The 72,089-nt window shown below is 33.5% G+C and overlaps 4 protein-coding genes and 1 pseudogene across 6 annotated transcripts; 2 read left to right on the forward strand and 3 right to left on the reverse strand.

The window, feature by feature from the left end:
• Positions 1–4,240: 4,240 nt before the first annotated feature.
• On the reverse strand, positions 4,241–7,460 carry LOC148196662 (uncharacterized). The gene is made up of 2 exons (XM_088093487.1): positions 4,331–7,460; positions 4,241–4,251 (listed from the first exon to the last, which is right to left on the reverse strand). Exons 1-2 carry the CDS (start codon positions 7,458–7,460, stop codon positions 4,241–4,243), a joined length of 3,141 nt encoding a protein of 1,046 aa, XP_087949613.1.
• Positions 7,461–10,562: 3,102 nt separating this feature from the next.
• Positions 10,563–14,853, forward strand: LOC124823980 (putative NAD(P)H dehydrogenase (quinone) FQR1-like 1). Of its 2 annotated transcripts, none has more exons than XM_047296329.2 (4): positions 10,563–10,708; positions 13,128–13,221; positions 14,049–14,311; positions 14,399–14,853. In XM_047296329.2, exons 1-4 carry the CDS (start codon positions 10,686–10,688, stop codon positions 14,628–14,630), a joined length of 612 nt encoding a protein of 203 aa, XP_047152285.1. In that variant the 5' UTR covers positions 10,563–10,685; the 3' UTR covers positions 14,631–14,853. The 2 variants fall into 2 exon arrangements, with proteins under 2 accessions (XP_047152285.1, XP_087948930.1); XM_088092804.1 differs by lacking the exon at positions 10,563–10,708 and adding an exon at positions 10,864–11,158.
• A 3,098-nt stretch (positions 14,854–17,951) lies between these two features.
• On the reverse strand, positions 17,952–22,274 carry LOC124823978 (transcription factor bHLH123-like). Of its 2 annotated transcripts, XM_047296328.2 has the most exons (8): positions 21,723–22,274; positions 20,805–21,411; positions 20,472–20,579; positions 20,275–20,340; positions 20,026–20,091; positions 19,874–19,924; positions 18,947–19,110; positions 17,952–18,717 (listed from the first exon to the last, which is right to left on the reverse strand). In XM_047296328.2, exons 1-7 carry the CDS (start codon positions 22,025–22,027, stop codon positions 18,961–18,963), a joined length of 1,353 nt encoding a protein of 450 aa, XP_047152284.1. In that variant the 5' UTR covers positions 22,028–22,274; the 3' UTR covers positions 17,952–18,717; positions 18,947–18,960. The 2 variants fall into 2 exon arrangements, with proteins under 2 accessions (XP_047152284.1, XP_047152283.1); XM_047296327.2 differs by having other exon boundaries at positions 17,952–19,110.
• Positions 22,275–31,171: 8,897 nt separating this feature from the next.
• On the reverse strand, positions 31,172–31,756 carry LOC148196663 (uncharacterized; annotated as a pseudogene).
• Positions 31,757–69,147: 37,391 nt separating this feature from the next.
• On the forward strand, positions 69,148–71,790 carry LOC124834925 (indole-3-acetic acid-amido synthetase GH3.6-like). The gene is made up of 3 exons (XM_047309755.2): positions 69,148–69,564; positions 70,002–70,927; positions 71,028–71,790. The coding sequence occupies exons 1-3, from the start codon at positions 69,248–69,250 to the stop codon at positions 71,612–71,614; spliced, it is 1,830 nt and encodes a 609-aa protein (XP_047165711.2). The 5' UTR covers positions 69,148–69,247; the 3' UTR covers positions 71,615–71,790.
• The last annotated feature ends 299 nt before the right edge of the window (positions 71,791–72,089 follow it).

Here is a 72,089-nt window from a genome sequence, read left to right on the forward strand (position 1 = left end):
TAGTCTTGAGGATTGTGGACCAAAGGCGTTCGGTATGGTCTTGTCACATTAGGTGTGCTCGTTTTTCGCATACTGACGTTAATTTTTCTGAATTTCTTTGTTTTTTGCAGAACTAATGACGACTCCGGGCCCCCGCAAATCCAACTTCCTGACCGTCAGGAAGAAGTCCGGTGCCAGCTCGTCGACGGCCCGGCCAACCGGTGCTCCCGCAGTGCCGCGCCCTCCTCCTGCCGGCGCTCCGACTGGACGGGTCCCCCCCACTGGTAAGGCCGGGGGTCCAGGCGTGAAAATTAGAATCCGGGAGCATCAACCGGAGATGGCGGCCGTCCAAGTAGGCCCAACGTCTGGGGCGGCCATGACTTCCACGGATCCTGCTCGAAAGAGAAAAGATCCTACTGCTGAGGGACGTCAAGACAAGGAGGGCTCTTCGTCTCGGTCAGCTTCGAAGAAAGCCCGTAAGGACAAGGGCAAAGAGAAAGAGCGGGAGAGGGTATTGGCCGTCCCCATTCCTGGCGGTGTTTTCAGCCCGGAGTTCAGCATGAGCGACCGGGCAAAATTCCATATGAGCTCCTCTCAGCGGGCGCTTATTGAACCCTTGTCCGAGCTGGAGCTAACCAACGCCATGCTAGAAATGTCTACCCGGACATCTGCTCTGGCCTGGTACTTAAGAAAGTTTGCTGACCGCCCCGGCGTGGCGGAGGTCCGGGCCGAGCTCGACAAGGAGAAGAAGAATGCAGCCTCCCTTCAGTTGACCTTGGAGCAAATGGTCCTTAACCAGGATGAATACGATAAGAAGATCGAACAGTTAGAAGCCGATCTTGAGGAGGCCAAGAGGGAGGCCGCCAAAAGTTTGGCAACCGCCCAGGCAGAACAGGAGCGCTTGGCGGAGGAAGGTCGCCAGCTGAAGGCGGAGGTAGCCCGCCTAAAAGAGGTCGAAACGGATCATGCTAAGACCAACGAGGAGCTCACTCTTGAAGTTACTAAGGCCAAGGAGCAGGTTGCCGAGTTGGAGTCGACCATTATGTTTGAACATGAGGAAGGGTTCAACAAAGCCCTTCGTCAGGTAACTCTGCTGGCGGGCATCCAGGATCCGTTTTCTTTGGGCGTGGATATAGAGAAGGACGTTTTCGACGGCGTCCTTATGGATTTGAATGCGGTTGAAGACGACGGGCCAACTGTAGAGGCGGCATCCGGGAAAAACGTTTAGAATTCTTTTTCTTTTAATTTTTTGGTGTGTATCTCGTGACCATCCGCCCAACATCTCGGATTGTCCAGAAGTTGGTCGGGCGGTCCTTTTGTAAATTGGCGCGTTTTAGCGTCATTGATTAATACACAGTTGCTTTTTCCTGTTTCGTATATTTTGTGCGCCTTTTATTCCTATAAAGAACTTGCTTTAGTACCGGCCCGGCCGGGTGGGATGACGCCCCCTTTTCCCGGGCGGATGTCGACGTTTAGCTTTTAGATGTTTAACTCTCGCTTCGTGGCCCGCCCCCAACCAAGCTGAGTCGTTCTCTTTGGAACGTTGCTGCATCAACTTGGGCTTGGTAGGGCGGACGTCTCTTCACTTCGTCGCCCAACCAAGCTGAGAGTCGTTCTCTTTGGAACGCTCGTTCGCCAGCTTGGAGTTTGGTAGGGCGGACGTCTCTTCACTTCGTCGCCCAACCAAGCTGAGAGTCGTTCTCTTTGGAACGCTCGTTCGCCAGCTTGGAGTTTGGTAGGGCGGACGTCTCTTCACTTCGTCGCCCAACCAAGCTGAGAGTCGTTCTCTTTGGAACGCTCGTTCGCCAGCTTGGAGTTTGGTAGGGCGGACGTCTCTTCACTTCGTCGCCCAACCAAGCTGAGTCGTTCTCTTTGGAACGCTCGTTCGCCAGCTTGGAGTTTGGTAGGGCGGACGTCTCTTCACTTCGTCGCCCAACCAAGCTGAGAGTCGTTCTCTTTGGAACGCTCGTTCGCCAGCTTGGAGTTTGGTAGGGCGGACGTCTCTTCACTTCGTCGCCCAACCAAGCTGAGAGTCGTTCTCTTTGGAACGCTCGTTCGCCAGCTTGGAGTTTGGTAGGGCGGACGTCTCTTCGCTTCGTCGCCCAACCAAGCTGAGAGTCGTTCTCTTTGGAACGCTCGTTCTGAATTAGATGTCTACAAAACAAAGTGAGTTTCATAGGAGAAAATAGAACTTGATTCATTAACCATGGGGGTACATTACATCAAGCCGTGGAAGTCAACTGAAATAAAACTTTAGATGCGTGGCGTTCCAAGTGTTAGGGATGGGACGTCCGTCCATGCGCTCCAGCCTATACGCTCCGTTTCCCAGGGCCTCCATTACTCGGAACGGCCCTTCCCACTTGGCGGCCAGCTTTCCATGAGTTGGGTTTCGGCGGGCGTCTCCCGCTTTTCTCCATACTAGGTCCCCCTCCTGGAAGCTTCTTGGCCGGACCTTGGAGTTGTATTTTCTTTCCACCATGCGCTTGCATGCTTCGGCCCTCAGCGCCGCTCGATCGCGCCGTTCGTCCAGGGAGTCCAACTCGATTCTCAACTCTTGGTCGTTGAGGTTCAGGTCCTCGACTTCTCGCCTCAAGGACGGTTCGCCCAGCTCAACCGGCAACATAGCATCAGTACCATAAGTTAAGTTGAAAGGGGTTTCGCCTGTGGTTCCATGAGGTGTGCATCTATAGGCCCATAGGACCTCGGGCAGTTCGTCCACCCACGCTCCCTTCCTTTCTCCCAAACGCCGCTTGAGTTCCGAAACTATGGTCTTGTTCATTGCTTCGGCTTGACCGTTCGTCTGGGGATGCTCCACGGAGCTGGTAATGTGCTTGATTCCCAATCCTTTGAAGAATTCGGCGAGTTTTTTATCTATAAACTGCCGGCCGTTGTCTGTGATAATGGATTGGGGGAGGCCGAAGCGACATATCAACTTCCAACAGAATTTCTGGACCTGGGCGGCCGTGATGGTTGCCAAGGGCTCGGCCTCTACCCACTTGGTGAAGTAATCCACCGCCACCAAGAGGAACTTCCTCTGCGCTTGCCCTACTGGGAATGGTCCTACGATGTCCATTCCCCATTGGGCGAATGGCCATGGGGAGGATATTGAACGTAAGGCATGTGGCGGAAGATGGGTGTTGTTGGAATGTTCCTGACAGCGAACGCAGCGCTGGACGAACGCTTTTGTGTCCGCCTCCATGGTAGGCCAATAATATCCGGCTCTCAGTAACCGGGCTTTTAACGTTCTCCAGCCTGTGTGGAAACCACAAACGCCGTTGTGTAGCTCGTCCATGACATAGCATGCCTCTTCGTTCCCCCAAACACTTAAGGAGGGGGGAGGAGAATCCTCTTCGGTATAAGTCATCCCCCACAATAAGGTAACGGGCGATTTTCTTGGCTTCGCCCGGACCTACCGTCCGCCCCTCGTCCTGGCGGGTCATGATCTCCCTGATTTCTGCACGCCAGTCCTGCCCTCCATCGGATACTGCCGAGCATTCTACCGAAGGCTGAAGTAGAACCTGCCGCACGACAGTAGTCAACTGTCCCTTTTCCTTTCCCGAACTGAGTTTAGACAGTACGTCCGCCCTCGTGTTTTGTTCTCTGGGAATGTGCTGTATGTCCACTTTATCGAACGCCCTTGCGAGTTCCGCCGCTCGTTGGTAGTATCGTAAAAGGCGCTCCTCTCTGACTTGGAAGTTGCCGTTCATTTGGCCTACCACCAACTCAGAGTCCGTCCGGCAGGTTATCCTTCGCGCCCCCATGTCTTTTGCCAACTCGAGGCCGGCTATCAGGGCCTCATACTCGGCCTGGTTGTTGGATACTTTGAATTTGAATATCAAGGAATGCTCCAGTAAGAATCCGTTGGGGCCTTCAAGAACGATGCCGGCCCCGCTTATTGAACGCCCGGACGCTCCGTCCACATACAGATTCCAGTCTTCTAGGCCGGATGGGGGTAATTCGGCCGCGAAATCTGCCAAATGTTGGCCTTTAACCGATCCCCTTGGTTCATAGCGCAAGCCGAACTCTGAGAGCTCTACTGCCCATGCCACCATCCGTCCGGCTAGGTCCGGCTTTCTGAGGATTTTGGAGATTGGGAAGTCCGTCCGGACTATCACTTGATAACTTTGAAAGTAAGGGCGAAGCCTTCGGGATGCGTGCAATAAAGCCAAGGCCACCTTCTCTACCCGCTGATACCGGGTTTCTGCATCTAGGAGCGTTCGACTCACGAAGTAAATTAATCTCGCTTGCGGCCGCTCTTGCATCAATACGGCGCTGACGGCCGTTTCAGATACTCCCAAGAAGATATGCAAATCTCCACCCGGAACCGGGCGGTTCATGACCGGTGGGTTACTTAGGATGGCTTTGACGTCTTGGAACGCTCGCTCGCATTCGTCGTCCCATGACGGGCCGGCCCCTTTCTTCAGCTTACGCAGGACCGGCCTCATCCGCTCTGCTAGCTTGGGGATAAATCGGGACAAGGCAGTGAGGCGTCCGACCAGTCTCTGGACTTCCTTAAGGGTGGCCGGACTCTGCATTTTCAGCACCGCGTCACACTTGTCTGGGTTAGCCTCAATCCCCCTTGATGTCAGCATAAAACCCAAGAACTTTCCGGCGGCTACCCCGAACGTACACTTTGCGGGGTTCAAGCGCATGCCGAATTTCCTTACTTGGCGAAAAACCTCCTCAAGGTCTTGGATGTGTCCCTCTCCATCTGCCGATCGGACCACCATGTCGTCCACATATACGTCCATGCACCGGCCTATCTGGTCCCGGAAGATTCGGTCCATTAGGCGCTGGTATGTCGCCCCCGCATTCTTCAGGCCGAACGGCATAACCTCGTAGCAGAAGTTAGCCTTCTCTGTGATGAATGCTGTCTTCTCGATGTCTGGTCCGTACATGGGTATCTGATTATACCCGGAATATGCATCCAGGAAACTCAGCACTCGGTGTCCGGAGGCGCCGTCCACCAGGGCGTCTATGCTGGGTAGGGGGTGCGAATCCTTTGGGTAGGCCTTGTTCAGATCCGTGTAGTCGGTGCACATGCGCCACTTCCCGCTAGCCTTCTTCACCATGACCACGTTAGCTAGCCATGTGGTGTAGGTGACAGCCCGGACGAATCCGGCTCTCTTCAACTTCTCTACCTCCTCTTCGACCGCCTTGCGCTTCTCCTCGCCCATTCTTCGCTTTTTCTGGGCTATAGGTCGTGCATTCTGGAAAAGCGAGAGCTTGTGGAACATCACCGCAGGATGAATGCCTGGCATATCCGCTGCCGTCCATGCAAAGAGATCACGGTTCCTCCACAAGAGCGCCCTCAACTCCTTTTCCATCTCGAGGTTCAGCTCCCTGGCGATGCGAGTGGTTTGGGCAGGTTCCTTTCCTATCAGGATAGGTTGGGTTTCTCCCATAGGTTCCAGCCGGTCCTCGGTATTCGTCCTAGGATCAAGGTCGGCCATGGCCACCTCCGAGCCGGCCGCCTGCCTTTTTGCGGGACGGACGTGCAACTTCAACCCTGCTGCGTAGCATTCTCGCGCCGTCTTCTGGTCCGCCCGGACTGTACAAATAATTCCCTTCTCGGAGGGGTACTTCATTGTGAGGTGGGGGGTAGAGACGATTGCTCCAAAAGCGTTTAAGCACGGCCTTCCGAGCAGCACGTTATATGAGGTGCTCGCCTCTACCAGCAGATACCGGACCCTCTTCTCCTCGCTAGACCGTCCGGTCCCCAACCTCGTCCTCAACTCCACATATCCCCTTGTGTCAACTCTTTCTCCTGCAAACCCTACTATCTGCCCATCGTAGGGGACAATCAGATCTTCTGAGATATCCATTTGCAGGAAGGTCTTCCAGTAAAGGATGTTGACCGAACTTCCTTGGTCGACCAGGACTTTGCTTATCCCATACCGTGCTATTTCTGCCGTTATGACCATTGGGTCGTCCTGGTCGGGATCAGGGGCGTGAAAGTCCTCGTCCGAGAACGTGATGGGCGGCATGGAGCGGCGCGGCTTGTCAACCAGATGGACGGATTGGAGGGCCCGAACGTGGCGTTTACGGGCGGAAGAAGATGATCCTCCTCCCGCGAATCCTCCGGAAATGGTATTGATGTGTCCTCTCAAGGGGCGTTCCCGACTGCGGCTTCGACTTCGGCTCGGGCGCCTTTCGGAGCGGGGTCGTTCCGCTCGGGGATTCCGCGGCTTATCCTTTCGGTAGGCCGGTCTCTGGGCGGACCGTTCGGTTGACTGCGACGGGCGCTCGTCGCGGACGTACTTCTTAAGCTTTCCCGCCCGGACGAGTTCTTCTATTTTGTCCTTGAGGGTCCGGCATTCTTCGGTGCTGTGACCCATGTTTTTGTGGTAGGAGCAATGTTTGCTCCGGTCAGCGCCCTTCAAAGTTGGGAGTCCCTCATGCTCCACTATCAGTTCTGCACTTAGGGCCTCTCGGAGAATTTTCTCCCTTGAGGCGTTCAAGGGCGTATATTGTTGGAAGCGAGGTCCTTTCTTCTGCTCCCGGGGCCTAAGGCCGAACGTTTTTCCCGTAGAATTGGCGGGCTTATTACCGTCCGCCCTCTCTCCCCTGGCTTCTTGATTTTCTTTTTTATAGGAGAGCTTCATCTCCTCCACCCTTATTTCATCAGCTGCTCTTTCCCTCAACTCCTCCATTGTTTTGGGTGCTCGCCTGCAGACACTATCTTTGAACGGCCCCGGCTTAAGAGCCGGCAGGATGTAGTGAAGGGCGAGCTCCGGCGTCAGGCTTTTCACTCGCCGGACGGTCTTCTGATACCTGTCCATGAACGTCCGCAAGGTCTCGTCCTTCTCCTGCTTGAGGGTCATTAATTCGAATACGGTCAGGTCTTGAGTGCTGCTGGCCGCAAATTGTTTGACGAACAGCTGTTTCAACCCGGCGAAATTTTCTATCGAATTAGGGGGGAGGGTGTTGAACCACTCCAATGCCTCGTCCTCCAACGAGAGCGAGAATGCTCTGCACCAGATGGCGTCATTGCCTGTTCGGAACGCCATCGCGTTCGAGAACGTCTGGATATGGGAGGTAGGGTCCGTTGTTCCGTTATACATTTTGAATTGTGGAGCCATGAATTGCTCCGAAATTTGGACATCCATGATGTTCTGAGTGAACGGGAGTAACAAGGTGGACGACGGTTCCGACTTCACTATCATTCGTCCGTCCTCGGCAGCGCTCTCCGCATGCACCGATTTGGCCTTGCTTCCTTCCGCCTCGGACCCGGTAGGCCTCCAGGTTTTATCATACTCGGTATCGGCGGGTGGACTGTCTTCCGCTACCGTCTTTTCCTTATCCTTCCTTTGCTTTCCTTCATCTATCCGCCCGACCTCCTCGGCTATCCGGGCTTCGTAGTCGGCTTTTACGGCGGCCAATTCGTCCTCGTGACGCTGCTGCATCTCTTCCATTTTCTGCTGCAATGCGCGGATCATCTCCACCGGGTCGTCCGTGCCCTGGTTTCTTGTGGTCACCATTGAGTTTTTGAAATCACACGGCCCCACGGTGGGCGCCAAATGTTTCGGATGTGTAGGGCTGTGGGGTTCCAAGTCTTCCAAGTCCTCCCGTAATCTTGTCTCCTCGGCCGATCCTCTCCTGGCGCTCTAGCTCTCCTCTTGATCCGGAGGGGTGGAGACCTACAAAAGATTCTCCGATGCCAAAGTCAGTTTCAGAGCAGTGGCTATTTTCAGTAGTAGCAATAAATGTGCATTCAATGTAACCTATCTACCACTCACCGTGGACCTGTATTTATAGTTTTCGCTATGGGCCTAGGATTAGTGAAAAGTTAATCACGGCCCAAAACGGCCCGATAGCTTCTAATTTCTACTTACCTTTAAACCAGATTACTTTCCCTTAAATTATGTTGATTAGTGTTTCGGCGGGCGTGGACGTCCGCCCATGTGAAATGGGCGTCAGCCTCGCGCGCACAGAGATCCGCCCATGCGGGTCCGCCCATATGGGCTCTTTGGTATGGCATCCGGTTTTGCTGGCCGTGTCCGCGGGGATCCGCCCATGTAGGATCCGCCCACGCGGGATCCGCCCATGTGGGATCCGCCCACGTGGTCGTGGGATCCGCCCATGTGAGCTCTTCCGTACGGTGTCCGGTTTTGCTCGTCGTGTCCGCCCATGTGATATGGGCGTCCGCCTTGTCCGTATGGAGATCCGCCCAATTAGCTTGGGCGTCCTCTCACATGGATCCTTCCGTACGGCGTCCGGCCCTTGTAGATACAAAATTAGTTATTGATATACAATTATTATGGATATAATTGTTAATTACAATTATAATTTCTATCAATTTGTTTTCAGTATACTTAATTTTGACGATTGTTTAGAAATTAAAATTTCAGATAGTTTCATTATTTTTTTCTCTTTTTATCTTTTGATGTTTCTTTTAATAAAATTGTAACTAAATTTTAGTCTTTAAAATAGTTACGAAAATTCTTCAAATTATCAACGAATTTTGCCAACGAAAAAATTCGTTAATTTCTATTTTTTACGGACAGATTGGTGGGAAAGTTCTCACTCTTTTTATTGATAAAAAATTTGTTGATAATATATATTTCACTTATTAACAGATTTTTTCGTCGGTAATCCGTAGATAAAAAGAGCAAGAATTTTTCTACCCATTTTTTCACTTATTGACAAAAAGATTGGTCGGTAAATAAAATATATGTTAGCAACAAAAAATGTGTCGGTAAACCAGTTTTCATCTCTGTCCGCGGGACAGTTTTTTCTCTCTCACACATCTTATTCATTTGCATGAGGCAACTTACAAATCAACAACCAAAAGAAATCGGTAATGCACTTCATCCCGAAATGGGATGCACCACTACAAGCTCCGTCGTCGGTAATCCCTTGTAACGCGTCGTCGTCGTTTCACTAGTCGTTGCGACGCTTCGCACTTAGGCGCTGCTATTGAGGTGTCGCACCAAACTCAACCCCTTCTTCTCTTGAACCACCCAAAGTAGAGAGGGAAGAAGGAGTGACGCCTCTCCTCCTCGCATAGAGAGCCAAAAAAGAGAAGAAAAAAGAGAAGAAGATGATTCCTTATTGAATCAAACCTTTCTAAGAAGAGGAAGAATGCCTCTTGTGCGAGTAGAACTCCAAATGCTGGGGTTTTTGGTTCAAGAAAAAAAAAAGAAACAAGGTTCTAGACTATGGATAAAAGTAAAAGAAAGATGAAGAAGAAGGAGAGTAGGAGAAGAAGAGAATCAGATCACGATATTTAGTGACAAATTTATCGATAACATTTTTACTGACGAATTTTTAACTTTCGATAAATCGTCGATAATTTTAATTTAATGATTGATTTTGTACCATACTAACGAATTTTTACCAGAAATTAATTCTAACTATTTTAAATACAGGATCAATGCATAAACTAAATATATTCCTAAAACATTCGTAAAACGGATAAATTATTCGCTAAATCAATTTAAAAAAGAAAGAATTTAAAAACTTAAGCAAATAACCTAATTTGATGATATGATTGATGGAAGTAAGAGTTTTACCATTTCATGCATACACTAAAAATAACATAGTTTCCGGGAATATTAACCAATGATTTTAGGTGATGAAAGTGTGTGATGTGTCATCTAATTCCTTTTGTCGATGGGAAACAGAAAATCATAACAAAGTCAAAGGCCATCAACCTTATTCAGCAATTGCTGCAAATTCTATGAACACTTAAATATGCATAATTTGTTTTGATGAGAATTGAAATGATAGTCTTGGTGGACCCAATCACATTCACAAATATGACCATGCCTTATGTCATTAGACCAACCAAACCAATTCAACGCCTTTGATCTCACCAACCCCACCTTTCTCAATTATCCCACTTCACTCATTGCTTTTCTTAATTCAAATACCATTCAAAAATCACATCATTAACTCTATGCTTAAGACACCTTTCGAATCATTATTGCTAAGAAAATCTATTTCCTTTCTTAAATTCCTTTTCAAACCTAACAAAAAGTCATTCTTTATTTTTTACAACCGTAATTTCATAACGATTACTTCTTATCAATTCATTCAATTTTTAATATTCTTTCCATTATTTCAATATAAATGATAACAAAATGTATATTTATTTAGAGACAGATAAGAAGATGAATAAGAGTGTAATTATTTCAATTGACATGGTAAAATAATTGATACATAGAATATGTAATTTAGAAAAAGAAAACAAGAGAGAAAAATTGGATAAAAGAAGATAAAAAGATCAAATAAATTACTATATATATAAAGATTATTTTTGTGTCCTTAATGACAAATGACGTAATAAAAGTTAAAAAATTGACAGCTTCTAGAGGAACTGCATTAGTTCACGAAAACCACGATGATGATGATGTTCGTGACACCACCCTATCATCATTAATCATGTTGTAGACAACGGTGTCGTTTCACCTACCAAACGTTCGAAAAGGCCAAGCCATAAAGCAAATCAACAAAATTACCCACTAATTACAATGTATTATTATGCTGCCAAGCTAATCAATCCAATGTGCAAGTACACATCATGTTATCATACTTATATATATATATATATATATATATATATATATATATATATATATATATATATATATATAATATTTATATATAGTGCTTCCTTCCCATTTTCTATCGTCAACTTTAGTGCTCTTGTTTAGGTAACTAACCACACAGAGAAAGACACTCGGAGACCTTGCTGGACTTCAATGGCTGTCAAAGTTTATATTGTGTATGCTTCTTCACACCCTTTTCTTTTAACATAACGCCTTTTTATTTTATCTTAAGCTTTGTTTATCTTCTTCGTTAATTTCTGAGTTTGTACTGTCGTTGTCGTTATTGTTGTTTTCTTTTTATTACCTCCTTTCTTTTTTTGGCCCCTTGTTTTGGCATTTATGATGATCAAGATGAGATTTCGTTTTCTGGGTTTTCTCCACCTCTCCAACGGGTTCTTAAATTTTGGGCCTTTTGAATGCCCACTGAAGATCTGGGGGTGTAGCCGCTTTCTTCGATCTGATGCGTTGTTGTTTTTAGCGTGGTCTATGCGCCATGTGATGGCAATTGGTTTGATCGCTTAGTTTTATGGTTGTTGGCAGAATGGTGTTCATGTCACAGAATCCCTTTTGCGAGTTTCTTCTCTCGATGATTTTGTTCTTTGAATTGTTCTGCATTCGGTTTGGTGGTAATCAGAATCATACTCTGCAGAAAAAATATTTTTCCTTGGTTTCGTTTATCTGATTATGTAATTGAATTTTACTGAAAAAAAAAATGTTGACAATGGAAGTAGAGACGAATATAGACTCCCCCATTATGTAATTTTGCAACGCAGCAACGTTGTCCATTTCTTTTGGATTTAGAGTACTGATCACCCTTAAGGATAAGAATATAAAATTATGTTGTTTTTAGTTAGACTAGTGTTGAAGTATTAAAGATTTACATTGAAATAAACATTTCTTCGCTCCTAGAAGTATGGTTGGGTTAAAATATTGTAAATATTTCTGTTCTTTAGTATGATGAAGAATGGCAATCAGTAGAAGCACTCGTACCAACTTCTGCTTCTCAGTTGATTTGTTAGGGGAATTTTTGTTTTCTATATTATTTTTAATTTATCGAGCAAGCAATAGAGAGCTTTTGTTGATGATGTAATCTTTCTCTCGTGATACTCAATTAAAATCACATCAGACAAGATTTGGTTCATACAGTTTGGCAATATGTGTGAACACTGAACATCTCAAATTTTCTAATTTGAATGCAGTATGAAATTTGTTATTTTCATGTGTAGGGAACTTGTAAAATTGAGAGAATGAATCCAAGTGAATAATTGATCAGTATGGCTTTTGAGATCTCTCATTTAAATTCTGAAGAATAAACCAATAGTTAATTGGTGTCACAATACTAAAGCAATACATGCATATGCCTGTTCATAAATACCCAACATCTACATCTACAGAAATCTACAAAAGATGTGCTTTTGGCTACTTTTGTTTTGTCACCCATCTAGCTATTATGTTCATTAGAAAAATAAATATATCCATATGAGATGAAAACATCAGATAATAAACTGGCTTTTATATTGCTCTGTATGTTTTTCTCTGAGATTATTTGTATTCAGCTATCTATTTGGTAATAGATGCTATCAAAGGTGGGGAAAGGATTGATATATAAGACAGTAAATTGATTTTCCAAGGTTTTGAACTTCTAAATATTTGTTTATGCCAACTGGTGAAATTTGTTAGTTTAAAATGAAGGAAATAGAAATTACAAAAGGAAACTAAGAAGCAATTGATTTTCAGATCAACAGATTCCAATTTTTGCAAGAATATATACTGGTTAGTGTTTAATAGTCTGTCTATAGTGCACTGCGATTCTCTAATGTTTTAAATGTTGAGTAGGATCATAATTTTCTCTCTGCTACACAATCATTTGGACTCTGTTCTAACTTCTAAAGAGGTTTTGCCATGATTTTTCTCATGGTTGGACTTTTAATCCATGAGTTTGTTCACCATGATGTTTTCATTGAAGGTCCTACTGTCTCTTCTACGTTTGATAATTTCTCAGTGACCTACCTGGTTACGTTTGAGTTCAATTTCCACAGGCATGAGTGGAATTCATGTCACGAGTTCCTGTTCCATGTGCAACAATGCAAGCCATTATAATAAGTAACTTTCTCTGCGATAGTTTCTAAACTGAATCAAGCTCGACTATTAGGTCACTAAGGATATGGGGTTTATGTTTCCATGTTAATAAACAAACAGAAGTTGGCTGTATTTGCTAGAGAAGCAACACTGAAGTGTTTGATTGTTGGTGAAAATTGGAATTCTTAGATTACACATGAAATTTCTACAACTAATTGAGGAATTGGGTGTTTGGATGTTGAAGACTGCACTATTTATTCTTGCATAAGATCAATCTAAAATGATTGGAAACATAGCAATATTTTCTTTAGTTTTATGCAGTCTTGTTTTCATATAAATGTTATATTATATTGGTCATTTTAACCTTTTGTGTTCATGCTCCTGGCCACATGTTTTGTTGATTCGAAGTTCCTTTCTTTTTTATTGCCCACAACAAATTCTATTTCATTAATGAATTGAATTACTGAACATGTTTCTGGTAGCTTTAATTACAATATAGTTTTCTTGCTTTGACAGGTATTATTCCATGTATGGACATGTTGAGAAACTAGCAGAAGAAATAAAGAAAGGAGCTTCTTCTGTGGAAGGTGTTGAAGCAAAATTATGGCAGGCATGTATTTATGTTTCATAATTTACATTTCATGTTCATTCCATTGTGTCATGGCATGAAATTACAGATCGGGAGCAACATCAGCTTCAGAGCTGAGGCTCATTCCTCTTTAGTGTAAATAAATGCGGTAAATATAAATAACCTATCGCACTGTTAGCTTGACCTTCATAGCTTGAAATTACAAATGGTGAGCAACATCAGTTCCAGAGTTAAGGCTCATTCTTCTGTGGAACAAATCAGTGCATTAAGAAATTAAAAAAAGAATACTTATGTAACAGCTATTGCTCTGTTATTTTGATATTTTTGATTTTCAATTCAACGTTATTGTGCTTGCCTTTGAACTGCTACGTGAAGAAAATAAGAACTTGTTTTTGAATAAACTTCTTCTCAAACACTTGTATAAAAAAACTAAATAGAAATAAATAAGTTTATCTTATAAGTAAAAGTTATAAGGTAAAATCAGTTTTTCCTACAAGTGCATATGAATAAGTTTGTCTAAACAGGATCGTGGATAGCTTCAGACGTTCTGTTGGCTAAATTCCTCTACTGTCACCATATACTCCGATTTCCATGTACTTTCAGATAATTATCTTTATCCATTGTCTCTTCTAGTTCTATGGCTCCTATGTTGTTTCAGGATAGCAAGAGGATCTCTCATTCTTCAGTTTGCAAATACTTATTGTGTGATTAATTTTTGTATAGTCTACAGTGTCTTGGAACAAAACCCTGCTCCAAAATTCATTCTTGCTGAACTTTTTCCTGTCAGTGAAGATCGTAATTAATGATGTTTTAATAGAACTTGCTGTCTTTGATGAAACTGTGAACAGGTACCTGAGACACTGCCCAAGGAGGTGCTTGGTAAGATGAGTGCACCACCCAAGAGCGATGTACCAATCATTACCCCAAATGATCTCTCTGAGGCTGACGGCTTCGTGTTCGGATTTCCAACAAGATTTGGAATGATGGCTGCTCAGTTTAAAGCCTTTCTAGATGCCACAGGAGGTTTATGGAGAACTCAACAGCTTGCAGGAAAACCTGCTGGAATCTTCTACAGCACCGGTTCTCAAGGTGGTGGCCAAGAGACTACCGCGTATGCACCCTCTTACCTTTGGTTTCTTGCTCCATTATCAAGATGAATAAAATACTAACATGTTGAAGTTTGTTGAATCCATGACAGGCTGACTGCTATCACTCAGCTGGTTCATCATGGAATGATATTTGTTCCAATCGGTTACACGTTCGGTGCAGGCATGTTTGAGATGGAGAAAGTGAAAGGTGGAAGTCCATATGGTGCCGGAACTTACGCCGGTGACGGCTCAAGACAGCCTAGTGAGCTTGAGTTGGAGCAAGCATTCCATCAAGGGAAGTACATTGCAGCCATCACAAAGAAGCTCAAGCAAGCTGCTTGATAATGCCTTCATATATAGACATACTACTACTATTGTTAAACCATACCAAAGTATTGCTTGAAAATCATCACCCATTTTTTAGTCTTGAAATATATTGAGCTTTATTTTTCTGTGCTTGCAAGTAATTTTTTGTTTCTTCTCATTATCTCGTAAAGGAAATGCTTTGTATGCGTGTTGCAGTGGATGTTGGAATTTGTTGAATGATGAAAGTTTGTCTGTCTCAGTCTTGTTCTTTCGTGATAGGCTAAACAATATTTGTTCCCAGCTTTTGTATTACCCCATTAAGCTCATAAATATTGCAACAAGTTTGAGATCTATATGGGCTTTATTATTACTAGCCTAAACTAAAGCGTGACAATTTAAATATATCTATAAATTATTTAAATTTTAAAAGTAATAATTAAAAGAGTAAAATTAGAAAAATAAAAAGTGTAATGATTAATAAGGTAAAATTGCAAAAACAAAGAAGACAACAAGTGTATCCTTATATAGTTATTGATTATTTTGTACATGGATAAGATTCCGTGAATCTATGGCTACAACAACAAAATTTTCATGGAAAAAGATCAGAAAAGTAGCAGTGTGTATGGGTCGGAAAAGATCTAATACCAAAGTTACCAATTAAAAGTAATAAATTACTCCTTGTTACTTAATTTTTCATAATAACATTTGACAGTACTGAATATATATTTTGCTCAAATTCGCGTTAAAAAAAGCTGTTTTTGGTTCGTTTGATATATCTTTATCTATGCCAGAGTATAGCACATTATAATAAATATCTTTTCGGTTTGGGTTATATTAAAGGTAAATTACCCATCTTAAATTCTTTGTTGAAAGCGATCTGGTGAGATTACGATGTGTAAATTGGCATCTTATCCCCATCCCCGCTAATTCTCAGTTCCATTTGGGTTGATTTCTTAGTTTCTTTTCCACTATTTTACACAAAATAAAAAAATTAATAATAGTTATGCATTAGATTGAAATAAATTTATAAAATAGGTGATTTATACAGAAATAAAATTAAGTAATGTACTGAAAGAATGAAATTCGAATGCGTCCTATCCATGCGTCTGACACATATTAGACATTGTAATATATACAGACAAAATGTTCAATTCAAAATAAATAAAAAAATATATTTTAACACATAAATTTTTTATATTTATTTGATATTACTCTTTTTATTTTTATAGTATATATTAAATGAAAGTAAATATGTATCATTTTATAGTACTTTTTAAAATATTTTCTTTTTCTAACAATTTTATCACCATTCGAACATTTTTTTAATAAAGACAGATGTAATGATTTTTTAAAAACTTATAATTATAAAAATAAAAAACAAATTTTATATAATCACAAATATTTAGATTATATATCATTTTGAAAATATAAATCTTCATTGTTATTTTAAATAATTCACAATTAATTATCTAATATATAGATTTGAATCCTCACGTTCTACATTATGGGTCAAATAGAAGTTCATATTCATAAAATGCGTATAGAAATTATTGTGGATCAAATAACATTAAAATCATGTCTTTTTTACCTGGTGATTTAATCGGACTAAACATTTTTTTAGAAGATTCTATCTGTTATCGAGTTGTATTAACATCATGCTACATGTCGGGTGTCCATGTTAGTATGATGCTACATAACAAAAATATTCCGATGAGAGAAGAACATTGGTGGTCCTTTGTCTTTGTTGTGAATGAAATCTAGTGTCATGTGATATAAAGATAATTTTGGTGTTTTGGTTTTGGTCCACTTTGCTCTAATTTTCTTTTTCCCTTCCTATATCATTAGTATGCATCAATGGGTTTCTAATTCTGGCTTTGCAGCATCTTGTTCCGTCATTTCATGACAAAAAGTGTCTGCCCTCATATCTTTTCTCAACTAGCTAAGCTAGCCACACTCATGAATTTCAGCAGCAACTTCTTTTTTTTTGGATTCCGATGACACGGTCGTTTTCAAGCATGATGAACAGACCTGACATTTACACATGACGCGCAGAAAATAAACTTGGAATCGAATCTTTACACAACTCATGTCATATTATGCACCCTAATCATACACATAATTAACCTCATTCTCTTCTTTGCTTCTTCAATTTTCAAAACCAACGTAATAATTTTTATATGCCATAAATTTGAGGAATCCTTAGACAGTATACGTACACAAATAATTTCATGATTATATTCCTTCCCTTTTGTCTCTATACACAAACTTCGGTATCGATCACTTTCGTTGATTATCAATCATGTTATAGAATTATGCGACATATGCTATTATAAACAATTAAACGAATTTTCTTTTCGGTTAAAGAAAAAGGTGCCAAAAATAATATACTGCTAAAAACTTATTTCTGTTATTCCTTCATTGGAATATTATACAGATGAAAGATGAAGCAAATGAATCACATAACGGAGACAAATTTTGTTGAAAGTAATTAAGGCTTATAAGATGCAGTGTGGAGTTGCATGATAATATTAATCAACTTAATTAGTTTAACATGACAATGATTAAAATGCTATGATGTGGTAGAGAAGGTAGAAAGTAAGATTTAGTTTAGTAGTTCTAATCAGAAGGGCAGCATCAACCTGGACCAGAATAAAACCGTTTGAAATATCTCTGGCCAATAGCTGCAGAACCCTAACAAAAGTTGCTGGGTTTAAAGATATACCAATCATGTAGATTTAAAATCTCAAGACAGTGGTATCATATTCTCTTCTTTCTGCTATTTTGTCACTGTTCTTGGTATCACTCGTTGTTTTTATAAATATAATACAATAAAAGGAAGAATAAGACTTGGTTATATGTAGATTTATCAGTAAAAAAAGTGCACTGGAGAAACCATATTGTGACAGATCAGCTAAACTATGCTCTTGTTTTGGTTGAAAGTTAGACATGATTGATTTTGATAACGTTAATGAGAGTGGAATATGTGTGTTTAAATTCATTGGTTATATGCTAGGGTGTGTACGTAATGAAAAGAATTGATTATAAAATAGAACAAACAGGCCCTAATGAACAAAGCTTTAGGGGTGATTCTAAGTAGAAAATGTCCTTTATCTTTAAACCTAAGGTACACATAAATATTGATTTATATGTACGTTGATTTTGAAATTTTGGGGGGTGGTGTTGATTTTTGGTAGAAAGAAGAAGTAGATAATGACAGGCACATATGAGGAGGAGCTATAAGTCCTAATCCAGAAGTCTGAAGAGGATATAAATATTTATGAATTTCCTCTTCTTTCTACACATACTTCCAATGGAAGGCCATCTATGTGGCCATTCGGTATAAAGCACAAAAGCATGTGAAAAAGCATCTTCAACACATAAATATCTAATTAATCTTTGAGAAAAATAAAATATTTGATTTGAAAAAAAATTAAAAACCCTAAAAGGGGGAGTGTGGGCCAGCTTCTGACTTCCACTTACTTATTCCAAAGACATAAACAAATAAAAAGTGAGGTTTCCAATCAAATGACGCATCCCTTCACTCACTCTTGTGTTCTATACTCCAATGATTCTCTCAATTAAAATTCCTTTTTCTCTTGAGTTAAAGGTAGGTAGTGCCAGCTCTATTCACAATATAGCAACAACAAATAATAAAGCTCCTTTATCTCTGCTATAACAAAAATTTCTCTCCCTCTTGTTTAGTCTTGGAAGTAAGAATTTTCAGTATATTCAGCATTTTTGTCATGCTTAATTAATCCCACTATTCTAAGCACAATTCTGCAATTATTACAACAACTTATTCTGCTCCCAATGGTCCCAATATTTCCCAAACACTGCATAATTCTGAATGTAGTTGGTCCAACAATGGCTATCTTTTGAAGGGTCATTTCCCTTTCTTTCTCTTTCAAACACATTTTCTCCCTTCTCTTTTTTATACATCTTTTCCACTCTCCAGCAGAACTAACTACCTTTACATATTTATGTGGGCTTCCGTGTCCTCTTTCTTGTTTCTCTTTTCTTTCATCATATCATTCCCAACTTGGCCAGGTGTGTGACAAGGTACATGCATGTCCTAGCTACCTACTTGCAGGATATTGGTTCCGTGTCCCAACTCTCCATCCATCTATATTATTATAATCATTAGGGCAAAATGTGTTTTAACTTCTTTAATTTCCATCCAAATACTTTTATAATTACTGAATTTCATCCCTCGCTTTCAACCATATATATAGGTTTCACAAACAAGATGAAATTCATCAATTATAAAAGCACAAAGACCACAATCCTTCTTTAAAAAATATGGACTAAAACATCTTTTCATCAAAAATTTTCAGACTTAAAACACATTTTACCCTTATTATTATTGCTATCTGGAAACTCCTCCGAATGTTGGTGTCCAAAAATCCACTGTTGTTTCATGAGTTACTGGGAATGTGCTTGAAACAGGCACCAAGCATAGCCCTCGGCTTCTTAGATCCTGCTTTGGACCCTCAGTTTCCTTACATTTACCAGAATTCTGCATCAAAAGCCAAAATATGCATTATAATTTGCCAAATTTGGAAAAAGTTTATCAGCATCAGTGCCTGAGAATCAAATCTTCATCTTTTTTTTTATCTGCATCTTACTCGCCCTTTCCCATCTCTTTCCTTTCCCTTCCTATTAGAGTAATGCTTATTTCACATTTTTTCTTCTTTTACCCTCTTTTTCATATATATCAAATCTTTTTTAAGAGAAGAGAGAGACAAAAAATGTCTTGTACTGTGAGTGCATTATGCGAAAGCATATGATATAACAATGATTCAACATTACAGTGGATATAAGACATGTAAGAACCAAAAACCAGAAAAACATAATAGACATAAATTATGAGATAAGAAAAGAGGAGAAAGATGTAAAGACGAAATGCATGATGGAAAGAAAGATAAAGTATATGTATATGTTTATAATTATTCGGTTAACAGTTTAACTAAATAAATTTGTTAGTATAGTAATTTGAGATATTTACATTAAATATTTAGTATAATAGTTGTACAAATAATTTACCTTCTGTTAAACAAAGTTCATGCAAACTTAGAAATTTTTAATGCTTACATGTGCTGAAGGTCTGTAATGGAGTGAAGAAAAACTATAACAACGACGTTAAAAATATCAGGATTGTAACTAAAGTGAAATTTAGGAGAGAAAGTTGATATTTAAAAGAGGGTCTATCACTACTCATTTAGAGATTGAAAGAAAGAAACAAGAGATTTAATTGCAGTATCTTTATGTAAGTATGGTACCTGTTGAATCTGTATTGGAGCTCCAGTTTTCATATACGGTGTACTTAAGGCCTGCAGAAAAAGAAAAACGAAAAAATATAGCTACAAGATGAAAGTCTTGCCACTATTTCTAGTTTTTTAATAAGAATATCTTAATGGGTTATGGGACTTACAGTGACCTGTTCGTGGAGGAATTTGATGTATTCAATGGCTTCAGAGAGCACCGAGGCTGTATCAGTCTGACACAATATACAACAGAGTTTTAATCTTTTATCTATAATAATTATACTAATAAAGCAGCATTATCAAGACTGCTATGATCATTTATTTATTTTCCTTATCCGCACTTATTATATCACATAAATTCACAAATGAAATGATCATCAATAAATAAGCTGAAGATAATTTTATTGGAAGGCCACCTTTCCGAAAGGCGACACCAATTGTTGGAGTGCAGTGATTCTGTCCCCCATCTTCTCTTTTCTCACCTAAGAGGCAAGAAAGTAGAATTACAGGTTCACATCCATGTTTATGGATTCAAAGGAAAGAAATAAAGATAAAGATAAAAAGTTTAAAGCTTTTTCCCTTCTTGTTAAAAGGTTAGTTGCACTTATTGTACCTTAAAAGCTGGCATAGGAGATGGTGTTTCGTTACGGGTCCTTTTGGGTGCTGGCTCATTCCCACTTTTCTTTCCCACAGTACCAGACTCCCTAACTTCAGATATATTCTGCAAATTAAAAACCATGCCTATATCAATTAAATCTAAACTTTACTTTACACCACATCCAATGCAGTACTTCAATTAAACCCTAATACCATATATAATACTGCATAATTAATAAGGCTCCGTAGAGAATATATACACATGTATCAATAAATTTTACAACTTGGTATACGTATGATGTTTTTAAACTATGTTGTCATGTTTTGTAGTACTAAAGAAATAGTATACCTTAGACTGTACTTCGAAATTTGGCGTAGAGAAGGGGGGTTGCAATGAAGGGAAGAAGCTGGACCGAACATCTTTGAAGTTTGCAGCCTCAGAAGCGTTCCAAAAGGGTGCGTTGTTAGTGAAATGCAACTGGTTATTGGGTGGTTGTTTTGGAGGTGAACCTCTCAAAAATTGAGGAACTTTGGACCAGGAAGGGATGAGTTCATTATTAGAGTTTAATCCATAGGTTGTTGGGTATGGAAAACTCATGGAGCGGTTCTCAAAGGAAGAAGGTTGTTGGTTATTGTGATCAGGTCCCAATAGTCCTTGCAATATTGAAGGGGTCCCATATAAGGCTGAGGAATCCATCTGAAAGTTAGAAGAGGGTAACCCTTGGCTTGTCACTGTGCTGTCCCCAGAACTATATTGTGGACTAAACTTGCTTTGATCCAAGGAGAAACCCCTATTCACATGCTTGAACTCATTCGTCGAAGATTCTGTAGAGAACATCTTCTCTGACCTCCATTGAACTTGTTGAGACAACTCCACCCCAGTTTCTTGCTGAAAATTTGTTCTTGATTCTTGCAACATCGATCTGAAACTATTCTCCGTACCCTTCTCTCCTCGTCTATCACCATCGAACAAACACAACCACAAAAGAAAACTCACAACATAAATACCCCTTGAAGATTGATAAACCATTTACTCAATCCTATCATGCTATATTGCAGAGTTATGAAAAATATAACAAGAATAAAAGCCTTTTCCGATACCTGCTACATAGATCACACACCATGTTATTTGACACGGTTAAAAACCTGATTTTTAAAGCTATTATTTTCAAAAATAATAAAAATATAGCAAAAGAGACGAAAATGTGTTCTTTTTTAGTGGGTTGGTTTGATTGTGTTGGACTTTACACAGATTGCATGCACTTACAACAAAGATGCTTGATTCCAATCCATGGCTTGGGATGAGAGGCCTAGACCCATCATATGCAAGTTGGGGTCAGTGGAAGTTGTAGAATCTGGGGGTTGAAGCTTATTCTGTGAGTCATGAAAAACCACAGAAGAAGAATCCATGGAAGACCTTGGCTTCATGTCTGCCATATCTGAAGCTTGCCAAGCATAGTTTGCTATGTTGGTGATGGCAGAGGAAGATGACTGTGACGCCCCGCTTTCATACCTGACGTTCCTTGCCGTGTCCCACCAGTTTCCACTTGCCTGAAATTGATCATCTGCCATGGTTGAAGAATCCAAGAAATGTTGTTTGCTTCAGCCTCCACTGTGTATCTATAAACTAGAAAATAAGTGTTAAATGATGAGAAGTAAACTATGGTGCTATAAGGACTGCATCAGATTCTTCAAAGGTGTGTCTATGTGTGTTGTGTTTTGTTGTTTGAGAAAAATGAATGGAAAACGGTTCGCTGCTTCTCAGTATTTATATTATCGGCAGCTGAAGAGAGAAAGTGCATAAATGAGAATGAATGAATGAATGAGAAGAGTAACTGACTAACCGGATTATGGTTGACACTTTCATAATTCAAAGGGGTCATTGATAAGACACTGGAATTTAATTACATCTTCAGTTTTTTCAAATTCAATTTGGCTTTTTCCTTTATCTTATTATTATTATTATTTATTATCATTAATTAAGAATTAAATTCTTCTTAAATTTTACCACTTTTAATTTTAGTGTTAATATATTAAGTAATTGTTTCAATAAAGACTCAATTAAAGACATTTACTCAAAACTTAATTAAATTTTTTATTATTATTTTATAAGATGTTTTAATTTTTCTTTTTACTTTTTTTAAGCTGTTCTCAGCCTCTAAAGTACAAATTGTGAATAAAATGAATTTTATTGAAAACTTTTATAGATTATTCTTAAAAAAATCATGAAATAATAATCAAATTTAGAAAAAAAACATAACTAATCATTATATTTATTAAATTATAAATTATTTTATAAACAAAATTATTAGTATCTAAACTAATCTTATTATTAATTAAAAATTATAATTCATTTATGAATTAAAGTTTAAATAATCTCTAACATTTACTTATTATTGATTCTAAATTAATCATTAATTAAAAAATAGAAACTAATTTAGAAGTAAATAACTAATTAATCTTGGTGACTAATTTAATTTTAGTTCATATATTAATAATAATTTTTTATTAATAATAGAACATATTTTAAATATTAATAACTTTTAGTTTATAAGTCAATATAATAATTAATTATTTTGTTCTTTAAATTAAATTGTTATTTAATAATTTTTTTATGATGTATATAGATAAAATTTAGGAGTATTGATTAAAATTAGATATAAAATTAATGCTGACAAAATATTTAAAAAGTTAAAAACAAATAATTAATGTAAAAATAGCAGACATAAAAAGAGTAAATAATAATTAAATAAACTCAATAAAGAAAAAACTTACACAGTATCAAAAGAATAAAAAATAATTGAAGACTCCAGAAGTGTAAATCTTAAAAATAATTTCAAATCAACGAACAGTTAATTCGTTCACATTTCTATATACAAAACAAAGCTTTTGCTTTTGGAAAAAAAATTCTACAAAATAGACCAGTTAATCTCATTAATAGAAATAGATTTGAAATCTGTTTTTTCTTTATTTCATGATTTAATTTCATGAATTCTGGTTATATTGCCACATAATTTTTATATCTTTTTATTATATTACAGATGTGCTTTCCTTGTCTGTCAATTTAATAAAAAAAAATGGCATTAAAGCATTTTGTGAATGTTTTTCTTAATCAAACATGAGTGTGTATGCTATATGCAGTCAAACTAAAAAACATAGTTTCGAAGCTTAATAATTATGAATTGTCAATCTAAAAGTTTTTACATCATTAATCAATAAAAAAAAGCAAATATAATTTTAAAGATAATTGTTGCAAAAACAACTAATTTTAACATACGTCATAACATATTTTCTCCTTTCTTTTAACCAAAAAATAAAAAACAAAAGTTTCATAAATCACCTATATTTTTTCATATTAGAAGTTGAAAATATAGCTAGTAAAATAATTGAAAAAGAAAGCATGTATTATTGGACTGGCCTGGCTCATCCCAGGTTGCCTCTTCTAGGATTCTACAGAAGTTTTGCTTCCTTTAACTATTTTTGTTGAGTTAGGTTGCATTCTTTATTTCCTTTTTTTTCTTTTTTATTTCTTTTTTCCGAAGGATTCTATTCATTGTACTTTAAGCATCACTACTGTGTTGTTAACTTTTTGTCAAACCACTTCTCCAGATTTATCTATATTGCCACCACAGATTTGTGAAAAAAGTTAATGATTAAACTACTCATTTAAAAGTATAAAATATCACTTTACTCTTAAAATTACTCTTTTTTTATTCATATACCTATATATATTTTATGACAAAAGAGTATAAATATATAACCATACATGCCTTGTTCTTTCTTTAAATTAGAATTTAGAATGCCAAACAAAAGAAAAACTAAAAAGAAAAAGCCGAAGACGCTCTTGCCAATGATTATTTCCTGCAATGGCAGTTTACTTTTCTTCCTTTGTTTTTTCCTCCATTAATGGCATCCTTCTTGTGAATTTCAGTAACAGTAATCATACCTTTTACCATTAGATGGTTCAAATTTATATGCATTTTTAAATCTCTTTTAACTCTAATCAAAATCTAGTTAACCTTTTATTATTTTACATGCTTTTAGATTTTCAAAAACATTAATATAGGAAATTCATAGACTCCAAATCAAAAGGGTTCAATTTAAAAATAAAAAACAAAACCATTGACATAATCAAAGGTCAAAAGTGGTACATAAACTAAAAATAAGTCAATGTAACATTTACTAGTAAATCAGCACTAAGTAATTTATAAGTATGACAATAAATAGTTGTTGGGTGGTGTAGTGTTACCTTAATCTTTTCAACTAGTCAACTTTTTTTGTTTTTGATAAGCATGATTTTTCATCTTTTAAAATAAAAAATACGTTGACCTATGTAAAGTTTGTTACATGATGATGACCTAATGGAACACTGGGTAATCATGAAAACAAGTCAGCTTCATTATATGGTTTAAACAGGTTTTTGTTATCAAAGAAGATATTTAAGGACGCCCTAATTACAAGATAAAGATGCTTTTTAAATCTACATTTAACTGGCGTAACAGTGTATTGGGCATTAAGTACATATATACGTGTTGACCTAAAGTCTGAGATTCTTTATTAGATTAATGAGAACATGATTACATAAAAGAAAAACGAGCTGAGAGTTCAAGGGTTCTGCTTTCGTCTTTCGTTATTGCTTCGTGTCTACTGGGTGCAGTTGTGCGGTGAAATAATAATAATAAAATTGAAAATAACAATCATTATTGTATCTTGACATAGTAACTTGAGATATTTTATACAAGTTACGAGTCAATTCATAATAATAATTTTAGGTTTTTCTTTTTATATTATACATTTTACTTATTGATTTTCAGCTATATACTTAATTGGATTACTTACGTAATAATAAAAACTAAAAAGTTAAAATATAACGATGAAGAATAAGATATCATTAAAGAGTGTTATTCCTATACCTCACCTGGCTTATCTGCACTTTCCAATTGATAGTTTTATCCTTCACTTAATAACATTTGAAAATATGGTTTAATGATCTTTCAACCACTAACAACCTTAACCATGTACTCTAACCCCCAACAACCCTTAACCCTGTTCTATATCTTCTTATATGCACCCCATCTCATTTCTCAACTGTTAACCCTGTACTTTAACCCCTGCATGCACACAATGTCATTTCTCCAGTGTTCCATTTCTTTCTTGTTTCATTTGTAAAAGGTTATATTCTGAAGGAAGTGATACATTGGTTGTGATCGATTGGCAGCTGTGTTGTGGTGTTTCTTGGAGGAGAAAGATGTTGGAAATGATTCGTTGGTTCCAAACTCATTGAGGAGGTTAGTCCAAATAAGGTAGTAGACATTAGCACCCTTAACCAGCGTTGGAGCTTTGGTTAAGGGTGCACCGGCGATCGGACGCCGATTATGTAATGCTGTAGTTCGAAGTTCGGTAGCCCTCAACCGAACTTCGAAGTTCAGTTGTGTAGTCAACGCGAGTTATTTAATCTTTTATATACATTATGCTTTTTTTATTATTTGTTTAATCTGTTTATTTAAATTGCAATATTTATATATTAATCATATTATTTTAATTATTTTGTTTTTTAATTTTTTTTGTTATTTATGGTCTATTAGTTAATTTTGTAGAATTTTTATATAGTAGTTAATTTGGTGTCGTTATTAAATATTTTATATTTGTTGTTGATAAAGGGAGTACAGTGTTAGCTAAACTCAATCCTTGTGATGTTTGTTTTTTATTATGACAACACATTATTAATAAAAACACATGTATGTGTACATGCTTATTGTGAAATATGAACATATTGTATTTATCACATTTGATTGACATATATGCACATATTGTGTTTATCACATTTGATTGACATATTGTATTGATTGATGCATACTATTGTGTTTATGAAGTGACTATATCTGTGTATGCACAATATGTGTTTTGGTGATATAAAAACCACATGCACAAAATCATATCTGCATGACTTAATCGATTACAGTGTTGTGATAATCAATTAAGGTCATCAAACAACTTGAGTTTTAAACTGTGACAAAACAATTAGTTTTGAATCGATTACGTTAAGTGGTAAATCGATTAAATCTCAAGTGTGTGCACATATATTTTTCAAATGTGTTGTGGTGAGTTTTAAAAAGAAAAGTTTTCTAAAATCTTCTAAGTGTTAAAGCGTAATCGATTACATAGTTTGTGTATTCAATTAAGTTGGTTATGATTTGAAAACTGAATTATGCTTGACATAAATGTTATAACAGTCATATTTTTAAATGTGTTTGACTAAGTATTTAATGAGAATCGATTACATTAATTGAACATTCAATTATGTGTTTTGACTGTTGTAAGTCTGTTACATGTGTTTAATGTAACCGATTACATAAATATAGTAATCGATTGATTTACGTTAGAATTGACAAAAACTATATATTGACGCATTTTTTATTTTCTGTAAGAACAATTGAGAATTACACTTTCATATCTGATTGATTTTCATCTAAGAGGTTTTACAGATTGATCAAAGGCTCCAAGAATCAAGAATGAGAAGTGGTTTACAGATCTTGAAGCCTTCTTGAGAGACAATGTGACTGAATTGAAAAGAATGATAGTTTCTGCATAACTTAAGGTGCATTCTGTTTGATCAGGAGAAGAAGACTTGCAATCTTTGATTTGTTGTTCCCTGTATGTGTGGCGTCAGGAAGAAGAGTGGTGTACTCTTGACTTTGAGATGGCATATCTCAAAGGGGTTTCTGCGATAGGACGGGATAGTTCTATGTTGGCAGGTTTTGTTGTTCTATATTTGATTAAGAGTTTGTAAGGTGTTTACATTTGAGAGTTGTTCTGTAAAGCCTTAGCTGTAAAACTATGATCATTATAGTGAATTGATCTCCAATCTAAGGTTGATCGGGAGGGTGATTGTATGTAGGCACTAAGGCCGAACCAGTATAAAAACTGAGTTTGATTTTCTTCTCCCTATCTCTTTACATTCGCGCAAATATTCTGCTTTTCTATTTACATGCATACTGTTTTTATTGCACACATTGCTTATGACACAAGAAATTTTTCAAGAACCTTATCATTTGCGAAAAAAATTTGAAAAGTGCTAATTTTTATAAAACACCAATTCACCCCTTTTTGGTGTTGAGAAACAAAGTTCATCAATTCTAACATTTGTTATGAAGTTTTTATATTTTTATACGTGCTAATGAAGTTCAATTTAATTTTGAATAAGTTTTTTATTTTTTAATTTAGTATTTAGTTTATAATATTTTCTGTTACTTTATATTTATTGTATACATTTATTATATACATTTTTATGTGTTAATTTTGTAATTTTTGATTTAAATTAAAATATTAGAGGTTATTTATGATGTATTAGTTAATTATTCAGGTGTTATTTTTTATGTAGTAGTTCATTTTTTGTTATTAAATTTTTTCGTTATTTTGTATTTATTGTATGTATTTTTTAAGTGTTAATTTTTTTAACTTTTTAATTAATTTACAAGGTGTTTGTATTTGCTATTTTTTATTTAAATTTTGAAATACTCAAAGTTAAATCAATATTACATAAATAACCATTAAAAAATAAACATATATAAAAATGTCCTTTCAAGAAAATGATGTTCGTCTATGCACATGACGAGCACCTCTACTAATACTAGCCTCATACTCGTCAACGGACCTACGAGCTACCTGTAGTGTCTTTATAGTACAGTGATAAGCTATAGTGCCCTCTGTGACCTCTCGACAGGTTAATATACTCTGCAACATCCTGATCACACGCCTCATACCATCTTGTAATTAATACAACAAAAAACAATTAACTACACGCCTCACACCACCCTGTAATTAATAAAACAAAAAAAAATTAACTATGTATACAATAACAAAAATTGATAAAGAAACCACCAGACTTAGTTTCATTACATACAACCATTCCAAATTCAGGCAACTATCTATTACAAAGTGGGTTTTTAAGCCTAACTAAACCTCATAAAATCGGCTTGTAGAGTGAGGTTTGCACCCAATTATAAACTATGAATTGGCCTTATCTCTAGTCGATGTGGGACTTCAAACACACCCCCTTCATGTCGAGGTATAGACATCTCATGCGTGATAGTAGAAATTGGGTGGTCCAATAACGGCCCGGTAGCAGGTGGAATAGAAGAATAGAATGCCCACTTAGAACTCGAAAGGATAGGCTCTAACCATGGCTCTGATACCATGTTAGAAAGTGGGCTTTTAAGCCTAACTCAACCCCACAAAATCGGCTTGTAAGGTGAGGTTTGCACCTCACTTATATATTATAAATTGGCCTTATCTCTAGTCTATATAAGACTTCCAACACATCTCCTTCACGCCGAGGTATAAACATCTCGTGCATGATAGTAGAAATTGGGTGGTCCGATAACGGCCCGATTGCGGGTTGAATAGAAGAATAGAATGCCCACTTAGAACTCGCTAGGATAGACTCTAACCATGGCTCTGATACCATGTTAGAAAGTGAGTTTTAAGCCTAACTCAACCCCACAAAACCGGCTTGTAGGGTGAGGTTTGCACCCAATTATAAACTATGAATTGGCCTTATCTCTAGTCGATGTGGGACTTCCAAAACACTCCCTTCACGCCGAGGTATGGACATCTCGTGCATGTAAGTAGAAATTGGGTGGTCCAATAACGGTCCGATAGAGGGTGGAATAGAAGAATAGAATGCCCACTTAGAACTCGCTAGGATAGGCTCTAACCATGGCTCTGATACCATATTAGAAAGTGGGCTTTTAAGCCTAACTCAACCCCACAAAACCAGCCTGTAAGGTGAAGTTTGCACCTCACTTATATATTATAAATTGGCCTTATCTCTAGTCGATGTGGGACTTCAAACACACCCCTTCATGTCGAGGTATAGACATCTCGTGCGTGATAGTAAAAATTGGGTGGTCCGATAACGGCCCGATTGCGGGTGGAATAGAAGAATAAAATGCCCACTTAGAACTCGCTAGGATAGGCTCTAACCATTTCTCTGATACCATGTTAGAAAGTGGGTTTTAAGCCTAACTTAACCCCACAAAACCGGCTTGTAGGGAGAGGTTTGCTAAAATATTAGAAGGTGGGTGTAAGTCTAACTCAACCCCACAAAACCGGCTTGTAAGGTGAGGTTTGCACCTCACTTATATATTATAATTTTGCCTCACCTCTAGTCGATGTGGGACTTCCAACACATCTCCTTCACGCTAAGGTATAGACATCTCGTGTGTGATAGTAGAAATTGGGTGGTCCATTAATGGCCCGATAGCGGGTGGAATAGAAGAATAGAATGCCCATTTAAAATTTGCTAGGCTAGGCTCTAACCATGGCTCTGATACCATATTTGAAGGTGGAGTTTAAGCCTAACTCAACCCCACAAAACTGGCTTGTAGAGTGAGGTTTGCACCCACTTATAAACTAAGAATTGGCGCTACCTCTACTCAATGTGGGAATTCCGACACACTCCCTTCATGCCCAGGTATAGACATCTCGTGCGTGATAGCAGAAATTGGGTGGTCCGTTAAGGGCCCGATAGCGGGTGCAATAGAAGAATAGAATGCCCACTTAGAACTCTCTAGGATAAGCTCTAACCATTGCTCCGATACCATATTAGAAGGTGGGTTTTAAGCCTAACTCAACCCCACAAAACCGGCTTGTAGGGTGAGGTTTGCACCCATTTGTAAACTAAGAATTGACCTTATCTCTAGTCGATGTGGGACTTCCAACACACTCCCTTCATGCCGAGGTATAGACATCTCATGTGTGATAGTTGAAATTGGGTAGTCTGATAATGGCCCAATTGCGGGTGGAATAGAAGAATAAAATGCCCACTTAGAACTCGCTAGGATAGGCTCTAACCATAGTTCTGATACCATGTTAAAAAAATGGTTTTAGGCCAAACTCAACCCCACAAAACCGGCTTGTAGGGTGAGGTTTGCAGCTCACTTATATATCATATTTTGGCCTTATCTCTAGTCGATGTGGGACTTCCAACACCCCCCCTTTACGTCGAGGTATAGACATCTCGTGCGTGATAGTAGAAATTTGGTGGTTCGATAACGGCCCGATAGTAGGTGGAATAGAAGAAGAGAATGACCACTTAGAACTCGCTAGGATAGACTCCAACTATGGCTCTGATGCCATATTAGAAAGTGGGTTTAAAGCCTAACTCATCCTCACAAACCGGCTTGTAAGGTTTTGTTTGCACCTCACTTATATATTATAATTTGGCCTTATCTCTAGTCGATGTGGGACTTCCAACACACCTCCTTCACGCCGAGGTATAGACATCTCGTGTGTGATAGTAGAAATTGGGTTGTCGGTTAACGGCCCGATAGCGGGTTGAATAGAAGAATAGAATGCCCACTTAGAACTCGCTAAGATAGGCTTTAACCATACATCGACAAGAGATAAGGTCAATTCTTAGTTTATAAGTGGGTGCAAACCTCACCCTACAAGCCGATTTTGTGGGGTTGAGTTAGGCTTAAAACCCACCTTCTAATATGGTATCAGAGTCATGGTTAGAGCCTATCCTAGCGAGTTCTAAATGGGCATTCTATTCTTTTATTCCACCCGCTATCGGGCCGTTATCGGACCACCCAATTTCTACTATCACACATGAGATGTATATACCTCGGCGTGAAGGGGTTGTGTTGGAAGTCTCACATCGACTAGAGATAAGACCAAATTATAATATATAAGTGAGGTGCAAACCTTACCTTACAAGCCGGTTTTGTGGGGATGAGTTAGGCTTAAAAACTCACTTTCTAATACTACGACGAACCAAGGCATCGGGATGTCATCCGGAAGGTGTCGCCTCATGTGCGTTGCAAGATTGGGTCGTTCATCGTCGTCAGCTGGAGTGATGTACGGGTGGGACACCCGTCTAAACCACACTAGATATCCATCAACACACGCAAAAGGCTCATGAGCTTCAACGAATCCAGTAATGGCATGCTCTACATACCGCGACCAATTTAGATAAATCGTAACAATGTCTAGCATCGAAAGACTCTCAGGAAACCGTGGAATGATCTGCTCAAAACGAAACTGACGCAACATGCGTTCAAGCATATGTCGATGAATCATGTCCCCTAGTCAGATCCATCCCGAAAACATACATATGGCCATGAATGGGCAAGTACGTATGTGCAAAATGTATGGATGCCAAATGACCGCATCATAAGTGAGCCCATCCAAATATGTCCACCCCTCCGTCAAACTCCAACCCTACCTCGGAGGTATGAATCGTGAAGCCCATGGATCGAGGTTTGTGTACCTCTTCAACACTTGCTTCCTTCCCATGCTAGGAAGGTGCTCATATATCCAACTCTACAAAAAACATTACTTAAATTATTTTATACATTCCTAACATATATGAAAATAAATTTCTAAAACTAAAATGTACTTGTAGAAGAGTGGAATATCCAGTTATCTGCCTGACATTAGTGAAGCTAGTATCTCCTAGTTGCTCATAAGTATGTGTCATTGTCGCTGCTCCCAAAATATATCTCGCATAGGCATTCAAGTCTCGCAAGAGAAGGAGGTACGAGACTCGAATCAGAGTGTCACTCTTGTTTGTAAAAATTGTGCATCCAAGCATATGCAATAAGTAGGCCTGAGTAGTTCACTTCCAAAGCTCTTGCTCAATGCACTCCTAGTAGACCTCCCGGAGCCAACTAGCCTAAAAGAATATATAAATATAAAATATTAACAAAAATTAATTTAATATACTAAAATAATATTTCATACATATATTTTTTAAACAAATTTAATACTAAAAATAAATATAAAAAATACTAAATAATATACAATATCTACCAATAAAAATTTTTAATTTAAAACAAATCAAATAAAAATTTAATTAAATATAATAAAGCAAAAAAAGAAAAGAAATAAAAAAACCCTAAGGCGAACATCAACCGCAGCTTCAAGTGCGGTGAGCGTCAACTGCACTTCCAAGTGCGGCTCCCATCAGTCGCATCTCCAATTGCAGCAGCCCTCTCAACCGCAGTTCCAAGTGCAACAAGGTCTTCAACCGCACTTCCAGCACCGACGGGGCCTTAACCGCACTTTCAAGTGCAGTTAAGGCCTCCTACTTCGTCCCCTCATAGATCCAACCATGCACAAGCCTAGATCAAGCACAAATGCAATAATAACAACAGATCAAACATTTTATCACACACTACAACCATCAATCACACATCATATACTCTATCATACAATGAGCTTAAAGAAATCATAACCAAGAACCAACCTGGACGCCCAAGAAATGCTTGATGTGAACTATGTGAGAAGAAGAACCACCACTATTACAGCTCACCAAGACATCACCATGACACCAACACGACACAACCACCAAACGAGGAAGGAGGGGAGGAGGGGAGGAGCGCTAGAAGAGAGGAGAAAGAAAAGGGGTGTCGGGTTTGAGATATGAAATGCGACAAAGAGGAAGAAGGGAGGAGAAAGCGGATGTATGGTTTGCAAATATGAAATGCGATAAAGGAGGAGGGGTTGGTGCTTGATTTTTATTATGGAATGGGTAAGCTTTTTTAAAAGCAAAATATTCTCTGATAGGGGTACAGGTGGAAACATAAAAAAAAGGGAGGTGCAGCTGAACTCAATGAGGTGCAGGGAGAAGCACTCATCATTAAAGAGTACAATCTTATTTTAATGTGGGACTTACATGTTACTTGAAATGAAGAAAATGAAAAATAATTTAAAAATAATTTGATTTAGATGAGAGAATTTTCAAATCAATTAAAATAAAAACAAATAATTAAAATACAGGAAAACAATTAATAACGAGAATCTTCATAGAGTTGAGGTTTGAACAATGACTTTTGATTGAATTAACCCCTTTATCAAATGGTTTTTTAAGGTAAATTATTAACATCTGTTCGCTTTCAATGATGAAACATTATCTAATTGAATGAACTCTTATTTTATAATTAGCATGTTAGTAAAGTCATTATATTATTTATCAATTTGTTTTTATTTTTGAAATATTGAACATGTGACTTAGATTTCATTTCTATGGGGTTATGTTTGTTCTTTTTAATTAAAATGGTGTAATTTATTTTCAAATCATTAGTGCAAAATATCAACCTTCAATGTCACATAAATAATGTCCATTTTCAAAAGAGTCAACCTAAAAATTGACTGATGGTAGTTTTGTAAATAAATTGACATATTTGATGTCAGCTAACTACATCTTTGACATCATATCTTCTTTGACGTCGATCTCTAAACAAAAGACGTTATATGTTCTACTCTAGACATTCAAAAGCTTAATTGAAATGACCATTTGCCAGCAATAGAACATTAGTGGGCCAATAAACAAACGTCTTATGCTTATTTGACGTCATCCAAGTGTAAAGAAATGTTATATCTTCCAAAATATGAATTTATTTGAGCGGGAAGATGAATAGTGAAGGCAATTTAGACGTTTGTTGTTGACATGTCTAATGTCGATCTTATGCATGTTTGACGTTAGATTCGAGTCCAGTCGCGTCATATGCTTTGTCACAACACCCAAAACAGAATGCAAGGCTCTCTTTTTCATTTGCACTTCCATTTCCTTCAAATAGAGCTCGTCGTTCACGATTGCAAGGAAGAAGAAAGGTGAGTTTTTTATCAAACTACCTCGAATGTATGTGATTGGGCTATATTGGTTGGATTTTTTTTAGTAATCAATTGGAAGATGCATCTACTTGTCCCTAACCAATAACACTCTTTCTAGAAAAGAAAATAATTTTTTTGTAAGTGTAAGTAATGTGAAGGTTCCACAAGGTTACTCTTTAAATATTAGTAATCTTGTTTTAATGCAAGATTTAAAGTTAGTTGGTTGATGAAGATCATACTGATTACACTTGTTAGTATGAGCTAATGATTGATGGAGATCCCCCGCGTGTAGTGGCCTTAAGACGAATACTTGAAGGAGGGCAAACTATTCATCGTGCTTCTCTTTTGCCTCACTATGCGCGAGAGATGATTGATGAAGTTTTAGATCCCACACTTAAGTGCTTGTGCCAACTTCAAAATTCAATTCGTGGGGAAGGCCTTAGGCACATTCATAACTTGCCCCAAGGCATTGATCATGCCATATGTTGGCCCACCACATGTATTATACTGTTATTTGTTAATATTGTTATATCAAAATCAGAAATAAATGATTCAAATTCTTTATTTCAGTTCAGCCATCTTGAAAAAAGTTTGTGCATCAACCTGTGATCCATGAAGATGATGACATGGCAGAAGCAAAGGATAATCCTTCAGTAAAGCTTATGATAAAATTATACAAGTTGAATAGAGGATCGGTACAACTAGAGTGGGATTTAAGAGTATTTTGCCTCTAGTGTCATGTGCTAATGTATAGTACTCTTAATGATGCACTCGAGGTCATTGGGGAGACATGATGTTAAATATTTCAATCATACAACTAGGTACATGTAAGATTTTTCACTGTCTTCCATATTTAAATATTGAAATTGTTACTTTGCTATATATACTTAACTTTCTTGTTATAGGTACATCGAGATGATTATTGTGGACCAAGGTCGAGCATCAATGTATGGATTTATTGGACCTTGATAACAATTGAATTTATGTGTTTTTGCGTGTATACTTTCATCAATAAATCAACTCCTTCATAACTTTTACCTTGTTATGTCACAAACTTAGTGTATTTTTATGTTTTCTTGTATTTTAGTTAATATATGTTTTGTTTTACCTCTAATCTCGCTTTGAGTGTGTGAGATAAGGAAATACGTTGAATTCTGGTGGAGAAGAACAAGTTGGAACTCAAGGAAGCATGATTGGACAAAAAAGAATTATTTTTAGGCAAATACTCACTTCAAGAGCTCTAGAATCGCACCCAAGGCTATAAACATGAAGAAAAGACTCACTTGTAGGGTTATATTGCCATGGACCACCTCCAAACAACCAAAAAATCACCATTGGGCTCTAGGTTGACCTGTTGGGTGAGTTGGCTGCTTGTTGGGCAAGAATAAAGCCGTTAGGTGAGTCTTTGAGCCTTAATACGCGAAAATGGGTATTTAATCATGTTTTTGTGAAGGTTTTCATAATTTCCTCATTCTTACACGAATAGTTGCATCTAGGATGCTTAGGAAAGGCTCTTGGAGACTGTTTGAAGCGTTTGGAAGCTCTCCCTCTCCTCCTTAGGTTTCCTCATTCATCCATGGTGGTTTTGCCCCTTTTAGGATTGAGGAGGAAGATAGGTCACAAATTGGAGGTGTATATGCAAAGGGAAGGTGCAAGCAACTGCCAAGAACCTTGTGAAAGAGCATGCATCTCTCTTTGTTTCAATTTCTTCCTTATCTCTTCAATTTGTAGAACTTTAAGTTCTCCACCATGGACGACATTTCTTATTTGTTGAGATTAGATTTAATAAATTGAATCTTATGTATTTTGTGATGTTAATGCATATGTTTTTCAATTTCAAAGTTAGTATTTGATTTTTATGCTTAATGTTTGTTGTGGCTTGACCACCCATGACTTGATTTGTGGCTCTTATGTATTGAAAAATATGACTTGAACCTAAAACTTGAAATTGAATGCTTAATGGATGTTTGTATCTAGGAATATAACATAATTCATTAGTAATCTTAAGACTCTTGACTTAATGCATGATTGTTTGTTGAAGATTCAAGGAATTGGAACTTGATGAGTTATCATAGGCTCAAAGTCACTAGGGATAGAATTTTTTAGTATTTTTGTGAGTTGATTTTGACTTGATTATATAATTTAAATGTTTGTGAATGCATGTGAGTTAAGAGGATGAACTCTAGTCTTAACAATTTATAAATAATTAATGTTACATTTCCTTGCACACCAACTATTTTATGAAAATACCAAAAAGAGTTTCTTGTGTTTTTGTGAACTTTGAGATCTAATTAAGTTAGAATGCAAGAGTTGTTAAGTGTTTCACAAGTCCTTTTGGAAGAGAATGATATTCATCAGTTGCTACTCTATGACCAATGCACTTGTCATTGGTTTTGCAGCCAACAAGTTTTTGGCATTGTTGTCGGGGACTTGTGTTCCAACACAAGGTGATTTAAGAATTTATGACTCTTTTAGATAATGTTGTGTGTTTTCTTTTCTTGTTCTTTCTTGTATGCAATTTTTCTATAGATGTTTCTGCTTTCCACTAATTTGGTTTGTGTTTAATGTTTGTCTCGGGGTACGCCTTAGAGCATGATCTAGTTATTGGGAGGTTCTAGGAATGGGATTTCAGCAGCCTGCCTAACCAAATTAACCTAGATATTACAAGTCACCATGGATGAGATTGTGTGTTTGACACCACTATTCTAGTTCTTCATGAAAGTATTGATGCATGCTTAGACCAAGGGATTAAGTAAGGTGTGTCAAGCTTAGATAAGTGCAACAAGAGGAATATGAGTGTTTTTACCTTATAGAACTAGGAAAGTAGTATTCATCACCTTATGAGAGTACTAAATGATCTTGCAACAAGAGGAATCTCGTTGAGGTTATCAATTCTAATAATTTTGTATATTAGAACTGTTGTTTAGTTGGTGTACTTATGTTTACTTATGTTAACAATATGAACTTTCCTTTCTATGTGTTATCTTTATGTTTTTACTTTTCAAATCTCTTCTTTATTTTTATGATTATGTTCCTTGTTTATAAAAGAAAAAAATTGAGCTAACTTGTTTACTGGTATCTTTTGTGTTCTTATATGATATACAAACTATAATGCAATCAAACTGAAAGAAAAAATATCTAAAATTATTAAAGCTTAAGTATACATTCTAAAAATAAATAAATTAGTATATATTATTGATGTATATATTTTGTTTTTAATTTTATCTTTTAAATAATTATTAATAATAATTTTATTATTTTTAAATATCATAAAAAAATAAACATAAAGACATGTGTTTTTACTAATATTATTATATCCATTATATCATTATTATATTATTTGAAAAAACTATTTTATTATACATAAATATAATATATATATATATATATATATATATATATATATATATATTACAAATAAAAAACATATGATTTTAGAAAAGGCTTCTCAATTAAAACTTTATTGTGTTATTTTTAAGTAGAGACTAATGTAAAAAAAAGACTTTGACGTCGTTGTTTTTCGGTCTTTAATGTCTAAAAAAATATTGGCGTTGTATCAAGAGACATTAAGTTGACGTCAAAGGATAAAAAGGGGTAATCAATGTCTTTTTTTCATTTTCAACTCCTTTACTTTTTTAATAAATAGTGATCCATTTTTACAGTTTTACGAGACTTGAAAAGTAGAAAATTAGCAAATGTAGTCCAGTTTTGACATTTTATACATCCAGAAGTGAAGTATGAACTATAAACAAAACAAAAGCTATCACAAGTGGATGATATTATAGTGAATAGTGGTATTAACTTGTGCTTTTTGATTTTGATAACTATGATTATTGTTTTTAGTTGGAATATTTTAGAGCACTCACGAGGAGCCCTTACTTTGGTTTTTATAAAAATTATTTGAAAAGTTAATTGCGATAGATCTTTAAACTATCATAACATTTGTTCTTGTTAGTCGATTTGACATTATTATATATCAATTTGGGGTAGAAGAACATTTCCAATCACGTGACAGCTCGTGCAGTTGGTGGTTCCTTCTTGATTTTAAAAAAAATGTCATTTTCTATTTTTTGTCAATTTTTTTATTTTTTTTAAAACTTTGCAAAAATATTTCATATACTTAAACTTTGAATTTTGACCTAAAATTTTTTATAGGGGTTTCTCATGATATTTTAGGGTTTTCTCATGATATTTTAGTGCTTTGAACAAATTTTCAAGTCATTACGAGTTGTTTTGAATATACTCTCAGTTTTACCTTAAGTTTAGATGTATAATATGTATGAACAACAAAGAAGTTTAACAATATCAATATCAACAATACAACAAAAACTTTCAACAATATCAATTCCAACAAGTTCAACCTTCTTGAAAATGAAAACAAAAAGAAAAACTAACCTTCTTAAAAGCGGGTTCATCAGAATAAAGTGTTGTCACTAGTAAAGGAGAAGGAGAATGCCTCTATGCTCCAAAAAATACCTATGCACGAAACTAGTTGGTCAAAACGAACAAAAATCATACCTAAAATAGTTAATCAAGTGCATTTGTATAAAATGAAAGAAACATTACATGTGTTGATCGTCGAAAGCTTTGTCCGTAAAAGGTTTGAGCAGAGAAGATGGTTTCACGCAAAGATAAAGTGAATGAAATTGAGAATTGAGAATTCTGACGTCTAATAACTAATTGATGTAGGAAATTGAGAATTTTGATGTCTTAATTGAACTTTTATTTTACAAAAATGTCACCAATCATTTTTAACGTTGATTTTTTTGTTTTCTGAAGTTAAAACCTTATTTTGCACTAGTAAGAGAATGTCTAACTTCAATTGTCATTTATTCTAGTATTAAATCGTTATTATCACAAATTAAAAAATAAAAAAACACCAAATAACAATATAAGCTAGTAAAAATAAAATATAAGTAATGTAATCTAACTAATAATTATGAAGAAATAATACACACTAAATTCAATAAAGTATTTCATTCATGTATTTTTATTTATGTCTACCATCTATAATATCTATACGATGTTTGGTTTATCCCTTGCATACTCGAGGAGTATAAATAATTCCTTGCCTTTGAATAAATAATATCTCTATCAATTTTCTTATTCTATGATACATATTATTTTTTAAAATTTAAATTATTAGTAAATTCTACATATTTCATGTAAGATATTACATATTTCAATGCACATCATATTCACATTCATTTAAATTATCTTTATAATTAATCACCACGCAATTACCAATGATTTTATTTTAAATAAATGCCAACATGTATTCATCGACATTTTATAAGGGTACTCTTTAAATTCATAACCACATAAAGCTGAATATATAAGATGTTAGTATTATATAATATCCATATACTTTTGAAGTTAGATTTTTAATATAGAAAAAAAACTTATAACAATTGAATATCATTTTAGTAAAAATTATATCTTTGTATTGCTTAAACGAAAAGTTATTATACTTAAAGAAAATATTTTTTAAATAAAATGTCAGGATATAACTAAAAAAAATCACTTTAGTAAGATTATAATTCTAGCTTGAACGAGATTCCTATTCTAGCTCGAACAAAATTTAACGACTTAACCAAAACAATCTTTGATATTCTCTAAAACTTAAGAATCACATAAGAATGTTCATATGAAATAAATGAGTATCTTGAACTCAAAAAGTTATCAAGTATCACTTTAAAACTTAACTCAATTCAAGCTAAAGATAGAATGATACCTGAAAATTGAACAAAGATTATACTTACACACCAAATCACAATTTAAGAATAAAATAAGAAAATATTTAAGAATGGTCCAAAATTCATTCTGTTTAAATTTTATATTAAAATTAAAACAAAATCACTTCTATTTTGTCAAATCCAATATATATACTCCTTCTATAAACAACAACAAATATCAAACTCATTCTAAAACCAAAAATTGAGTTATAATTCATCAAATCAGAGACAAAAACTCTCACACTCCAACAATCTAACAAAATTAAAAAATTCATTCACAATTATATACATTTAATAATCTTAACATTACTCAAAATCAACTTATCACATAAAATCTAAATTGGAATTTATAATAAAGCTAACTTTTCCATTAAGAACTTTCCCTATATAATAAGAAAAAACAAGGATTTAAAAGAGTAACCAAACATAGTCTCTCAAATAGCCCAGTCCATACAACTTAATTAAATTGTACTCATTATATTGCCACATAAATTATAAATTTTTATTTACGGTAAGATTATTAATTTTTACAATAATTATTTTAAAATTTATATTTAATATATATTTTGAATTAATTGATGGTTTTAAAAATTACGCCAATAGTTTGTTATTACAATGACTCTCAAGAAAAAAAAATGTTGTACTTGCGTTAATTACATTTCCCACATATCATTTGTTATATTTTGTCTTTACGATCTTGATTCCTATAAAGTGAATAAACATTAAATAAGTTGAATTAATCATCCATAAAGTAATTTATATATTTGAATACATTAATGATTTATTATGTCATATTAAGTATTAATTTTGTTGTCAACAATTGAAATTGTTCACTTTATCTTCTAAAGCAAATTTGTCAACAATTGACATTGTTCACTTTGTCAACAATTGAAATTGTTCACTTCGTCAAATTGTCTTTTGTGAAATCTAACAGCACACCCAATTGATGAAACGTAGAAAGAAATGTTTTCTTTTTACCTTTTGATGGAAAAATGAAAAACGTTTTTTAGAGAGAAGTGTTTTCTTTTTAAAATAGAAGTGTAAATAAAATAATGAGAAATTGAAAACAAGTTTGAGCGAGTAGGCCCCACGCGGCGTGCAGGCGTGCGACGACATTTGGGTCCCACTTCAAGGCTATCCACACTTTTCTTTCTCTTTGAGAGTCAGAGCCCAGATAGTGACCGTTTTGCCTTCAACACTCATTTTAATATTCATTAAACCATTATTCTCTTCAAAATATTTATTATAATTTCTTTTTAATTTAGTAATTATTTTTAATATAAATTATTATGGTTAGATATGCGAAACTATGTGAAGATTATTATTTTCAGTGCTTTTATTGCTAAAATAATTTATTTTTTTCATTTTTTATTAACAAAAGAAAATTCTTATTAACAATTATGAATAAAAAGTTATAATTGATTGATAATTAAAATATATCAAGATTTTGACTACTAAAAAATTGTCTTTAAATTAGTTTTTAATTAAAAAATTAGTCTTTAAATTGATCTTTTTAAGGGTATTACTTTGTTTAAGATTATTTGACTTGGCAAGACTTACAAATGGTGGTACCAACTATTTCAACAGAAGGTTTATCAGATTCAAACTAACTTAATACATTTTAGGATATTTTTCAAATGAGTTGACATACTATACTGGACCATTTTACTGGTTAAAGAATTGATATTTTTAATATAAAGTTATTTACTTTAAATGTTTTTGTTTCATGGTTTAATACGATTTTGGAATATTGTCCTGTCTGAATATTTCGCAAAGCTAATTTGATAGATATGAAATAACACATCCGACACAAAAAGCCACTTCCACTATTCCAAATCAGAGAAATTGCAAATTTGAACACAACTTTGTAACACGGGATACCAATCCATTATATGAATGAACTCAGTGAAGGCTTCTCAATTAGGATTTGGCTCTGTTCATTGATTAATTGCACAATTTCTGGAATGAATGGGACTGGTTGAAAATTGAATGGTCAAACAGTGACACATCCCTATCTATGCAAGAAAATAAGGACAACAATTGACAAGTGCATGTGTACTAATTATACCAGTAACATCTGGTTTTCAACAAAGAAACTTCCAGAGAGAGAGAGAGAGAAGCTTTCACATAATTCATAGTTTAGAACTTTTAAAACTCTATACCAAACAAAACGCGTTTTAGATATATTTGCCCAAAACTTTACTAATTTGAGTTGGACTTTGATGTGTCATTGATATATGGCCTAACTCAATGCAACATAAAATCTGCTATATACAACATGTTTGGTGTAATACTTACAGGTATTGGCATCCAACACAGTATATATATGCATGCTATAACGTGGAAGTCACCAAAAAGCTAAATGAGGGGTTCCTTATGATTAAGAGAATGATAATGGCTCCACTTAATAATCATATAATGCAGAAGCAAGACAAGAAAACAATCTCAGATAAACCTACTAATTAGGACACAGTCTTCATGTTGCATGCATTAATTTGCTTAGGGTGTTTGGGTGAATTATTATTGGCAGTGTTTTAGGCTTTTAGCATCATATCATAAACAATTGCAGAAGCTATGCTATGATTAATATATCAACAGAAAGCATGCATGCATATAATTGAGTCAACTATGATATCATTTTAGAAATGGGGTTTCGACAAATTGGGTTTTCATAGTTATGTTATTATGTGGTAGAGAAACCAACAGAAAAAATGAGGTCATAGTGTAGTAAGCTATCGGTGTGCAAAATGACAAACTGAATTATTAGAGTAGGACTATGAATACACAATGCAATGAAGGGTGACCTCCCCCAAACACTGACCGAAAGAAGAAAGAGGAAGAGGCCTACAATCATGAATTACAAGCTCAACCATATTCGGAATTGTGAACAATGATTCAGTCAAATCTTGATCAAAGATTCTTAGACTATATGATTAGTGCTAGTTGATGAATTTAGGAGACCGCTCTTAGGGTCTACTATCCTAACTCATCTCATGAAACTGTCTAGTGTCTATTATATTATTTTATGAGATTTATTGTTTACATTTCTTTCTCATCTCATCCGTATAAATATGTTTTACGTGTATTAGTTATAGTTATAACGGTATTTAATCTAAAAGTATATCATTGTAGCTTCAATAGAAACTAACGTTTAAGTTGTATTTGAGTGAGAGTTTATTCAGAATTTGTTCACTACAAGAAAATTATTAAACATCAACTCATACGAGTGAAAAAATCACTTCTTATAACTATTTTTTATAATGTAAATGGTGATGCGTTTTAGGAGAAAGCCAGAATTCTTAACCTCAAAAGAATTATTAAAGCCTATAGTCAATCTATTGCCATTCTAAATCTTCTATATGGTCTTAACTGGTACAGAACCATTTGTTTTTATACCGGTACTGGAATTCATTAAAACAATATATATTAATTTGTGTGCATATGGACAATACAAGGTTTGTGTTGCTCCTTCGTCATTTCGAAGTAGCTCCTTGTGGAATTCGCAGTAGAGCTGTTCTCTCCTGATGGTTCTATGTGCTTGACGAAAAAGATGGTGACGTGCATCACTGCTCTGACTAGTTCTCTAGCTCTCTCGCGTGATGAAACAATTAGATTTGACGCTTGCGATAGTCACGATGGAATCTGTGGTGATGAGTAGTGGTGGCTTATATTTTCGACGGTGAAAAATCGTTGTTTCTTCTTTTCCACTAGGAGATGATTTTTTTTTCACATCATTTTCTTTTTCATTTTGCTTTGTTGGAGCTGCGTGGAGAAATAAAATATAAATTTTTTATCAATAATTATCAACCAAGTTTTTCGTAAGGAAATAAAATATAAATTACAGAAAGATTTACAAACGAATTTCGTTAGTAAATGAAATATGTATTATTGATAAAAGATTCGTTAATAAATGAAATTTAATCCACGCAAAAATTTGTCATTAATTTTTTATGATAATTAAACTATAACATTTGTCAATAAAGTTCATAAGTAATTTTACAAAATTTTATTGTAATTTGTTAATGTAGTGATGTATTTTAAATTCAATGTGAAAATGACACATACTATATCAAAATGTTATTAAAAATTATGTATATGTTATTGTTTTTCCTAAAATTATTTTTCGAAAAGTGTCATGTGATAAATATATTATACATTAGAAATGTGAGTGTTTCATTCATCAATGTTACGAAAAATACATTCATCTATTTTAAGAATGCAACGATGTAACTAGATATGTACTTTCTTATGAGTTTATGAACGTCCCAATATATTTGTGTATGTTGTTAGATATTATGCATGAGATTGAAAAAATTAATTAGTTCACCCCTACACACTAGTAAATAGTGTTTAATGTCACACGTTTAACATCTAACGAAAGAAAATCAAACGTAAAAATGATCGGTGGTATTTTTGTAAATAAAATATCGTTATAGAAGTCGGTTCCTGTACGATCAGAAGTCAAATAAGCTTTAGACGTCATTCCCTCAGATCAGATGTCAAAAAGGTTCGAAAATATCTCATTTTAAGCATCAATATTAATTTTTTTTACAACATAGACATCGGCTCCCCCAAATCAGACGTCAAATCCTCTGCCAGAAGCTACAAAATCATAATTGAGATGTCACTTTTTCAGATATTCGACGTCGAACGTATAGGGGGTCGACATCTAATACACATTAGACGTCAATAAGCTACGAAAATGCCCAAAAAGTAGCGCTACAATGAATTGTTTTAGTAATTAGACGTCGGATCTGGAGGGGACCGACGTCAAATGCCTTTTTAAACCCCAAAAACTCATAATGCAAGCATAACTTTTTTTGGCGTTTTCGTTTAGGTTGTCTTCATTCGTGTTCGTCATTGTTGCTATAAGGTATGTTTGATTAATTTTCTTCCAATTAATTTATTTTGCATCAATTAAATTTAGTTTGCACCGATGAAATTTCTGTTTGCACCGATTAAATTTCGTTTGTACTGATTAATTTTGGCTTATGATGCAGTTTTGTTCGTGGGTTGATGAATCTTGGCGATGACAACGAGTGTCCAATCTCCATTGCTTGAAACTCATACTATAAAAACAAATTATTTTTTAAAAAAAGAAAACAAAAAAGAACGTCAGTTTAGGAGGGGTCCAACGTCAAAATTGACGTCCAGAGAAAGAGATCCGACATCCAATTGACGTTTCCTAATAAGACATCATATCTGAATTAAACGTTGAACGTCGAAAATAAAATTAGTTAAAAGTTTTTTTTTCTTTTTGCCGTAGTGATATAAGTTATTAACTACTATGATCATACCTAACATGAGATTAGATGACGTTGCAGGTGGGTAATGGCAAACTATCATGGAAGGAGAATTTTTTATATGTGGTCTTTTGTAGTATATGTAAATATTCTTTTGAAAACCTAATAACCTAAATAAATATAATACAAGTAATAGTTCCAGTGTTTTTATTAGTATATGCATGATAACTAAAAGATGTTGCAAAGTGTAATAATTAAAAATAAATATTCAATTACATTTTCGTATTAACCAAAACTAATAAATAAATTGAAAATCATAGAAAAATATATTAAAATATGTAAGACGGTAATAACAAAAAATTAAATAAAACTACCTGAAATAACTCAGTTTATAAAATAAAAGCTTCTATAACATAATTTACTTTAAAGTACTCTACTAAATACTTGTATATTAATTAAACTATTTATATAAACTAATAAACTAATTTAGTAGTGAATTACCTTATCAAACATATTCTAATTTAGTTAGCTGCCACTCATGGTTTGAGTACTCATCATTTAATAAATTTACTTGTGTTTTTGTTCTCAAACACATTCAACTTATTCAAAGTTAAAATGATATGCCAAACGAATTTTCTAGTGCGTAAATTTGTAAGGATAAAATATTTTAATTCTTAATTTTAGAAAACTTTTTGTTTTCATAATTCCTGACTTTGATATAGTTACAAAAAATTCTGAAAGTGGAGGTTCATCATCCATCGTTGAGGAATGAAAATCATTTAAAGCAGTGGAAGGAAGCAGCAGAAGAAAAAGTCAGAACTCAACACCAACTTTGTTTGAGCTTCTGATACTTTGAGAGCAAGGTTTAACCTGACAAATTCATGAGGGCATTCTCTATATACATGCATTAATTATATATGTGATTATATAGATACACGTTTGATTATGATAATATATGCTTTATACACTGAATTTCGCTGGTCCTGTTGTTAGTTCAACGCATATTCTTATTGTTTTTTGTATTATGGTGCTTACTCATCCACCAAGAATGGAATTATTGCATAAGAATCCTCTCTCCACCAATTACACTCTTATCTGACGAAACCAACGGAGATTTCCACTTCTCTCTCGTCACCACAACAACAGTCTATATATCTATATCATCACTTTGTCTGTTTCTCAATTTCAAGTTGGATTGTCAAAGGACTAATGCTATTAAAAAATGTATCTAATTCAGAGAAAGACAACGTACCTGTTTATTTCTCAATAATAATAATAAACTCATTTTCAGGATTACCTTTCTGTATGCTTGCTGTTTTATTGGAATCTGTGTGTTAGAATTTCTAATTTTACTATATATAACATTAATGTGTAGAGTATACAACTGAAACTACACTTTAATTATTTTTTATATATATTTACAGTTTTTCAAAATTATTTATTAATAATTTACTATTATAATTTTGAAAAATAAAAAGGAATAATGTTCATAATATTATAGACATGTAATTCAAATCAAATTATTATTTAATAAAATATTAATGTAAATAAATTTAATTTTTATAAAACATAAATTGAAAGGAATTCTAAGATATAAACTTAAAAAAAATCTTTTATAAAATAATTTTAATTTTATAACTTTAAATAAAAATATATGAAGTCAAATTTTAAACCATTACTCCATTATTGATATTTCTTCCGTTAATAACTTTAATTACTTAAATTTAAAAAAAAATTATTAATAATTATTAATATTTAGCAAATATTTATATAAATAACCACATGCTAAATAAGATTATATATATATACTCACTTTATCAATAAGCAAATAATTAAATACTTAGTTGCATATATTTATTAAAGATATCTAGTAGTTTTTACATATCCATAATTTTGCTATCCTTAAAGGAATTACGTAGTTTGACTTGCTCTTAAATGTAGTGCTCTAGAATATTTATATAGAGTAGTAAGAAACCAATATGTTTTTGTAATCTGAATGGCCGCCACAACATTATATATATGGCTGATGCATTAAACAAAACCCTAGCTTTTAACGAGCTACAATACAAATATAACTAATGCTACCAATTCTCATATCTTTAGATTAGATGTTTAAGAAATATAAACTAAGAAATATTTAATGGACCTAAATTTAATATCTCACTAACAGTAAAAGAACCATATTCCACAATCTTGCTTAAATTAACTATAGTACTATTAAATAGGGATAAATTTATGAAATGTTAAATATTTTGAAAACAAACAAAAACATATATAATAGAAGCCATGTGATAGAAAAGTTAGGTAATGAATATGGGGCTGATTTAATCTAGTTGTGAAACCCAGAGTGTCAACAATTACAATTGGATGAAAAAATATTTTGTCTAACATTATTCATAGAAGAAGCTGAAGATTACTTTTATTGATTAATATAAGTATGAATTATCAAATAAAGATGTGGAGTGTATTAGTAAAGAGCATTACTATGTTTTTCATGTAAAATGTTTAGACATTTTACTAATGTGTTAATTAAGTTTAGTAGACCTTTTGTTGTAAAAATGACTCAAATATAAAATTGTAAATTTCCATAAGGATTATATGATGTTATTTTATTTAATTATATTTTTAGAAATAAAAAAAATATAGATTTAAAGAGGAGGTGTGTAAAATTTAATTATAAAAAAGGAGTGGATTTTTTATTTGTGATTAAACTTGTCAACATCAGGCACAAGTGTTTGGTTGAGTGTGTTATTTAATTAGGGGTGAATAAATTTGGATTTGACGCATGTGTGACAATCTCTCTTTTCATTGACTTGAGGAGAATTTCTGGGATTTGAAAATTTGTGATGCGTTGGATTTCAACCATAAAAGAAGTAGGGCAGCTAGGGTTAGCTAGGTCTAGGATGATGAGCATGATTATGATGGTTATGACGATTAGGGCAAAAATATATATAAAGAATTTGACTTCATGCCAAAGTAGTGGCTAGGTCGTGTATGTGTCTCACCACCCAATAAATAAAAAAATAAAAAAATAAATAAAATAAATAAAATAAATAAAAAATTATTGATCCTTTGGTGGAGTGGGGTTGACATGGATCTTGACCCTCTTTCATGAAACATTCCTTCAAGTCATTATTTGGCCCCCACTCATCATCTCTCAACCTTCCTTAAAATCCTACAATATTTGAGGACTAACTTTGAAAGATGTTCCTTTGCTTTGTCCTCTTAGCTAATTCTCTTCTTCTTCTTTGCTTTTGTCTCCATGTGTTTGATGTTTATACAAGAATATCTTTTGCCAACTAATCCATGACCATCTTTAAAGCTCACCCGTGTATATTGCAACGTTTTTCTTAAACATGTACCACCACGTCACTATCTTCAATTAATTCTTCTTAACTTTATTTAATTAACACCTCTCTTACTTTATGTGAACATTTCAATCATTGCATTTTGACATCAAACCCTCTATTTTCTACTTCTTTTATATCTTCACATTTAAGTGCACACACACCCTACCACCCTTACATTTTAAACCATTTTGAGGGCAATTATACTTCAATAGAATTTACAGGTTTTTAGGCAGATTATTTAATTTATGGTTAAACTTCAATGTGGAAAAACTACTAGTTTTAGTTTCCACACTAAAGGAAAAATCATCTTTTCTTTCCTATGGTTAATACAAAGTGAAATGACAAACATCTAACTTTCTTATATTAATTAAATTACCATTTTTCATATCAGCTTTTTTTAATTATTTTTGTCAAAGGAAAAACATTTGATTTATGATTGTTAATATAGATTTATTAATTTATTTCGGTTAAAATATATTTTTAGTGTCTAAACTTTTTCATGAAATTAAAATTCTCTTTGATTAAAATTTGATACATTATTATATCTTCAAACTTAAAAAATAATAAATATAATCATTTTAAGTTAATTACATTAATTTTTTTAACATGTTAAACATATTTTCTAACTTATTTTTTGTGTTAAACGGTATAAATAATTAAAATGTTACTATAAGATGCATTTTACATTTCGAACAAATTTAACATAATTGAGTTAAGAAAACAATAATAAATTATAATTTAATGTCAAAATTCATATATCAAAATTATATTTAACCCGTTTTATTTCATATTTTTTGTTTATTGTTTTAAAATTGTGATAGTAAACCTCACCGTCCCTATTTTTTTTAAAACCTATTTCTTTTAAAGCCTAGTTCATAACAAGTCATTGTCAATTTAATATTAACGTGAAATTGAGTAATTAGGTTTTACGTATGAGTTCATAAATATAAGGAAACTGCCCTGTATATTTTTTATTTTCTTAATACATTGGAAAAGTAAACAGTTATAAATAAACATGTAATTGTTTCATGTGTATAACTGTTTTAATATGCCTTTTAGTTTGAAATATACGTGACAAAAAATAATTAATTAATTAAAAATGCCAAACAAACCAGAATCTAAAAAAAAGGATAATGGAAGACTTGAAATTAAAGAGGACGCGAGTAAGATGCTAAAAATAGAATTAATAAAAAAAAACTAAACGTAAATCTATCATAATTGAACTTTTTTCATGAACTTTTAGATCTCTTTTTTACCTTAACCGAATATTTTTAGATTTTGAACTCAAAATAAAAATAAAATCAAGATAGTTATATCTAAAATAATCTATAAATTTAATTATAATTGAAAAACATATATAAACATATTTCTTAATGTTTTCTTACAGTTTAATTATATTATACTTATAAGTAACAAATCTAATCACAATTTTCAATTATAAAACTGTATAATTTATTTATAAATACATAGAAAATACAATAATTATAAAAAAATAAAATTATATTTTTTTTACATTTTTTATTAAAAATATTTGATGATCCTTCGGTAGAAAACTACATATTAATTTTATGATAACAAGAACCATTAAAACCAATTGAAACTGTGAAATATTGATTTAATTTAATACAGTTTTAACATTAAACTAAAATCAAGCAAAACGAAATCACATAAATTATTAACTTTTTAATGAAAGTAAAGTAAATGACTTAAGGGTGTGATTAGCAATGAGATTAAGGCATAATCTGAATAGTTCCTAGCTACCATAGTGCAGAGCATGACCTCAGCTCTACGTACATCATTCGATGAAAAGAACAAAAAAGAAAAGAATATGGTTAGTTTGTTTATGAAAAATTGAATATTTTGAAGGAAGAAGAAATGAAAGGTGATGACTGTAGGGACCCTTCGTTTATAAGTCATGATGGAAATGTGTATGAAGATGATATGAAATGGACCTACTCATCATACTTTTTTCCTTTCTTCTAATTATTGCTACTTATATATATAAATTCATTTTTCTATATTATTGCTTTCATTCTTAAATCAATCTCAACAAACTTTTTTCAGCTCCCATGTCCTATTGCAATACAACTGTCAATTTATATATTATATAACTATATTCGAATCTTTTTTACTTTGCAATCACAAATTTTTAACTTTTTCAACCAATATATTTTAAAAGTGGAAAGTATTAATACCTTAAATCTTCATTGCCAAAAGAAATTAATATGTGAAATAATTAAATTAATAAAGAACCAGATGTTTAATTTAATTTTCCTTATGCTCATACATATATCGTGTATTTCATGCCGTGAAATATTTCTTGTACTGTTATGTTGTTTTACGTGTAAGTCATTTTATATATATATTAGCAGATGATAGAAGGAGAAGATGTCATGGCCCTCTAAATTTTTAAAATAACTTTAAATTACATGTTTGAAATATTTTAAATTATATACTGTATATTATGGGAATACTAGAATTAAATTGGGTATCTTTTTATTTCTTTTATATAACACACTATTTAATGTTAATAAATAATAAAACATAAAATTTAATATAATAAAAAACAAAAATAAAAAATATTAAGATATTTTTTATTTTCCTCTTCTTGTTTTGGAGTTTCTTACATATTGTATTTCTTTAGTTTATAAAAAAAGAGAGTTAAACACAAACTCGTTATTTTAGTTGTCATTCGTAATTCTCTTTCATTCATTAAGAATAAAAGATGATTCTTTTATCTAAATTGATGGTGAAATATTAATTAATAGTTAGTATTTTTCTTTTTATCTAACGAGCCTCTTGTATATTAATTACTTATGAATATAGAAGGAAAAATTATGTACTTCATATTTTTTCATATAATTGTGACTTGATTATTGTAAAATTTTCTTTTAGTAATTACCTCATGGTAAATTATTTTTTAGTCTTAAACTTTAAAAAAAATAAGTATGTTGATGAAGAATAAAAGAATATAAATTTATTTTTAAAAGTGATAAAAGTAAATTTATCCGAGAAAATGGAAACAAGACCAATTCAACTTTTTTACATATTCTAAAGAATGGTGATTCAATTATTCAATTAGAAAAATCCTTTCTTAAGGTTCCAAGAATTAAGTGGAGTTTGATATTAATACTTATCTAAAAAAATATCCTCAAATATGAAATATTCAATGAAAAAAGAAATGAAATTTTAGAAGAACTTATTTAAAATGGGTTTTCATATCAACTAAGCTTCAATCCAATTGATTTAAAATGTTTTTTTCTTGACTATCTTTGAAGATTTTATCAACTATACTTGAGAATTATGACAATCTTTAGCAAGAAAAGAAAAGTTAAAAACATTTTACTTTTTGATCATTTAGTTTATTTTATTTTAACCCTTTTGTTTTTACGGCTACAATAGAAATATCATTTTTTGCAAAGAAGAATATGAAAACAAAATCATGAAATCCATAATATGATTATTTACATTAAAAAATAAATTTTAATATGATTATTTACATTCAAAATTTTAATTATGATTCAATTATTAATAAATTCAAGAATTTGAAAGAATGAAAAATAGTCTTTTTAAGTTTGTGTGATTTAGTTTAGCTTACATTTATTTTAAATTATAAATTCGTTTTACCATATATATATATATATATATATATATAAATATAAATATATATATATATATATATATATATATATATATATATGAAAATTCAACTTTTGATGTATATATTTATTTTTCAGTTTTAACTTTTTAATAAGTAATTACTTTTTATAACTGACATAATCTTACCGATTTTATTGTTTTTTTAAAATTTAACTATTTTTTAATTTGGTAATTTTTAAAGATAACTAATTTTTAAAATTAAAATGACTATTTATGGTGAAAAAGTACTCACTAAAGTATATATAAATTATCTATAATAAATTTATAAAAGTTACTTATATTTATTTTTGTAATTGTAATTTGATTATTTTTTGTTATTATAAAAAAATATAAATATACATGTATAACATATATATTATCACTTAAATATATAAACAAGAGTATAAACGTCATATTTATAATTTAGTTTTATATTTTCTTTATAAGTAAAAAAGAATATGTATAAACGAAGACTTTGGGGTGTGAGAACATTGTTTGACTTACTTTGACCAAGTTGTGATGTTGTTTAATAGTGCATTCTTACTTCAAACCATTGCATTAAGCCCTCTCTATCATTTCATTAATCCCTTCTCCTATTCATTAACCATATTTATGTCATACAACTTGTTTTTTCTTCTCCATTTCTCACTGAAAAGCTCGGACCAGTATAGTATGGGTTTGCAATAGGCCTTTTTCGGCATCGCAAGTTGGGCCCGGCCTTTCATCATCAATCAATCATAAAAAAGGCCTCAAGATCACAATTTGGGCTGTTTTATCTACACCTCCAATCATTGCAGCACCCTATACTTTCTCCACCTCCCCACATTATTTTAAATATAATTATATCCTTAAGTTAAAAAGAATTTTATTTTTACTCTATTTTAAATAATTTGAAACCCTAATTTTACTTTTCCAGTACCCACCCACGGAACTCTCTTCCCCTTTCCCCATTTTCGTTTCACCTACCCAGCTCCCGCACTTCAATTCCTTTTTCTTCCCAGTTTTTTTTTTTGGTTTGAAAGCTTTCATTGTCGCTGTGGTGTGAAGGAGCGTCGCCGCCGTGGTGTGGAGGAACATCGAGGAGCGTCCAGAACATCAACCAGTGTGAGGAAGTATACATCAACGGAGGTGACATCCTTCAACGGATGTCCCCTAATAAAACAAACTCTAAAATAAAAAACGTAACCTTTAAACAGAGGTGACATCTTCAACGGATGTCAACATCCGTTTAAGGTAAAACGGATGTTGACATCCGTTGAAGGATGTTGACATCCGTTGAAGGATGTTGACATCCGTTGAAGGATGTCACCTCCGTTTACGTTTTTTATTTCAAGGTTTATTCGAATACGAGGAAGCACGACACGCACTGCACCACAAGAGCGACACTGCACCACGAGAGGGAGACTGCTTGATAATTCTTTTCACCACCACCAACCTTTGCAACTTGTAGTATCTCACAACGACGAAAGAAAGAGAGGAAGAAATATAATGTTAAAATGAAAGAAAAGTATTTTAGTCATGTACGAGACTAGAATAGGTTATTAGTGAAATAGGTTGTGAATCAGTAAAATTATAAAATAATAATCCTAAAAATAAAATATTACTGAGGGACAAAATAATAAAGGAGAGGTGGAGGGAGAAAGGTGCGGTGGTGGAGGGAGCAACACCCTCCCATAATATGCCCTTTTTTATTTTATCCACCTCCATAAAAATTCTTGGACAACCCATTTATTTGAGAACGGGCTGTCCCAATGTAATTTTTTATATCCACTCCAAAATGAATAGGAGATGCTCAAGAATATGGAATGAAAAACAGCCAAATACTACAGCTTTAAGTTATGGCTTTATAAATTTGCCTCATCACCCGAAAGAAGTAATCAAATTCAGTCACGTATTATATATATCCACAAATAAAAGAGTGATCAAATTATTTGAAAAAAATATTATTCTTACTGTATCGAATTCAGTGGTCTTAATTCCAGATTTTAATTATACAGATTGAGTTTCTGAAATATTATAAAATATATATGTATATTTCAGTCCTTTATATCTCAAAAATTGTACTAATTAGGTTTCTTCAATATTGCAATTGTTTAATTGTAGTAATTCAATTCTATAGACAAGACAGAAAAGAGAAAATTAAGAAACAACATAGATGAAAAAAAATTGAAGAAGTTTATGTTTATAAGTTTTGTTATCATAAAACAATTTCATAGGCTTTAATTTTCCGAAGTTGGATGCTAAATATAGTGTTTGAAGTATTCAATTTCGGTTATCTTGAGGCGAAAAAAAGTGAGGGTTGCTCCCTACACCATCTCACATTGTCTCTTGCACCACTACATTTTAAAAAAAATTTAAAAACTATTTTTTATATTTTAAAATATTTTACACTCATACTTCTTTTCTTCAATAGATATGTCATATTCGATGTGGCAACATTTGTTCAATTTTTTTTAATTTTTAATTTATAAATTTATTGTATTTTAAATTAATATATAAATATTATTTAATTTTTTTTAAATTTATTATTTAATTATATATAAATTAATTTTATTTTATATAATGAAATAATTATTATTAATTTAATTTATGTATTATTATTTAATTAATTATTTAAATATTATTTATATAATTAGTTAAACCGATGTGTCACATTGGTTAAGGATTTTTTAGTTTATTAATTTATTATATTTTAAATTAATATATAAATATTGTTTAAATTTTTTAAAATTTATTATATAATTATATATAAATTAATTTTATTTTATTCATGAAATAATTATTATTAATTTAATTTATGTATTATAATTTGATTAATTATTGTAATATTTTTTATATAATTAGTTAAAGGGATGTGTCACATTAAGGTTTTCTTTTCGTTTTTAATTTATTAATTTATTGTATTTTAAATTAATATATAAATATGATTTAAATTGTTTTAAAATTTATTACTAATTATATATAAATTAATTTTATTTTATTTAATAAAATATTTATTATTAATTTAATTTATGTATTATTATTTAATTATTTATTTAAATATTTTTTATTTAATTAGTTAAATGGATATGCCACATCCGCTAATGGATGTGGCCACATCCGTTAATGGATGTGGCCACATCCGTTGAGGTTTTTTTTAGTTTACAGAAATATTATATTTTAAATTAATTTATAAATTATTTAATCTTTTTTTTATAATATATTACGTAAATAAAAAATATTATTAAAATAAAATATAAAATAAAAACAATAAACTAAAACATAAAAAAAGGTTAAAATATGTAAGGGATATCAACATTCGTTCATGGATATCAACATTCGCTGAAGATGAAACGGATGTTGACATCCATTAAAGGTCAAATGGATCCGTTTCATTGAAAGGACAAATTAAGTATGGGGTGGTGCATGGAGCATTTGGTGGTCGTGGGAAACAACACTCGAAAAAAGTTCATATGTTACACTACCCACTCAGACATTTCTTTCTACACCTACTTTTTTTTTTCTGTACTCCTATAATAAAGTTAGTAGCAAACAACGATAGAAGACATCCCCACGCGAATGGAGTGAAGCTCACTGGAGTGGAGAAGGGATTGTAAAATTAGAGTTTTATGATTTTTAATAAATTTCTAATCCAAGGGTAAAACGGGATACAAAACAATTTGGGGTTGCAGAAACAAAGAAACATAGTGCAGAAAGTAGCAGCCCACACATTCTTAATCACTAAGCGGCTTCTAGGGAATTAAATCTTACTTTTATATATATATATATATATATATATATATATATATATATATATATATATATATATATATATATATATATATATATTTAGTTATTGATAAGTATGAGTTTGAATTTTACATTAAATAAAAATAAAAATGTTAAAACACAAAATTTTTAAACTTAAGGTATTAAATTGGAATTGATGATGTCAATCTTTACATAAATTTAACTTATATCTTCTTCTTCAATTTTTTGAACTTTGGATTATTTTGTGGCAAAAAGTCCATATAAGCGGATTATGTTTCTTCTGAAAAGTTAAATCTTAATGTTTTATATATATTTTGTTATTATAAATATGTATATGAATTTAAATTTTACATTGAAAAAAATAAAATAAAAAATTTTAAACACAAAATTTTTAAACTATGATTTGGATTTAATAATATCAATCTTTACATACATTTAACCTATATTTTTCGACCTATTTTTCAAATGAATATTCTTGAAAGACTCATCGTTAATGAATTAATGAATTTTATTAGCAATTATGTTAGACAACAGATCACTTATAATATTACAAAAATTATCATGTTAATCACCTGTTACACTTGGACAAAACATTAAACAAAAGGATGGTATTAGTGACTAAGGTACTCCATTGTTAATATAAAACAACTGCTAATGGATAAATCAATGCAAACAAAATCCTAGACCAGATATGTATTTAAAGGCACTGACCATTTTTTCTACATACTTTTTGAAAAAAATTAATAATAAGTGTTTCATATATTAAAATTAGTGTTTAAAAAAATTAAAAATATTAAGAACTTAAGAGTTTTTCAAATTAATTAACATATAAGTTAATTTTGACGTCATTTCAATCCTTTTCTACTTTCCAGTCTAATGAAAACTTATAGGGAAATTCGTCCACATAAATCTTAAATCATTTATAAATAAATTAGAGCCATGTAACAATAAAGTAAACTATGACAAAAAAAAAACAAACAAACCAACATAACAATATTAATATTAATTCTAATAGACGAGAAAATGAATGTTACATTAAGGGTGAAAGTAATTCTCGATATCATTCTTCTTAACTTCAATTTCTTTTAAATAGCTTTCAGTTTAATGAACTTTATAAGTTAAAGCTAATAGAATGTTCAAGTAGTAATATCATCTTGTTATCTTATCTTATTATAAATTTCTCATCCATAAAATAGGTCTTTAAAAGTTTTAATATAATAGATCTATGTACAAAAATTATATGAATAAATTTATCATTATCTAAACGAATGATTATTGTATTTAAGATATGATTTTATCTCATTCAAATAAGATACACTTTTTTTAGTTCATTGTTACTTATCAATTTTAAATAATATGATACAATCCTATTTAAAAAAGAGATTGATCGTTTCTTATTACTCTCATAACGTAAATAAAAAAAATCAGAAAAAAACGTGAACAAAAGATAGCAATGAAAACGTCACCATCTAGCATATTGATGATTCAATAAAGATTTACCACAAAGATTTTAATATTTGATAAGAACATGTATGGTAAGACAAGAACCAAGATAATGGTCTCTTTGATGTATTCAAATTCATATAATGATTGTCAAAAGTGTTTACATATATCTTTGGTGCAAGTATATATAGACCATAAGTGTTTAAACAACCTAAGAAACCCAAAAAAAAAGGCCCAAAGACACTAGGCTACACAAATAACTCTAAAATGCAGTCTATAGACATGAACGCTCATCCAACGACACCACTCAAAAACAAAACCATTGCCCAACGAACCAAGTCACTCAGCTAGCTTACATAAATAAAAGAAAAATTACAAACACCTTTTAATGCCAAATTATTTTTCAAGAGTGTTCAAATCCATGATCTTCATTTCCTTTGAGTTTCAAGCTTCATGGAGCATCATGAGCTTTAAGGATATTTGTTCTTCCAAGCTTTTGATGCTTGACCTTGTCATAGGTCGATTTAAGTGTAATAGCTCATCCTCGAGTTCTTCTTGTAATGTATCAAGAGAACGTGTCAACATTCCTTAAATTTCACAAAATTTTTCTAGCATTTCGCTTTGTTCTTTAGGTTCCAGGAAATGAATCAACCACAATAAAATATTTACCAGAAAATTAATAAAAAATAGTTAGTGAAAATTCATAAAATTTAAAATATTTATGTTAATATATATATATATATATATATATATATATATATATATATATATATATGTATACATATATAGTAATAAATTACGAAAAATATTAATCTTCTTAAATTATCTAACCAAGACAATTCAATATTCAATGCATGTAAATTATTAATAACTACTCATCTTCTATTATTTTAAATAAATATACATTTTTTTTTCAAAAAAATACTACGCAATACATAATTTTCGTATTGAATTCAAACGGGAAAATTAACCTTTACAATAACAATTTTAAACAAACTAAATTTAAGCAATTATAAAAGTAAATTAATTTCAAAGAATAGATAATTCAACGTATTATTTTAAAATAAAAAATAAATAATTCAACATGTTAATTGCACAAAAATTATATTATATAACATATTAAACAAAAATATTTTAAATGATAAAAACAAAAAATCATATAAAATCTTAAAGCAATAAGGCATAAGAGAGGAACCTTAGAGTGCTTTGAACGTAGGTAATGTGGAAAGGACTCACCACCACCCTTGGGGTGTGTACCAATGTGGAAGGGACTTACGCTTCGGAGAGAGATTTCTAGGAATCCAAGTGTGAGTCTAAGTCTCATATTAGGTAGAAATGAGAAAGTGGAGCACCATATAAGGGTGAATACCCATTAACCCATTGCCTTAATGTTTTGGGTTGAGAGTGATGTCAATCCCTTATGTGGTTGAGCTTATGTCTCATTGATGTTATATCTCCCTAGTGAACCTCTCTCTTGATAAACCTAACAGGTAACTATTGGCGTACTAATGGGAGGACTACAACGTAGGTAACTCGAACGATGTAGGTAACCTAGAATCTCGAAAATGCATCACTATGCCAATGACAAAGAGTGCAAAGCATCAGTGTGTCAATGACATCACTGTGTCCATGGGTTCTTAGAGTTATTGTGTCAATGGGTGTTTAGAGGCTAAAAAGGAAGAGAGAAGGAAGAAAAATGAGGGGAAAGAGAGAAGGGAACCTGAATGCAATAATTTATGGAGAAAAAATGATGACAATCTCCTAGCTAGGTTGGGCTCAAACTAGAAGGAAAGCCATGAAGGTGGTCATGGATGATAGTGTTTGTAGAACAATGATGGGGGAAGAGACTAAGTGTCTTAGTTTTGGGTGTTGTTATGGGTGATGGAGGAAGGTGATTAGAGGAGGTCACTTGGGTTGCTCTAGCCTAGGGTGACTTAATAAAAGTATAATGACACAAAATTAACAGCATAACAATACTTTAAATCAAAGGTGATTACAAGAAGGGAAGATACTTCTATTTATAGGCTAAGGGTGTCTCCTATTTTCTAAAAGCTAGACCTAAAAAACCTACCTTGGCTAACTTGGAGAGCAAGGAGAAAATCCTCTCCATTAGAAAAAGGACAAGTGACAAAAATCCTCTCTAATGAGAGGAGGACATGTGGCCACTACCTATGGAGAATCTTCTACATTCCTAAATGACATATGACCACTAACTAGGAGGAAAAACTCTCCAAAGGGGTGATGGCACATGCACTCCTCCTTGTCCACCAAGTTAGATGAAACTTTGGTCAACAAGGCCAAAATTCACGTCCTATTTTGGTCAACATTGGACATTGACCCTTTATTGACTTGAATGGTCAAAACTCTATTCTACTTAGCCCAAAATATAAGGGCCAAAATAAATAATACACTACTAGGCGCATAATACAAAGCCTAATTAAATCTTAGACTATTTGGCCTAAAATCTAATTTCTAAAATTATTCTTACTCTACTAGAAGCTTCATGATGACTCAAGATGGTCCAAGAGAGAAAGAGAGTCTTGGTCCATCTTTCACAGATGACTTCAACTCTTCTTGAATATGTTTGACCATGGGTAGAGGGTATGCCATAAAAAAGCATCTCTTTCGCGACGGAGGAAAAAAACAAGTTATGCAAGGCGAGATGTATAGAGACTTTTCGCAAACAAACAAAACATATATTAACTCTATTTAGGGGTATATACGTTCACTAAATGAACCATAGCTTATACTTAGACACCCAAAGTATAAGCTACGGTTTTATCTTAACTGTAGTCTATAAGTTGCCAATAATTTCAAAAATGTTACTTGTCTTTTATAAATTGTGTTTTTAATTGAGATATTTACACTAGTGAATGTCATTATCACATTAAATGAGTGGATAACTTCATTCTCAAATTTGACAATAGTTTCTTGGCTCAAGAATTCTAATTACATAAAAGTCAAATGTTGGTGAAGAACCCTGCACAAAAAAATTGATAATAAGAGTATTTGTTTAGATATAAGTCTAAGTATATTATATTGAGTAGAAATGAAAAACTCAATCAACATATAAAAGTAAAATTCATAAATTTATTCGCTTAAAATTTTGGATTGGAAGTGATATCGATATTTTACTAGTGTTGGATTTTCTTGGTAATTTCTTTTTTTAAAATCCATTATAATGATATTAAAATCGAAAAATATATTACACATTTGAACAAGATGATTAAGCTTTAGTCTAGGTGCGGTGTAGTTAGCTAGGTAGGTAGGCACAACTTCAAATTTGAGAATGCCACACATACTTGCTTCCCTTTCACAGTCAGTACAAGGCTTATCCTCCTCCAAACTTTGTGCACAGAGAAAATGAAAATTAGCTAATAGAATATCTTAGATAGTGCTGCAGCTAAAAAGGCACAACAGTTCTAATCAGTAACCAATGCCTACCATCATGGAAGAAAGTCCAAAGTGTTATGCCCTTTAAGAGGACTCAGTGGGGGCAAACTTACTTGTTTTTGGGTCATCCACTTCTTCCCATAAGGAGGATGGACAATGTGTAGAAGAGATACAACCCCCTTTACACGTTTCTTAGGGGTTCAACAATGAAGGAACAAGATATACACCATTCTTGTTCTTAGATACATTTGCTAATAATAGGACTAATTTCATTATCTTCAAAGTTTTCTACATAAACTCACTACCCCCAAATTTAAATACTGGTCAAATTTTAATTGGAGTCTATGTGTGACCACTGCTCATCACTGTCCAGACAAAAACAGCATATCTTCAAACATTATTGGTCTACATGTATCTTCAATTACAACAATTTAAATAAGAAAATAAGGTAATCTCTAATCCCATTTAAAGCCAGCAACACTCATATGCAGTCTACTGGATAGCCTAGAAACAATTTATTTTCAACTGTTTTATGAATGTGTTCCCCACCTTACATCCCTTTCTCTGTTATGCCAATATTTTTCTACTTGTGTCCTAATTCTTTACCCCAAAAGGCAAATGTAAAAGGCTGAAAGGGAATAAGGTACTCTGCGAGTGTGGAAGCATGCTGCTCTATGGCCATAATCATCATCCACAAGAGAAAGATTTTGGCTATTTCAGGTCAAGTAGCAGTTTCAAATTTCTAGGACCCACACACAAACCTATTGGGTGGAAATGTGGATGGAAAACTGTAATGAAATTTTACCAAATTCAGTTCTTCTCTAGTATTGCACATGAAGTTCACAGTTTGAATCACTTTCATTGGTGAGCCAAAAGCAACCATATAAGCATTATTTGTTTGCTACAGAAAAATATTTGTTGCTTTTGAATCTGATAATCACATATTCACTATAATAGTACTTTGTTAGTAAGCAACATTGTTTACTTTCTTTTGATCCATCTTGTCATGTATCTGCTTAATTTCAACTTTGGGATAAATGCTTATCTTTGCCTACATGCTAGACTGTAATCAAACTGTTTGTGCCTTGCTTTCCTAGTGTTCTCACTAGCCTCCAAACCCTTGCATGTAAAAGTAGTTGACAAACTCATTGCAAGGGTTTGCCTTGAAATTTGTTGCTTCAACTAAATTCCTAGTAATTCGTTTGGTTAGTGGTTTCTTTAGATTAGTACTCCAATGTGTCCTACAATTTAGTGAACTTTGATAAAACACCAATCATGACTTTCTTGTATGTTCCTTAGTCTAAACTTCCCTATATGAGAAGAATGCAATATAAGGCATACATTTAATGATTATTGACTAATCACTACCGGCATATTTCAATTTCATATTGTCATGGGGTGATATGATTCAAGATCAAACATTAATTATTACAGCATAAGCCATCTGTTAGCACAAATTTGCAGTGGTGATGATGGCTCAAAAGCTTGAAGGGTTTAACTCTGATTGATGCCTTTAGTTAAAACACCGAATTAATTATAGAAAGCTAAACAGTGCTACAAAATAAAGGTGATCAATTAGATCGTGTCTGATATCTTAGTATTTTTAGCTTTATTCAACTCTACATGTGTAGTGTTGTCACTCTTGATTTTAGAGAAATGATGATAGTACACTACTCTTCTTTTATTACAGGATTTCTTCTGCTTTGTTGACCTTTATCCAACGTTTTCTGCATAACACAACGTTGTCTGTTCTCTATAATGGTGGGTTTGGATTCTACTGTCCCGCTGTCTTTGTATTACTGTTATGTGTGCTCTTAGGTGTCTTCACTTTGCATTACAAATATTTTTCTTGATCCTTATGAAAATATTGGAAGATTGATGTAAAATACTCTTCCATTCATAGTGAGATTATGGAAGAGAGAAGGTATATATTTTTCATTATTATAGATTTATGATAGGTAAAAATATAAATTAAACTGAGGTCATATTTACATAATTTCTCAAATAAATTTTCTTTTATAAAAAAAACAAGATCATCAATAGAGGTTTAACTAAGAGATACAAAAAATATATATATTATAGCAAAAAGAACTTTAATGATAACTTTGTCTCCCACCAAAATCTAAAGATTGTAAAAGACCTCTCATTTAGGCATCTATTAACAAGTCAACTTATTTATTCATACTATAGGTATTAATGATTTAATTAAAACATCATCATATCTATTTTATGATAAATATAATTAAATAGTATAAATTGGCAGAAATAAATCCAACAACATTATGAGGAATGAAGTGGAAACAATAGTAGCTTAGAGAATGAAAAGGAAATGGAGACAAATGTGTTAGTAGACTTTTGAGATGATGATGATGGCCCCTTAAGGAAGGGCAACAAGGTGATGTGGATGTAACATAAGGAAGGGGTTCCCTTGTCTACTCAGACAATTTCTCTTTATATATTCAATAAAGGCCAATTAGGGAATGGGAATATACATAAAATATTTCTGCTGTAAATATAAACAGGACACTTTTGGTGTGTGATATATAATATTTTATAATATATTATTTATTTCTCTTTCTTTATAACTCCTAAAAAGAATGCCTTTAATATCGTTTTTTTTAATAATAACAATAACAATAATTATATGATAAATAATGAGTGATTTATCGTGTATTATTCCATTACAACAAAAAAGTATCAATAAGATTGTAAAAAAAAAAAAACTAACCGTTGTGAGTAATTATGAAAGTAAAATAGGTTATGAATTAAATTATTAAAGGAAAATAAGATAAACAAGTAGAAAGAAAAAAGTTTCGTTCTATATATAGTCATAGATTACATTTATTTTATATTTTCTTTTTTAATACAAAAAAAATGAAAAAATAGCTGGCAACTTTCTTCTGTAAATGATACGATGACACATAGATTAGGGACATCTCCAGGATATAAAATTGCCTCTTTTTACCATCAAACGGTGATGTGTGTTTGAGTTTGATTACTTCCATTGTAGGTTTTAATTTCTTTAATTGACTTAGAGAAAAAAAAAACTAACAGTTTCGCATACTACACTACATTTAGAAGTAACAGTAATGAAGAATCCATTTGCAACTATAGGGTTTCAGCTTTTTCTATAATATGATGTTTGTGAAATTTGGGCTATGGCTTCCCCTTGATTCCATAAAAAACAAAATAATCTTAATTGTAATAAATGTTGTTTATGCTCAGTTTCATTCCAACAGTTGAATGTGAACCTTTCATATTTTATGTATCCATTTCAAGATTAATATTTCATTTTTTTTTTCAAATATAAAATTTCTAAGAGAATCTCACTAGCTTTAGTGATGTCAATGAATAAAACATTTTAATTTTGTTTCAGTCTTCATATAAAACCCTAAAAAAAGTAAATTTCTGAGAATTTTAGCTCTTATCATTATTATTATCAGTATTCGTTCGCAAAGGATTCTCTTTTGTATTGGACTTAAAACCTCCATAAGAAGAGCTGTTGAAAAATTGGATTTAAGAGAAACTTTTTGCCTTAAGTTAGAGCAATTGAATACCTCTTTTGTAAATACAACTTAATAAACTGAGTTTTAGGCTGTACATTGAGTTAAAAGTATATATTGATATATATATATATATATATATATATATATATATATATATATATAGATTTTAATCTCTTTTTTTTGCATTACATGAAACCTAAATTATTCTATGTTATATGTGGAACACACAAAGGAGATGTCTTTGCAAAGAAAATGACTTAGAGTCGAGAAAGTTGACTTTAAAAGAAGCTCAATAAGTCGTGATGGGTATTGGTACTAATAATGTTCAAGTGCATATATATTCAGTTGGAAAACTACTATTGATTTTGAGGAAACTACTCTCAAGTTGATTCCATATAAAAAGTAATGAAACCAACAACCCCAAAGAGCCTATTTCCGGTTAAATTTTAAAAAAATTCAGTTCAGAACGTTACCAAAAAGTAGTCTCAAGTATAAAGAAGAATCTCCAGGGCAATGAGATTGATAAGTGTTAATGTTAAGTAAAAAAAAAAATTCACAACAAAACAAAATATATTAAATAGATAAGTAGGTTAATATACATAATTTACATATACGTAATATTGTTTTGTATTAAGTCATTTCTCATATTTAATCATATATATCATCTATCTTAGTTCATGCATATTTCAAACGAACATTTTCCAATATCATTACAAGATGACAAAGACAAACAACATGCATGCGAGTTGATGCTCCAAAACAATAATTTTTCCAATAAGTAGATTAGGTAGTTTGTTTATCTACAGATATTTGACACAATATACAAGGTTTTAAATTAGTTTGAGTTCAAATAAAATAGTCAAAATTGTGTAGATCAATTTAATTTAAGAAAAGAAAGTTATTTTTACAAAAGAACATGTCGCAAAAGAGTTTGAGATTAAAAAAGGTTGACTTCAGAATGATAAAGACATGTTAAACCTAGATTTTACCATTTTGTCTCTCTACTGTAAAGGTTCAGTTATAATATATAAAAATGCAATTAATAATCTTCTAGGATTTCTCCTTAAAGTAACTATAAGTTCATTCTTGAGACCTAGAGCCTAAAATCACTAGACTTCAGTATAATTCTTTAGTAATTGGTTGAATGGATCACCACTAGTGCAGAAAAGGCCTTTAACGTCACCTTTTATACGTCCGACCCTCGAATATCCAATGTAAAAAATGACTAGTGGCATTTTTTATAAATAAAACAACTATTTAAACATTGGCTATTGGGGGTCGACTTCTAAATACTCATATACGTCGGCTCCCCCGAATGGACGCCAAAACTAATAAAAAAAGTTAAAAAAAATTAATTTTTTATTCTATTTAAACGTCTGTTATGGGGGAAACTCACTTCTAAAGCCATTTAGACGTCTGTTGTGGGGGGAACCAACTTCTAAATACTCAGCCAAAAAATTTAAAAAGTCACTTTTTGACTCCATTTAGGCGTCTGATCCCGCCCTCCGACTTCTAAAGCCATTTAGACGCCTGTTGTGGGGGAAACCGATTTCTAAATACTCAGCCAAAAAATTTAAAGTCACTTTTTGGACTCCATTTAGACGTCTAATCCCGTCACTCCGACTTCTAAAGCCATTTAGAAGTTTGTTGTGGGGGGACCGACTTCTAAATACTCAGCCCAAAAATTTACAAAAGTCACCTTTTGACTCCATTTAGACGTCTGATCTCGCCACTCCGACTTCTAAAGCCATTTAGACGTTTGTTGTTGGGGGAACCGACTTCTAAATACTCAGCCCAAATATTTAAAAAGTGACCTTTTGACTCCATTTAGACGTTTGATCCTACCACTCCGACTTCTAAAGTCATTTAGGCGATGGATGCCCTTGTTGAGCTTAGTGTTCAGGTAGCATAGCTAAGCACCAAGGTTTCCATAGGTGTTGATAGAGTCGAGGTTAGGGAAGGAGTTGTCTAGTGCCCAACTCAACCTGGAACAAGTTTTAAAGGCGAAATATAAGTTGGATTCTAAGTTGAAGGTTATCCTTACAGTCATCATGGGATTAATAGACTATTCACTCGATCCCATAGTGAGTGTCAAAGTGTTTCAGGTGTATGGGGTCGAGTTTCTCTTCAACAGGTGGTCTTCAGTTGATCATCCTTAAGTCTTAGTCTTGTTTGTCAATACTAGTTGGAAGGTATCTATCAAAGATTCTTCAATGCTAAACATAGTTAGGTTTCGATTGTAAGGACAATAAAGCATAATTAATGTATAACTTACCTCGTTACCTCAAACTTCTACTTATAAACTTTGTGATGAATTTTTATTAGAATCGATCTAATTACGGTTTAAATATGACTAATTATGATTATTCATTTAACTAAGATGATTTTGAAATTAATCTCTCTTATCTTGAGTCTTTCGGTTTCTACGCGAAATTTGATTTTATATGACAAAGTGGGCAATAGTTAGCTTGACGAGTTATAGTATACAAGATGTATACAAACAGAGAATTAATCACAGTATTATTGTAGGAATTTCGTATGAATAATATTTTTGACTTTATATGAATATAAAGTTAGAAACCAACCCAATTTAAAAAAGCTAAACTGATTTGTCCGCGTTTTCGTGGTAAACCATATTATTTCACGTATACAATGTGCTTTAATGCAAAACAAACAAAAAGAAGAAGCTCCATGCTGTGCTTACACAAAAATAGATATCTACGAAGCATTGGAGTTTTATTCAATGATGCATCTAAAACAATTTTTGCCTTCACGTTAATCTTTCTTTAATTTCACTTTCCTACTCATCTTTCAGTTCTCCTTGAACAACAAAAAATAACCTTGTTCAGGATAACGACAAGGACCATGTAGTACCATCATATTGCATTCTTTGACTAATGCACATGCCAAAATTCCTCCTAAATATTCACAGCCAAAAAAAGAACCTACGTAATTTCACTTCTCTTTTTCTCTCAAGCATAAATATTTCATATTCATCAGCATTTAAAACTTGTAAAGAAATATTAAAATTATGTTAATTTATTTTTTAGCCATGTTTTTAGTGTTTTTGTTTTAAATTTTGATATATTTTGTTTTTTAAATTTTAAAAATAAATTAATGTAATTCTTTTAACCTAATTATATTAAATCTATTTGAAGTGTTAAATATGTTAAAATTACGTTTGAATTGTGTGCATCATTTTAATATTTTTCAACTTAAATGAGTCTAAAATATTATTTAACAAGTTTAAAAAAATTAATAATATTAAATTAAGATAATTATATTTGTTTAATTTTAAAACTTAAAAATCAAAATTTTAAAAATTAATTAATTTTAATTCTACATACAAGTTAAAGTAAAGTTAACCCTTTGTTTTGTTTAACAAATGTTTGTGCCATGGGAGACTAATCCAGTAATAACCATTTATATAAATGACAACTTTTATTTATATAAAGTGATACAATGTGCATTATCTTTTTCTAAAGAAAAGCTCAATACTTATTAATTATTTGCGTGTTAACTATAGTTTCGTGTCATTATTGAATATGTTATAATTCGAATTTCAATCCACACACAGAAACAGATAGAGAGAGATAGGAAGAGAATATCACTCATCCGATCATCTCAAGCTATATAGACACCCTAATTAGGTGAGGAAAATAGAGTAAAAAAAAGTATATAATATAATGTGATAAAGTTATTAGAAAGAAAACTAACAGAAAGAACAGTAGAAGAATATTATTTATCAAGCTTGCAAGAGACTCCAAAACAAAAAGCTTGCAAATGATGAACTCTGATTAGATCACGTGTTAACCTAATCTGTTTGACATCCAGCTGGCAGGTCCCATGTTGAAATTTCAACTCAAAGGTAACATTTTAATTTTATTTTGGGAGTCATTTTGTATCATTTGTAAGAAAATACATAACGAGAAATGATAATTAAAATAATATTATATTAAATAATGTAGTACGAATAGTTTTTTATGGAATACAAGTAAACTTTTCAAAAATATTGTTTAGAACCAAAATTATTATTTTCTTAAAAAACTATTAAGGGAACCCTAAACCCTCAACTTAGTTAACCAAGTTTTGAACCATTTGAAGAAATCTTAAAATATGATTGGCTAAATGTTTAATGAAAACAGTTTAATTAATATCAGAGGCCTGTGCTGGTTTTTAAGACAAACTTTATGATATTAATTATTAAAGCTAAAATATAATTCTAATCAGAAAATAGCAGTCGAAATATCAAATCAACAGCATCTAATTTTGTTGTTTGTTTTTAAATGGCAAGGAGTTTCCCTTTAATTGCAAGAAGGCATTTTATTTTGTTTTCTGCAGCACCTAAAAAGCTGGCACAATTAATCTAAAATTAGTTAAACGTAATTTCCATTTTTCATCTGAGTTTTCAGGATATTTTGTGGAATCAATGGTGTTTGTATTGACGAATCGATCGAGAAGGGAGACAAGGGTCTAGCCATATAAATTTGTCTTATTCCATTAATTGATACTATGGTCCCATAATGCATTCCCAGGTCACTGCAGCTGCTTCCCTTTTTGTTTTCATCTTAAACTCTCCATTCTACCTTTCTTTCAAAACCAGCAACCTCTCAATAACAATAAATAAATAATAATAATAATAATCTCAATATTATTTTATTAATACTATTCATATTCCTTCACACGTCATCATGCTACCTCATTTCAGAATTCTGCATATCTTCTCAACTCCAACTCCATAACATGACAATAAATGAAAGTTGTATTGTTTGTATGCTTCTGTTCTGTTATTCTTACGTCATAAAGAATCATCAGAAAATTATCACTTTTTTTCAAGTAAAAAAAGTGAAATATATATATATAGATAGATATTTAGAAAAAAAAGTATACAAATGGATATACATCCAATTTCACCCTCGGCTCTCGTGTGTATTGACTCCATAGTCCCTACCCCTGAATTCAACACAACCTGACATGTGCCTCTATATATATACCACTTTCTCATTCGTTCACCTCACTTCCAATAACAATCACCACCTTCTTCTTCTTCTTCTTCTTTGTAAACCATCTCATATTCTCATAACATACCTTTATCGTTCCTTCTTTGATCACCATGCCTGAGGCTCCCAGAGACTCCCACACACAGTATGACCTTGCAGAAAAGAACAGGGAGATTCTGAACTTCATAGAGGATGTCACTGCTAACGCAGATGAAGTTCAGAAGAGGGTTCTTTCTGAAATTCTGTCCCGCAATGCAAACGTTGAGTACCTGCGACGACACGGTTTTAATGGCCAAACCGACCGCGATACCTTCAAGAACCTTCTCCCTGTCATTACCTACGAGGATGTCCAACCCGACATTAACCGCATCGCCAATGGTGACACCTCTCCAATTCTCACCTCCAAACCCATCACGGAGTTTCTCACCAGGTGCCCATGATTTTCCACACCACAAACTCTTCTTCTTCGCTTTTCTTTCCATCGTCTCCCCTCGCATGGAAACATCATTTCGTTTAATTATAAATAAAAATCTGAACTTCCCATCACGGAAGTTGAAGCCAACTTCCAAGACTTTACTGAAATTCTTCCGTTAAACTTTGTTTAAAGATTTTAACTTTAACACAAAAAATACATTTTTTTGTACTTTCTTATTTTCTTCTCATTTATTAACCAAAAAGTTAACAATCAGTACTTGAGTTATGCAAGTGGACGAAATGTTGACATATATGAGTTGGTTTATCGAGCAGTGTAGATTGGTAATTTTATATGAGACAGTAATGTTCTTGGTGATATATGTTTGATTGAGTTGATTATCTGATTTGGTGATGATGCTAACAAAAGAAATGGGCATGTGTTGGGTTATGCAGCTCTGGGACATCAGGGGGTGAGAGAAAGTTGATGCCAACAATTGAGGAGGAGCTAGGGAGGAGGTGTATGTTGTACAGTCTGTTGATGCCAATAATGAGCCAGTTTGTTCCAGACCTAGAAAAAGGAAAAGGAATGTATCTGATGTTCATAAAATGTGAGTCCAAAACACCTGGAGGAATAGTGGCTCGTCCAGTTCTCACAAGCTACTACAAGAGCCCCTACTTTAGGGATAGACCCTACGACCCTTACACAAACTACACAAGCCCAAATGAGACCGTCCTCTGTCCTGATTCCTACCAAAGCATGTACTCCCAACTCCTTTGTGGCCTTTGCCAAAACAAAGAGGTTTTAAGAGTGGGGGCCATCTTTGCCTCTGGTTTCATTCGTGCCATTCGCTTCCTGGAGAAACACTGGACCCTCCTTTGCAATGATATCAGAACAGGAACTGTCAACCCTCTCATCACTGACACGTCAGTCAGAGAAGCTGTGATGAGGATCCTGCAGCCTGATCCCAAGCTTGCGGATATGATTCACAGGGAGTGTAGCAAGGGGTGTTGGCAGGGGATTATTACCAGGCTTTGGCCCAATACAAAGTATGTGGATGTTATTGTGACGGGGACTATGGCACAATACATTCCCACTTTGGATTACTACAGCAATGGCCTTCCACTTGTCTGCACCATGTACGCTTCTAGTGAGTGTTACTTTGGGGTTAACCTCAACCCTCTTTGCAAACCTAGCCAAGTCTCTTACACCCTCATCCCCACCATGTGTTACTACGAATTCCTACCCGTCAACCGAACCATTGACCTCACTCTACCTTCTTCTAGACCATCACCAACATCTCTCAATCACGCACAATTGCTCGAGCTTGCTGATGTCAAACTCGGTCAAGAATATGAGCTCGTTGTCACAACTCATGCTGGTAACTTAAATTCAACTTTTATTCTGTTCTTCATCTTACATATATAATGAAAAATCACATTTTATCATATGGTTTTGAATGAGTGTGAAAAATGTTTCAGGGCTTTATCGGTATAGAGTGGGAGATATACTAAGGGTGACAGGATTCAAGAACAAGGCCCCACAGTTTAGCTTTGTGTGCAGAAAGAACGTTGCCCTGAGCATAGATTCTGACAAGACTGATGAGGTTGAGCTGCAAAACGCAATGAAGAATGCAGTGACACACCTGGTTCCATTTGATGCACACGTGAGTGAGTACACCAGCTACGCAGACACCAGCACAATCCCGGGACACTATGTGTTGTATTGGGAGCTAAGCCTGAACGGGTCAACCCCTATTCCACCCTGCGTCTATGAAGATTGTTGCCTAACAATTGAGGAGTCACTGAACAGCGTGTATCGCCAGGGTCGTGTCTCGGACAAATCAATAGGACCCCTTGAGATCAAGATTGTGGAACAGGGCACCTTTGACAAACTGATGGACTATGCCATTAGCTTAGGTGCGTCAATTAACCAGTACAAGGCACCAAGGTGTGTCAAGTTTGCTCCTATGGTGGAACTGTTGAACTCAAGGGTAACATCCAACTACTTTAGTCCCAAGTGTCCTAAGTGGGTTCCGGGACACAAACAGTGGATTCATTGTAATTGAAGAATCTAAACGTGCACATTGTATATGTGTTGTTGTTGGTAGCTTTCATGCCACTTTGCATGCAATGTTTCTGTAGGAGGATTAATAATTCTATGTTGGATTTTTACTTTATCATGTTATGAAACAAACATTTTGTATTTATCTCTCTTTTTACACAAATTTTTAATATTCTCGGATGATCAATTTTTATGAAAAGAGAGCTAGACACAAAACTTCATGTGACATAATAAAAAAAATCTGACATGAGAAAGTTAACTAGTTCTCTATCTAGAGACATATTATTAGGTCAAATCTATGTTTTAACTTGCACAATGTACAGTGATAATCTGGTCTGAGCCACTGTAAAATTTTATCCAATTGAATAGTGTTTTTAACCTTTTTTTTTTCTGATTTACCTTTTTCTGTCTTATTACCTTTCTGGCAATGTTTATCATGATAACAACGTTGGGTTGGAAGTGGCTTTTACAATTTTAGA

This window comes from Vigna umbellata, chromosome 6, assembly GCF_029865625.1.
Source record: "Vigna umbellata cultivar VRB3 chromosome 6, Vumbellata_1.0, whole genome shotgun sequence".
NCBI lineage: Eukaryota > Viridiplantae > Streptophyta > Magnoliopsida > Fabales > Fabaceae > Vigna > Vigna umbellata.

Excerpts from the sequence above, each read along its gene's own strand:
- LOC148196662 (XM_088093487.1), bottom strand. The coding sequence starts at position 7,460 with ATGGTGACCACAAGAAACCAGGGCACGGACGACCCGGTGGAGATGATC.
- LOC124834925 (XM_047309755.2), top strand. The coding sequence starts at position 69,248 with ATGCCTGAGGCTCCCAGAGACTCCCACACACAGTATGACCTTGCAGAA. Across the intron at positions 69,565-70,001 it reads ATCACGGAGTTTCTCACCAG|CTCTGGGACATCAGGGGGTG; the intron begins GTGCCCATGATT and ends TGGGTTATGCAG. Across the intron at positions 70,928-71,027 it reads CGTTGTCACAACTCATGCTG|GGCTTTATCGGTATAGAGTG; the intron begins GTAACTTAAATT and ends AAAATGTTTCAG.
- LOC124823980 (XM_047296329.2), top strand. The coding sequence starts at position 10,686 with ATGGCTGTCAAAGTTTATATTGT. Across the intron at positions 10,709-13,127 it reads GCTGTCAAAGTTTATATTGT|GTATTATTCCATGTATGGAC; the intron begins GTATGCTTCTTC and ends TTGCTTTGACAG. Across the intron at positions 14,312-14,398 it reads GGTGGCCAAGAGACTACCGC|GCTGACTGCTATCACTCAGC; the intron begins GTATGCACCCTC and ends AATCCATGACAG.
- LOC124823978 (XM_047296328.2), bottom strand. The coding sequence starts at position 22,027 with ATGGCAGATGATCAATTTCAGGCAAGTGGAAACTGGTGGGACACGGCA. Across the intron at positions 21,412-21,722 it reads TGGAATCAAGCATCTTTGTT|ACGAGGAGAGAAGGGTACGG; the intron begins GTAAGTGCATGC and ends CGATGGTGATAG. Across the intron at positions 20,092-20,274 it reads TGGTGTCGCCTTTCGGAAAG|ACTGATACAGCCTCGGTGCT; the intron begins GTGGCCTTCCAA and ends ATATTGTGTCAG.